This window comes from Scomber scombrus, chromosome 14 (assembly GCF_963691925.1).
Source record: "Scomber scombrus chromosome 14, fScoSco1.1, whole genome shotgun sequence".
Lineage (NCBI taxonomy): Eukaryota > Metazoa > Chordata > Actinopteri > Scombriformes > Scombridae > Scomber > Scomber scombrus.
Genome location: NC_084983.1, coordinates 28,002,180 through 28,073,231, shown reverse-complemented (window position 1 = coordinate 28,073,231; position 71,052 = coordinate 28,002,180). Strand labels below are relative to the sequence as shown.

General features: G+C 41.0%; 4 protein-coding genes and 1 non-coding gene across 5 annotated transcripts in view; all 5 read left to right on the top strand.

The window, feature by feature from the left end:
• Positions 1-8,987, top strand: part of st6gal1 (ST6 beta-galactosamide alpha-2,6-sialyltranferase 1) — a 57,999-nt gene extending 49,012 nt beyond the window's left edge. The window contains 7 exon segments of the mRNA XM_062433301.1: positions 1-36; positions 38-235; positions 1,311-1,575; positions 4,436-4,533; positions 5,540-5,641; positions 7,077-7,251; positions 8,519-8,987. The exon segment at positions 1-36 is cut by the window's left edge and continues 129 nt beyond it. Of these exon segments, the coding sequence (XP_062289285.1) occupies positions 1-36; positions 38-235; positions 1,311-1,575; positions 4,436-4,533; positions 5,540-5,641; positions 7,077-7,251; positions 8,519-8,778 (1,134 nt within the window). The 3' untranslated portion in view covers positions 8,779-8,987.
• Positions 8,988-23,793: 14,806 nt separating this feature from the next.
• On the top strand, positions 23,794-25,497 carry LOC133994288 (alpha-1-antitrypsin-like protein GS55-MS). Its single transcript, XM_062433538.1, has 5 exons — positions 23,794-24,441; positions 24,569-24,639; positions 24,767-24,960; positions 25,062-25,209; positions 25,294-25,497. Exons 1-5 carry the CDS (start codon positions 23,796-23,798, stop codon positions 25,486-25,488), a joined length of 1,254 nt encoding a protein of 417 aa, XP_062289522.1. The 5' UTR covers positions 23,794-23,795; the 3' UTR covers positions 25,489-25,497.
• Positions 25,498-29,375: 3,878 nt separating this feature from the next.
• uimc1 (ubiquitin interaction motif containing 1) lies at positions 29,376-59,768 on the top strand. Its single transcript, XM_062433276.1, has 22 exons — positions 29,376-29,398; positions 31,138-31,245; positions 32,026-32,110; positions 33,394-33,512; positions 34,569-34,707; positions 36,961-37,145; positions 38,727-39,353; positions 40,468-40,531; positions 40,625-40,731; positions 41,161-41,288; positions 42,329-42,563; positions 44,189-44,293; positions 45,707-45,765; positions 48,246-48,439; positions 51,292-51,356; positions 52,681-52,786; positions 53,480-53,764; positions 54,667-54,739; positions 54,909-55,011; positions 55,717-55,765; positions 57,150-57,183; positions 58,375-59,768. Exons 2-22 carry the CDS (start codon positions 31,144-31,146, stop codon positions 58,574-58,576), a joined length of 3,066 nt encoding a protein of 1,021 aa, XP_062289260.1. The 5' UTR covers positions 29,376-29,398; positions 31,138-31,143; the 3' UTR covers positions 58,577-59,768.
• LOC133994627 (small nucleolar RNA SNORA11) lies at positions 46,272-46,405 on the top strand. Its single transcript, XR_009927123.1, has one exon. It is a non-coding gene; the product is annotated as a small nucleolar RNA SNORA11 (small nucleolar RNA).
• A 4,172-nt stretch (positions 59,769-63,940) lies between the features above and the next one.
• LOC133994104 (hexokinase-4-like) overlaps positions 63,941-71,052 on the top strand; it is a gene marked incomplete at its 3' end in the record, with an annotated part of 27,625 nt that continues 20,513 nt past the window's right edge. The window contains 1 exon segment of the mRNA XM_062433300.1: positions 63,941-64,023.

Below are 71,052 nucleotides of genomic sequence, written 5' to 3'. Positions count from 1 at the left end.
AAGCGGAAGTCGAGGGAGCGCGAGCCGTCCGGAGGTTTTCTTCACCCAGATGCTGCCGCGGCCCTTCATGCGGGCGATGGAGACGCTGTTCGGGCGCCGGCGGAGGGGCGAGCTGAGCGGGAAAGGGGACGCGGACTTCTTCGGGCCTCAGGGACTCCTCGGAGAAGTTTGGAACGACGAGACGTCCAGCAGCATGCTGGGAAACAGGCTGAAGAAGGTGGTGCAGAACTATCAGGTGAGTTTTGGGATTTAACCCTTTACATACTGTTCATATTCTGACCGTAGACTGTATTTAATAATGTAACCCATTGGTTTGTGTGACTCATCTCTTTTGACTGTTCCTTCTTTCCTTCCTTCCTCCCTCTTTCTTTAATTTTTCCTTTGTTCTTCCCCTCCTTCCCTCTTTCTTTGTTCCCTCCTCCTTTCATACTTCTTTCCTCACTTCCCTCCTTACTCCCTCCTTTCCTTCCTTACTTCCTTCCTTCCTTCCTTCCTTCCTCATTTCTTCCTTCCTTCCTTCCTTCTTTCCTTTCTTCCTTCCTTCCTTCTTTCCTTCCTCCCTCCCTCCCTCCCTCCTTTCCTTCCTTCTCTCCTTACTCATTTCCTTCCTTCCTCCTTTCCTTCCTTCTCTCCTTACTCCTTCCTTCCTCATTCCTTCCTTCCTCCCTCCCTCCCTCCCTCCTTTCCTTCCTTCTCTCCTTACTCCTTTCCTTCCTTCCTTCCTTACTCCTTTCCTTCCTTCCCTCCCTCCCTCATTTCCTTCCTTCTCTCCTTACTCCTTTCCTTCCTTCCTTCCTTACTCCTTTCCTTCCTTCCTTCCTTACTCCTTTCCTTCCTTTTCTCCTTACTCCTTTCTTCCTTCTCTCCTTACTCCTTTCCTTCCTTCCTTCCTTTCTTCCTTCTTCCCTCCCTCCCTCACTCCCTCCTTTCCTTCCTTCTCTCCTTACTCCTTCCTTCCTCATTCCCTCATTCCTTCCTTCCTCCCTCCCTCCCTCCTTTCCTTCCTTCTCTCCTTACTCCTTTCCTTCCTTACTCCTTTCCTTCCTTCCTTCCTTTCTTCCTTCTTCCCTCCCTCCCTCACTCCCTCCTTTCCTTCCTTCTCTCCTTACTCTTTTCCTTCCTTCCTTCCTTCCTTGACTTGAGGACAACAGGAGGGTTAAAGTTTTCTTTTCAAAGCCAAAATCTGGATTCATAATGTCCAAATTTTGAGATGAACTAGATCAAAATTAAGTTTAAACTATTAAACTTTCACTTTTCTTTGAACTCTATTAACCTTTTAGAAATATTGAATTACTGTATTTTGTCCGCAGGCGATGAATAAATACGGCGTGGAGGTTTCGGGCCCCGGCGGTTCTTCCAGCCGGCCGAAGCTCAGCGGCCCCGAGCTTCTCTGCCAGATGAAGAACAAAGTGGAGGTGGCGACTCTGACCGCAGACCTCGCTCCCTTCTCGTCTCTGCCGCTCGCCGCTCAGCTTCCTCTGAAGCAGCTGACCTCTGACCTCGGCCCGTACAGGAGCTGCGCCGTGGTGTCGTCCGCCGGGTCGCTCCGCTCCTCCGGACTCGGCAAAGAGATAGGTGAGATGATTTTATAATTACATGTGGGCCGGATTATTAAAAAGAAGGAAGGATGGAAGGACGGAGGGAAGGAGGGAGGTAGGGGTGAAAAGAAGACTGGGAGGAAAGATGGAAAAAGGGAAGAAGGAAGTGAAGAAATGAATGAAGGAATGGAGAAAGGAAAAGACGACAGGATGGAAAGATGGAAGGAAGGAAATAAAGGACGGACGGAAAGACAGAATGAAGGAAGGAAAGAGGGGAGGAAGTTAGGAATGGCAGAATGAAGAAAGGAAGGAAATACAGAATGAAGGGAGAAAGGAAGGACAGAAGGAAGGAATGAAAAGACGACGGGAAGGAAGGAAAGAATTGAAGGACGGATAGACAGAAGGGACGAAGGAAGGAAAGGAAGACAGGAAGGACATATGGAAAGATGGGAAGAAAAGAGGGAAGGATGGAAGAAAGGAAGGAAGGAAAGGAAGGACGAACGGAAAGACAGAATGAAGGAAGGAAGGAAAGAGGGGAGGAAGTTAGGAAGGACAGAATGAAGGAAGAAAGGAAGGAAATACAGAATGAAGGGAGAAAGGAAGGAAGGAAGGAAGGAATAAAAGAAATGAAGGACGGACAGACAGAAGGGAGGAAGGAAGGAAAGGAAGACAGGAAGGACAGATGGAAGGAAGGAAAGGAAAGAAGGAAACAAATGAAGGACGGACAGACAGAAGGGAGGAAGGAAGGAAAAGAAGAAAGGAAGGAAGGAACGAAAAGACGACAGGAAGGAAGGAAGGAATGAAGGAAGGAAAAGAAGACAGGAAGGAAGGAAAGAATGAAAGGAAAGTGTTTAACATCCCTGTTCTAGTGGAAGAGGTTAACAAACATATTGAGTTACAGCACAAAAAATATTAACAGAAAAAACTCTGTAAGGGAGAATATTAGTGATATAGTCTCCTCGTCTCCATAGTAACGGCTGGTTAATACCTTTCCCTTCAAACTTATTATTTATAGACTCACAATCACAATGTGGCTACGTCGTGTGTGCTATATTAATCTCTTATATCTTAATTATGTAATAAAAGCAAAGAACTAACATTGATAAGAATTGAAAAGCTTATCAGTCGTTTCCATAGCAACGGGCCTGAAGGCGACGGAAACATCATCACAATAATAAAACAAAATGATTTATGATTTCTATTCTATTGTCATAAGTCTTAATATAGAGGGAAGGTAAGATGATGTAATCTTTGATACTCGTGGGAAAAACATAACACGGGCGAGTCACAGCCGCGAGTGTGTTACGCAATATTACACAAGCCCAAGTCCAACCACGTTATTGCACCATAAACCCGTTGTAACAGGATGTTTGGTTTCAGCGGTCACTTAGCTCCTGATGAAGCCCGTTGCCGTGGTTACCTGCAGCAGCAGTTATCAGCGATGTAATCTATGGGTATAAAGCTTTGTTGAGCAGGTTTCACTTTGTCTAAAAGGGTTTTATATTTTCTTCTTTTTTAAATTAGAGGAAGGTAGGAGGGAGGAAAGAAAGAGAGAAGGACGGAGGGAGGAAAGAAGGAAGGAAGGAAAGGAAAGAAGGGAGGAAGAAGGAAAGGAAAGAAGGGAGGAATAAAGAAAGAGGGAGGAAAGAGAAAAGGAGGGATGGAGGAAGGAAGGAGGGAGGGAGGGAGGAAGGAAGGAAGGAGGGAGGGAGGAAGGAAGGAAGGAGGGAGGGAGGGAGAAAGGAAGGAAAGAAGGACAAAGGAAAGAATGAAAGGGGAAGGAAAGAAAGAGAGAAGGAAGGAGGGAGGGAGGGAAGAACAGTCAAAACAGACAGGGTCAATTTGACCCGGGAGGACGACACGATGGTTAAACTAAACATCTCACCTAAGTTCAGAAACTTTCAGCACCAACTCTTTTCATCAGCTTCCTCTAGAGACAGAGATCTAATGAATGTTAAAACCAGGCGGGGAGTTCTGGTCCTCTGAAATGAGGCCAACGAGGAAGTAACTTAAAGCTGCATTCTATCAAAAGGCCACCAGGGGGCGACCGTTTTGGTGTCAAAAGGACTTCCGTCTCTATACAAGTCAATGGAGAATTCACCAACTTCTCACTTGATTTCTAATCTCAGTAAACGTTTTCAAAATGTGTTTATGGTCTCAATCGCTAGTTTAAAGCCTTCTTCAATGCAGTATGATGTTCATTTGGGACATTTTGGCCTCCCTGATTTTATATGTGACGATAAAGCAGGGTATGCATTAGGGCGTGGCTACGTCGTGATTGACAGGTTGATTGGTTCACAGGTTCAGGAGGGCGCCTCATGCTCCTCCTGATGCCCATATAAGTAGAATCCGTGTTTTTATTTTTCCCAGCATGCACCAGAAATGTTCAAGATGGCGCTGCTCAGATCCGATACTATTGGCCTCCGAGCAGCAGTCCATAAACCAATGGGTGACATCACGGATGTTACGTCCATTTCTTATATACAGTCTATGGTGAAAACCAACCTTGTTCTCTACTTTGTTTACTTTATTATCATGATGGGGGCAAACAGACGTCTGTATACTTTGTTAATGACTTTTTATTATGACACTGTTCACTTTGGTATCTGATGGCAGGTTCAGCGGATTACAGCTTATTTTAATACTCATTTGCCTAAAAGTGTCTCAGACGTGAATACATGCTGTGTTCAGAACCAAACAGCTGCAGCTCTCGTTAATGATTGAGTATTATATTAGTATTACATTATTATTCCATTTCCTCTTCTGGTTCTATACTTCCTGTGAGCATGAAAAAGGTATTTTTAAATCTCCTTTCTGTGTGCTGTTAACCCCGTAAAGTCTGAACCATCAACACTTTGCATGCACTTTGTATTAAAATCACTGCTCTTCGTCTACAGACTCCCATGATGCCGTTCTGCGCTTCAACGCTGCTCCAACCGTCGGCTATGAGAATGACGTCGGCTCTAAAACGACAATCCGCCTCATCAACTCGCAGGTAAATACACCTTCCTTCCATCCTTCCATCCTTCCTTGCTTCCTTCCTTCCTTCCCTCTATCCCTCCGTCCTTCCTTCCTTCTTTCCATCTGTCCTTCCTTCCTTCTTTCCTTCCTTCCTTCCTTCGATCTGTCCTCCTTTCCTTCCATCTTTCCTCCCTCCATTCCTTCCTTCCTTCTTTCCATCTGTCCTTTCTCCTTTTCCTTCCTTTCTTCCCATCCCCCCTTTCCTTCCATCTGTCCTTCCTTCCTTCCTTCCATCCATCTTTCCTCCCTTCCTTCCTTCCTTCCTTCCTTCCATCTTTCCTCCCTTCCTTCCTTCCTGTCTTCTTTCCTTCCTTCTTTCCTTCCATCCATCTTTCCTTCCTTCCTTCCTTCCTTCCTTCCATCCATCTTTCCTCCCTTCCTTCCTTCCTGTCTTCTTTCCTTCCTTCCTTCCTTCCTTCCTTCCTTCTCATCCCCCCCTTTCCTTCCATCTGTCCTTCCTTCCTTCCTTCCATCCATCTTTCCTCCCTTCCTTCCTTCCTTCCTTCCTTCCATCCATCTTTCCTCCCTTCCTTCCTTCCTGTCTTCTTTCCTTCCTTCTTTCCTTCCATCCATCTTTCCTTCCTTCCTTCCTTCCTTCCTTCCATCCATCTTTCCTCCCTTCCTTCCTTCCAGTCTTCTTTCTTTCCTTCCTTCCTTCCTTCCTTCTCATCCCCCCTTTCCTTCCATCTGTCCTTCCTTCCTTCCTTCCATCCATCTTTCCTCCCTTCCTTCCATCCATCTTTCCTCCCTTCCTTCCTTCCTTCCTTCCTTCCTTCCCATCTCCCCTTTCTTTCCATCTGTCCTTCTTCCTTCTTTTGTTTGACAACCAGTTTTAATCCAGTAAATGTTTCTTGTTATGAGGAGAAAAGCTTTACACAGAATAAATACATAAAGTTATAATATACAATGAGATTCTAGTAAGTCTTTATTCCTATAGACAGACAGTAGATATAATGTTTAAATGACTCTTTGTGTTGTAGGTGATGGCGTCTGATGACCATCGCTTCCTGTCCAGTTCTCTGTACAGCTCCGGCGCTCTGGTAGCTTGGGATCCTGCTCCTTTCTCTGCTGACCTCACACAGGTAACGATTACATCATCAACTCACCTTTCTCTGCTGACCTCACACAGGTAGCGATTACATCATCAACTCAGAGAGAAAAAGACTAAATGTTCACATCTGATCATCAGTAATCCAAACAATAAAGAAAGAAAGAGGAGGAGGAGGAGGAGGAAGAAGAGAAAGAAATAACTAAAAGTAGGAGGAAAGGAAGGAAGGAAGAAAAAGGAGGAAATAGAGAAGGAAGAACAAGAAATTGGAGGAGAAAGAAATAAAGAAAGAGAGGAGGAGGAAGAAGAGAAAGGAAGTTAAAGGAGGAAAGAGTGAAAGAGAGGGAACCACAAAAGAATGATAAATATTACATATTGTATCACCTACAGTGTATTTAAATGGACTTGTACTAATAGTGACTTCACTAAAAGACTGTGTAAAGTGAATTCAGACATTTTCTTATAAACACATTAAATAGGTCATAAATGTATTTCTAAAAAATGTGTAAAAAGCATTTCAACCATTTAGATTTGAATTGTGGAGCTAGGATTAGCATAAACCCGCCCCTGCTGCTGTAGAGGTATAAATACATAAAGCGCACACTACTACTACAGTCTACAGTTAGCCAGTTAGCTGAGTTAGCCGTCGAGCTAACCACCGAGCTAGCCGCCGAGCTAACCACTGAGTTAGCCACCAAGCTAGCAGCCGAGTTAGCAACCAAGCTAACCACCGAGTTAGCTGCTGAGCTAGCAGCTGAGTTAGCAGCAGAAAGCTCTCAGACCTAGCGTCCATGTTTCTGGTAGAGGTGGTGACTTAGATTGACAGGTGACACGTGGTAGGGGGCGGGGCTTCAGCGTTTGGGAGCAGAGACAGAGGCAGACTTTTACACAAGTTTGAAGCCTAATTTCATATATTTGCTGATTTTTTTTTTTTTTTAATCATTCAAATTTGGCAGGGTGGTTAACAACACACTTTTCTGTGGTATGTTAAACTCAGAACACATATTTATTCTTACTTTACACGGACTTTAAAAATTGTAAATAGTTCCTGATCTCCATGATTCCCAGATGAAATGTAACAATTTTCACATTTTAACCCTTTAAATTTAAACTAACCCTCATGGTTCTGGTTGTTTCCTCCTCATGGTTCTGGTTGTTTCTTCCTCATGGTTCTGGTTGTTTCCTCCTCATGGTTCTGGTTGTTTCCTCTCTCAGTGGTTCTGTTTGTTTCCTCTCTCAGTGGTTCTGGTTGTTTCCTCCACATGGTTCTGGTTGTTTCCTCCTCATGGTTCTGGTTGTTTCCTCCTCATGGTTCTGGTTGTTTCCTCATGGTTCTGGTCATTTCTTCCTCGTGGTTCTGGTTGTTTCCTCCACATGGTTCTGGTTGTTTCTCTCTCAGTGGTTCTGGTTGTTTCCTCCTCATGGTTCTGGTTGTTTCCTCCTCATGGTTCTGGTTGTTTCCTCCTCAGTGGTTCAACAGGACGGACTATCCCATCTTCACTCAGTACCAGAGGTACCGGAGGCTTCATCCTACGCAGCCGTTCTACATCCTGCATCCTCGCTTTGAGTGGCAGGTCTGGCAGCGAATACAAGACAACATGGCCGAGCCCATCCAGAGGAACCCGCCTTCCTCCGGCCTGCTGGGTAATTAGTACTGTTAAAGGGTTAATCTGTCTCCTTCCTTCCTTCCTTCCTTCCTTCCTTCCTTCCTTCCACCTGTCCTTCCTTCCTTCCTTCCTTCCTTCCATCTGTCCTTCCTTTCTTCCTTCCACCTGTCCTTCCATCTGTCTTTCCTTCCTTCCTTCCTTCCATCTGTCCTTCCTTCCTTCCATCCATCTATCTGTCCTTCCTTCCTTTTCCCCTTCCTTCCTTCCTTCCATCTGCCATCCTTCCTTCCTTCCTTTTCCCCTTCATTCCTTCCTTCCATCCATCCTTCATTCCTTCCTTCCATCTGTCCTTCCTTCCTTCCTTCCTTTCTTCCTTCCATCCATCTGTCCTTCCTTCCATCCATCTGTCCTTCCTTCCATCCATCTGTCCTTCCTTCCTTCCATCTGTCCTTCCTTCCTTCCATCTGTCCTTCCTTCTTTCCTTCCATATGTCCTTCCTTCCTTCCTTCCTTCCTTCCTTTTCCCCTTCCTCCCATCTGTCCTTCCTTCCTCCCATCTGTCCTCCCTTCCTTCCTCCCATCTGTCCTTCCTTCCTCCCATCTGTCCTTCCTTCCTCCCATCTGTCCTTCCTTCCTTCCTTCCTTCCATCTGTACTTCCTTTCTTCCTTCCACCTGTCCTTCCACCTGTCTTTCCTTCCTTCCTTCCTTCCTTCCTTCCATCTGCCCTTCCTTCCTTCCATCCATCTGTCCTTCCTTCCTTTTCCCCTTCCTTCCTTCCTTCCATCGGCCATCCTTCCTTCCTTCCTTTTCCCCTTCATTCCTTTCCTTCCATCCATCCTTCATTCCTTCCTTCCATCTGTCCTTCCTTCCTTCCTTTCTTCCTTCCTTTTCCCCTTCATTCCTTCCATCCATCTGTCCTTCCTTCCTTCCATCTGTCCTTCCTTCCTTCCATCTGTCCTTCCTTCCTTCCATCTGTCCTTCCTTCTTTCCTTCCATCTGTCCTTCCTTCTTTCCTTCCATATGTCCTTCCTTCCTTCCTTCCTTCTTTTTCCCCTTCCTTCCATCTGTCCTTCCTTCTTTCCTTCCTTCCTCCTTCCTTCCTTCCTCCCATCTGTCCTTCCTTCCTCCCATCTGTCCTTCCTTCCTTCCTCCCTCCCATCCTTCCTTCCTCCCATCTGTCCTTCCTTCCTTCCTCCCATCCTTCCTTCCTCCCATCTGTCCTTCCTTCCTTCCTTCCTTCCTTTCTTCCCTCCTTCCACAAACTTAAAAACCTAACCCTCTCTTCTTCTCTGCGTCCCATCCAGGCACCGTGCTGATGATGTCACTGTGCGAGGTCGTGCACGTGTACGAGTTCCTGCCGTCCCGGAGGAAGACGGAGCTGTGCCACTACTACCAGCGTTTCTACGACGCCGCGTGCACGCTGGGCGCTTACCACCCGCTGCTCTACGAGAAGAACCTCGTCAAGCGGATGAACCGGGGGCCCGACCGAGACATCTTCACCCACGGACGGGTCACCCTGCCTGGGTTCAGCAGACTCAACTGCACCCGCGCTCCTGGAGGTTAAAAAAAAAAAAAAAAAAAAATGAGTGATGAACACATGCACACACACACACACACACACACACACACACACACACACACACACACACACACACACACACACGATTCAATCCTGCATGAAGAACAACACGGAGCGACGCATGAAGACTTCATCCTCACTGCCGAACCCAAAGGAACAATGTGCCACTAAATATATAAATATATATATAGAGAGAGAGAAAGATATTAAAAACACTGGATTACAATCATCTCACACACCTGGAGTCCAATCAGCTGACAGATGTGCCTGCTGTACACGCACACGCACACGCACGCACACGCACACACACACGCACACGCACACGCACACACACACACACACACACACACACACACACAGACACTTCCATATGAGGACGCTCCTCTCCCTTTAACCTTCGTGTCGTCCTCCCGGGTCAAATTGACCCCGTCTGTTTTGACTGTTCCTTCTTTCCTCCCTCCCCCTTTCTTCCTTCCTTCTGTCCTAACTTCTTTCCTCCCTCCCTCGTTCCTTCTTTCCTCCCTCCCTCCTTCTCTCTTTCTTTCCTCCTTTCCTTCCTCCATCCCCCTTTCTTCCTTCCTTCTGTCCTTCTTTCCTCCCTCCCTCCTTCTCTCTTTCTTTCCTTCTTTCCTTCCTCCATCCCCCTTTCTTCCTTCCTTCCTTCCTCCCTCCGTCCCTCCTTCCTTCTTTCCTCCCTCCCTCCCTCCTTTTCTCTTTCTTTCCTCCCCCCACCTTCCTCCCTTCCTTCTTTCCTCTGTCCTTCTTTCCTGTTCTTTTCCCTTTCTCCCTCCCTCCTTTCCTTCCTTCTTCCTTCCTTCTTCCATCCTCCCTTCCTTCTTCCTATCTTCCATCCTTCCTTCCTCCTTACTCCCTCCCTCCTTCCTTATTTCCTTCTTCCTCCCTTCCTTCTTCCTCTATCCTTCTTTCTTGCTCTTTTCCTTTCTCCCTTCCTCCCTTCCTTCCTTCCTTCTTTGACTCGAGGACAACATGAGGGTTAAAAACTCTACATCAACCCTTCACAGGAGCAAACAGCTGCTTCTTTACATCAATAACAACATGAATATACACAGTTAGAGGTTTATAGAGAGAAACATTCAGAGTTTAACAGAACGGTCCTTTAAACATTTAATCTTAATCTTAACCGAACCAAAGTCAGACTCGCCTCCAGAGGAAGTGAGAAGCAGCCAAGTGGGCTTCAAGAAAATCGGAAAATCGGCTCTTAAAGGAATTATCTGGACTCATTCTGTTGTTTCTTTTCTTTCTTTTTTGTTTTTTTCTAGAGATATAACAGCTGCAGTATGTGTAAAAAAAAAAAAAAAAGACTGATTTTTGCTTTAGTTTCAGACATGTTTCACATTTTATTGCCCTATTTTCAGGGCTGAAAAAACAACAAAAAAAACAAAAAAAAAAAAGGCTCCAAACTGAAAATGCATTTTGGTGTCAAAGCTGTGAAGTAGATAGAAGTTTTTAGTTAAATCACAAAAACAAAGGTGTGCATTTACTTCTCTGTACTTTAACTTAATCTATTCTTCTTTTTTTTTTACCTGCACTGGACTGAAACACAAAGTAATCTCATGTTTTATTGGTCCAAAAAAATTCAAGTCCAGGTCAAAGTTTAATAGAAACATAGGCGGCAATAATTATAATAATAATAATAATAACAATGTGCTGACAATGCAGTTTTATTTCCCTGTTAATGTGAATTTAACAACAAAGCGTCCACATTAAACCTGTTAAATACTTATTTAAATAATGCATCTTTTCCTTCTGCACACAGGAAGTGGTGAACAGCTTTGTTTCTTTTTGAGTGAAGTGAAGAAGAAGATTTATTAGTTTTTTTAGGTTTTAACACATGAAAAGTGTATTTTATTTAAAAGATTTAAGGATTTTAATGTGGATGCAAGAATAAAGAACCAGACATCGTATAACTCTGAACTATACTCCCACATGATTTGTGATTATCTAGTTTAACCCTTTTTAAAATAAGGTGATGCAACATGATGTAAATAAGAAAGAAGAGAGCTTAGTCGTTTATCTCAAGGTGTATTTCCATTTCTACTTCCTTACTTCCTTCCTCTCTGCTTCCTGCTTCCTGTCACACATGCAAGTCAAATAACCTGTGGAGTGTGTAAAGAGAGACGGCTCCTCCCCCCCTCCTTTCTCCACGATGAATGTCTCTACACACACACACACACACACACACACCTGCACACACACACACACACACACACACGCACACACACACCTGCACACACACACACCTGCACACACACACACACACACACCGAACGTGTTAATTAAAGACGATGCTGCCCTTCACCAAACACTTTATCACTCCTGCAGCTTAAAACTATTTTATACCCTCAGTGTCAAAAAACCTGCAACGCCCCTTATTCCTTATTTATCTCTTTTTTTTATATATGACTGTACATATTATTATTATTATTATTATTATTATTATGATGATTCTAGCAGCACTGCCCAGGAGGACGGTCTTTAGTGTGACTCAGTGATGTGAAGCAGAACAGAGTTTATTATATTTTTATTTATTTACATATATATATAAACTCTGTCTGTTTGCACATCTGCATCCATCACAGTAAAGAAAAGCCTCAATGAGCCAATGAATTAATGCCTTTTATTATTATTATTATTAATTATTCTTAGCGATGCATGTGAGCCAACCTGTAAATGTTTCTCTGACTGTAGTGTAGCAACAAGAGAAACTAAACTTTAACATCTCTGATTAACAGAGAAAGAAACAATCCGCATGACACGAATGCAGCTTTTTATAAATCTATATAAATATAAATATAAATATGTGTCGTTGTTTTTCTCTCACCGAACGAAACGTTGCATCGTGAGCCGAGCCGTCTGCATGCAAACCAAGACGATGATGATGATGATGATGATGAGCCTGCATCGCTTGGGAGGGTTTTTATGTTTTGTGTGTCTGAAGATATTTTAGATTTTTCATAAATTAGAGAAACAGGAAATGGGAAAAAAGGAAGAGGAAATAAACCGCTGTCCACTTCCCCTCCTTCTCAGAAAACGGCCAAATGTTTTAGTAATTTGATTATTGGACTTTATTTCTGCAGGAATTTGCACCACTTGAGTTTAATTTCAACAAAGGCTCAGCAGGCGTTTAGTAGCTAAAGTTGAGCAGATGTTTTATAATCTGATTTAAAATCCAACTCTGCTTAAAAAGCTGAATGTTTTGAGCTTCATGGTGCAGTTAGAGCAACGTTACCCCCTAAAATGTTGATATAAAATAACTTTAACTTGTGCAACTGGAGCAAATGGAGCTGCAGATACAAGATAACATCATATATTATAGTTTGATTTCTTATCAGCACATTTAAAACTGCAAATCTTCTTGATAGGAACCATGTTGGCAAACCTGCAGATTAAAACTTTCAGACCTGCCAGGAATCCAAATGATCATTTAGTCATCTACTGGACTTCAACCTGATCATCAAACAGCAGCCAGTCTGGTGGGAAAGTCCTAAAAAATGAGTCAGAGGCGACAAATTCAGAGTGAAAATGTTCTTTAAATCTAATCTCTCCTTTATCTTTTGCACCAAACGCCTGTTTTGCACGGAAATTCCCTCTTTTTTTTCTCTTTTTTATATGAGATAATCTGCTTACATTGGTGCATATTCTCTCAATTAAACCTTTCATCAGATTACTAAGAACTAACAGACACACATGATACAAACCTTTGGATTAAGAGGTTTAATCCAGCAGAGGAGTGATGGAGGGGCGGCTGGGTTTCTGCACCGTGCTGGCTTTAATATAAGAAGATTATTATTATTATTATAACGGTTTGTAAAGATATAAAACACTGCTGACTCATGCTGGTGGGAAAGTTTCTGCAAGATATGATCAACTCAAAGAGAAGTAGAGTGCTCATCTTTTACTCTAATGAAGCTGAAACATGAAACTCTTCTGTTGGTACTCTTGTGTTTTCAGGTGCAGCTTTTTTCTTCTTCTCTGCTCATCAGTCACATAACTCACAAAGTAGAGACACTGGGAGGTTCAATTAGACAATAACCATGTCACAATAAACAATGTCAGGGCTCAGAAACAGATGGGATTCCTCACCGGGAGGGGTGAAGGAGGGGAAGGGGGGGGGCAGCTACAGCTACATGGAAAGATTGATTAAAACACTGAGTGAGCTGAAGCACCTGAACAGCACATGTTGAGACTACGTGTGTGTGTGAGAGTTAATAGATAAAAGGATAAAGGAGTGAATGCAAAATCAGCCAATCTGCAGTATTTTGCTATTTTTGCTAAATTCCTGTGATTCTCAGCAGTAATAAATCCCTCCCAGTGATTACAAGCATGCAATCGTGATAATAATGAATGCAACAGCTGGAAATTTAGCTTGTGATTTGGACCAAATGTCACATTTTCATGTCGTGGTAATTTGCATCATCACAGCACACGTGAGGTGATTGCATATGACTTTATTCTCCATTGGTTGCAGTTTAAAACAAACACATTCCTGCAATTTTACTACAACAAGAACACAAATTATGTTGCAGTTTATGAGCATAGCTGCAAATTGAAGCAAAAAAACTCCTAAAAAGTGAAATCTGTGCTGTAAAAAACACACATAAGCAAATTAGAAGGAAATTATGATTGGTAGTAGTCAAAAAAAGACACATTATTTTGCTTTTCTTGCAATTTTTTTTTCCAATTCCTGCAATTTTAATAACAAAAAGACACATAATAGTAAAGTTTATATCGCAATTTATGAGCAAAGCTGCTGCAAAATTAAGCAAAAAAACTAATAAAGGTTGAGAAGCACTGCTGTAAAAGGCTCCAAACAACCCAAAATGCAAAATCAAGCAAAAACTCTTTAAACTTGCGATTGGTCGTAGTTAAAAAAAACACATTATTTTCCCAATTCCAGCAATTTTACTGCAACAAGAGCAAATGAAACATTGAAACATTGCATGTTGTGATGTATGTGCATTATGATTCTGCAGCAGCTTTGCTCATAAATTGCAATATTTCAATGTTTTATGTGCTTTTGTTGCAGGAAAATTGCTTAAAAACTGGGGGAAATAATGTTACCAATGGGGGAAAAAAAGTCCTATCTAATCACTGCATGTGTGCTGCAATGATGCAAATGAACCATGATGTGTTAATGTGTGTCTGTTGCACATTTCACTGAGTTGTTTTGCTTCATTTTGCTCAGACGTTGTGCAAAGCTGCTGCAGAATGAAGCCTTAAAACCTGCAGAGACTCAACTAATAAAGGTGATAAGATGCATCTATAAGCAAACTTAAAGAAACCTCCCAGCTTTGCAACATAATGCAGAAACCAGCAAACCAGCCCTCCACCCAGACAGAGTATAATAGTAATAGATTACAACACAAACTGGCTTTATCAGATGTGATTTCTAGAGTAAAGCATCAAATCCGCTGCTGTGTGTTATCAGCTGTGTGCATCGTACCTAAAGGGTCAACAGGGGGCCCAGCAGCACATGCTTTACCCCCCCCACCCCCCCTCCCCCACCTCTCCTCTGAGCTGATGTTATAAAAGCCACGTTGGCACCAACCGAGCCCCCCCCCCCCCCCCCCCCGCCTCTCTAATCATTTCAGGTTATGTTTTTCTCTTTCTCTCCACGACTCTGGACTCAGAAAGCAAAACACTTAAATAATTGATGTCATTGCATTTCGGAATAAAAAGCTTCTTCTATCTCTTTCTATGCAGTTGTTGCTCTTCTCTTTCGCCCCCCCCCCCCCCCCCCCCCCCCCCCGACTCCTGCTCGTTCGGTCTACGTTTGTTTGTTGGGAAGCCTTCATCTAGCTCACATATGCACTTTTCTTTCTCTCCTTCTCTCTCTCTTTGCTTTGCCTTCTTCCTCTTGGTTTTTACTCTAAGAGGTTCTTGTGTTTCTTCTTCTTCTTCTTCTTCTTCTTCTTCTTCTTCTTCTTCTTCTTCTTCTTCTTCTTCTTCTTCTTCTTCTTCTTCTTCTTCTTCTTCTTCTTCTTCTTCTTCTTCTTCTTCTTCTTCTTCTTCTTCTACTGAAATCTGTTCAAACTGCCCCAGAAACACACAACTGGTCTTTGTAAAGCAACGTAATAATATAAACGTTTTGTTTTTCCATCACTGCCATCTGGTCTGTTTTAAAGAAGTTCAAGTTTCTTGGAATTAATCTTCAAGAAAACACAAAGAGCTGAAGTGTGAAAGTCACATTTACAGGTTGTTTAATTCCACAGTGATGCATGGAGACATGATGAGGGATCAACACATGATTAAAGGGATTAAAAAGGTTGTTTTTTTATTTATTTATATACTAAAATACTGAAATACTTCTTCAAGGCCTCTAATAACTCACTCATGATGTGAACCAGTTTAACCCTTTACATGCCGTTCATACTCTGACTCAGAATTAGTCTTTACATCAATTTACATTCATAATTAGTTATTAACCTTTGTGTCGTCCTCCCGGGTCAAATTGACCCCGTCTGTTTTGACTGTTCCTTCTTCCTTCTTCCTTCCCTCCTCCCTTCCTCCTTCTCTTCCTTTCCTCCCCCCTACCTTCCTCCCTTCCTTCTTTCATCTGTCCTTCTTTCGTTCCTTCCTCCCTTCCTCTTTTCCTTTCTCCCTCCCTCCCTCCTTCCTTCCTCCCTTCTTCTATTCCTTCCATCCTTCCTTCTCCCTCCCTTCCTCCCTTCCTTCTTTCCTTTCCTCCCTCCCTCGATCCCTCTCTCCCTCCTTTCCTTCCTTCTTCCTCCCTCCTTTCCTTCCTTCTTTGACTCGAGGACAACAGGAGGGTTAATAAATTGTCTAAAATCACTATTTGCTGATTTTTTTAAATGTATTTATTTTATTTTAATAAACAAAGGTCAAATTTGCACATTTGCATATTTAAAAAAATGTGAATCAGCTGCACAACATTTTTAAAAAGATGCATTTTATTTGCAGTTTTAGGGTCAAATGAGCCTCTGACCAGTGAGCAGTATGTAAAGGGTTAACCAGTAATGAAGGTTATAAGTTTCATAACCATATAATATTTTTAACTGCATGCATTAGACTCCGTTACAGAGTCTGAAAACAATACTGTAAATGTTTAAATGGAGCATCAAGCTTCTGTTGGATGAGTTATTATAATAGTTAATGTTGTATTCTGAGGAGGAGCTTTCTATCTTCTCCTCCATCAATGCTGTCAGTTCATTGTTTACATGATGGGTTTTTTTGTTTATTGACTTTTTTATGTTTCAGGTGTTTACGTCAATCTTTTTTTTGTTCTGTGTGTGAAAGAGAGAGAGAGAAGGATGGAGTGATGTTTGGGATGAAGGTAATAAATGTATTTAAAAACTGAGGAAATCGGTTAATAAAGAAGTGATAACAAAAAGAGAGCAGGACTTTTATTATTATTATTATATTATTATTATTATTTATTTATCAGTGTTTTAATGCTTCTGCTATAATGTTCCTCACATATAGCATCATTAACCCTCCTGTTGTCCTCTGGTCAAGGAAGGAAGGAAGGAAGGAAGGAAGGAGGGAGGAAGGAAGGAAGGAAGGAAGAAAGGAGGAAGGAAGGAAGGGAGGAAAGAAAGGAGTAAGGAGGGAGGGACGGAAGAAGGAAAGGAGGAAGTAAGGAAGGAAAGGAGTAAGGAGGGAGGAAGGAAGGAAAGGAGTAAGGAAGGGAGGAAAGAAGGAAGGAAAGAAAGGAGTAAGGAGGGAGGAAGGAAGGAGGGAGGGAGGAAGGAAGGAAAAGAGGAAGAAAGGAAGGATAGGAGTAAGGAAGGAATGAAAGAAAGGAGTAAGGAAAGAGGGAGGACGGGAGGAAAGAAGGAAAGGAGGGAGGGAGGGAGGAAGGAGGGAGGGAAAGGAGGAAGGAGGAAGGAGGGAGGGAGGAAGGAAAAGAGGAAGGAAGGAAAGGAGGGAGGGAGGAAGGAAGGAAGGAAAGGAGCAAGGAAGGAGGGAGGAAGGAAAGGAGGAAGGAAGGAAGGAAGGAAGGAAGGAAGGAAGGAAGGAAGGAAGGAAGGAAGGAAGGAAGGAAGGAGGGAACAGTCAAAAGAGATGGGGTGACCCGGGAGGGCGACAGGAGGGTTAAAAGTGTAAAATAATTAAATCCAGATTGAACAACGCTGCTGGTGAAAGGTGATGACGCCCCCTGCTGGTCAGTCTTCATATATAAATAGATAAACAGGATTAATGATTTATAAAGTAATAAATAAATATTTTAATGGATTAATAAATAATACTGAAAGACTGAAAGGGTATTTATGAATAAATGAGTATATACATAATTAAATGAATACATTATTTATATGGATATACATTTATTATATATTTTTAATGTATTTCTACTTTTATATATTCCTCTATATTTTAATTTATTTTTTTCTTTTATCTAAATTTAATTTAGATAAAAGAAAAAAATGGAAGAAAATACATTAAAAAAAACATTAAAATATGTGTATGGAAATAAATGCATTTGTGCAGAATTATTGACAAAAAGACAAAATTCATTACTTTTAATAATTTATGTAAATACATATATATTAATTTCATGTTTTATTGCTTTATTTTTATTTCTGTGTTTATTTATTTATTTAAAGTATTTTTTTTGTCTTCCATAACACAATATAACACAAACACATGAATCAGCAGCAGCTCACTGATTCTGTCCATGTGATCCTTCATCATCATCACCTTCCTCGTTAGTATAGTGGACAGTATCTCCGCCTGTCACGCGGAAGACCGGGGTTCGATTCACCGACGGGGAGTTCTTTAACCCACCTTCCCCAAAACCCCCTTTCATTAATGGTACAGCTGTGGAGATTGTAAACCAGTACAAGCACTTGGGCACCATCTTGGATGATAAACTGACTTTTGAGGCCAACACTGACTATATCTGCAAAACAGCCGATCAGAGACTGTTCTTCTGAAGGAAGCTGAGGGATTTTAATGTTTTTCATCTTTTATTGAGTCGATTTTAACTTTTGCATTGATTTGCTGGTACAGGAACCTCAGCATCACTAATAAAGATCATTGGCACTAGCTTGCAGCAGCTTGACAGTGTTTATTAAGCAAGAGCCATTCAGAGGGCAAAGGTCATCTTGGCAGACCCACATCACCCTCTCCATGTTGAGGTTTACCTTTTCTAATGGCGCTTTTCCACTACACAGTTTCAGCACGACTCGGCTCGCCTCGACTCGGCACGGTTCCTTTTCCATTACAAAAAAGTACCTACTCAACGTGGGCGGGGTCGTCATAGCAACGGCTCCGCGAAACTGCCGTGACTTCGTTTTATACAAGACACAAAACACACAAACAATGGAGGACATGGAGGCGATGGTGTACTTGCTGCTGTATGAGGCTTTCTGTCTCACACAAAGCAAGAAAATTGAGCCGTATGACTGTAACTATGGTAACGCTGCTGCCGGTGTTTAAAAATGCCGGGTTTGATTCTTGTGTGGGACGGCTCATGACTCTTCCAGTGACAACTACCAATCAGCGGCCAGCAGTGTGTTGATGTCAATTTTAGTATCGGCTTGGCTCGCTTCGAACCTCACCAGAGCAGATACTAAAAAAGCACCAGGTACCAGGTACTATCCCTGATGGAGAGGCAAAAAGAACCGAGTCGAGGCGAATCGTGCTGGAACTGTGTAGTGGAAAAGTGCCATAAGAGGGCCAAATCAAACAGCACCTCAGATCATTTGTTCCCTCTGCTGTAGGGTTTCTAAATAAGCTTTAGGCTGGTGTTCCTGTACTCTGCATCCATGGTCATTATAACTCACCTGATGAAACTTATTATTTATATTTATGTTTCTATGTACTGTACTGCTTTTTTGTTTTTGTGTTTGTTTTATGGTGTGAATTTGGTTGTCGACTGCTGTTGCAAATCAAATTACCCCTCGGGGACAATAAAGACTTTCTAATCTAGTCTAAATATGTATAAATAATATACTAAATAAGCCTGCAGCTCAGTGATTCGGTCCATGTGATCATTCATAGTCTTCGCCTTCCTCGTTAGTATAGTGGACAGTATCTCCGCCTGTCACGCGGAAGACCGGGGTTCGATTCCCCGACGGGGAGTTCATTATGTTCTCCATGTGGAACCTTTCATTGTGATAAATGTCTGCTACCATGAGGCATTTTGATGGCGCTGTTTCCACTTTTCTAGAAGAGCAACAAAATGTTTGTTCTTACAATTTTTCACAACTCTTATACATCTAATTTTACATGATTAGACTTTATTGCTACAGCACTGTATATATTGGATAAAAGTCCCTGCAAGTATCCAATATAGCAGCAATATAACAACATCAAGTGACAGACAGCAGTGCAAACTCAGGCCTGTTAAATGACACCTGCTGTTTGAGGCAGCTGTGACTGTGGGTTGCTCTGTACCAGCACCAGCAGGGCCAAAGGGTAAATTGGTGATTTGTGGGTGTGATGTCGTGTGCAATGCATGCAATGGCTTTATAGTTTTAGATCTGCGAGGTCGGGTGTGGGGAGACCAATTATCATGGCAGCACTTTTTGTAGAAGAGCAGCAAAATGTTAGACTTCATTGCCACAGCGCTTTATATATCATACAAAAGTTCCTGCAACAATCCAATATAGCAGCAATATAACAGTCTGTTCCTCGTTAGTATAGTGGACAGTATCTCCGCCTGTCACGCGGAAGACCGGGGTTCGATTCCCCGACGGGGAGTTCTTTATGTTCTCCATTTTCAGAGGAACCCACCTGCCCCAAAACCCCCTTTCATTAACAGCCGATCAGAGACTGTTCTTCTGAAGGAAGCTGAGGGATTTTAATGTTTTTCATCTTTTATTGAGTCGATTTTAACTTTTGCAGTGATTTGCTGGTACGGGAACCTCAGCATCACTAATAAAGATCATTGGCACTAGCTTGCAGCAGCTTGACAGTGTTAATTAAGCAAGAGCCATTCAGAGGGCAAAGGTCAATAATGGCAGACCCACATCACCCTCTCCATGTTGAGGTTTACCTTTTCTAATGGCGCTTTTCCACTACACAGTTTCAGCACGACTCGGCTCGCCTCGACTCGGCACGGTTCCTTTTCCATTACAAAAAAGTACTTACTCAACGTGGGCGGGGTCGTCATAGCAACGGCTCCGCGAAGCTGCCGTGACTTCGTTTAATATACACGACAAAAAACACACAAACAATGGAGGACATTGAGGCGATGGTGTACTTGCTGCTGTATGAGGCTTTCTGTCTCACACAAAGCAAGAACATTGAGCCGTATGACTGTAACTATGGTAACGCTGCTGCCGGTGTTTAAAAATGCCGGGTTTGATTCTTGTGTGGGACGGCTCATGACTCTTCCAGCGACAACTACCAATCAGCGGCCGGCAGTCTGTTGACGTCACATTTAGTATCGGCTCGGCTCGCTTGGAACCTCACCAGAGCAGGTACTAAAAAAGTACCAGGTACCAGGTACTATCCCTGACGGAGACGCAAAAAGAACCGAGGCGAGGCGAGTCGTGCTGGAACTGTGTAGTGGAAAAGCGCCATAAGAGGGCCAAATCAAACAGCACCTCATATCATTTGTTCCCTCTGCTGTAGGGTTTCTAAATAAGCTTTAGGCTGGTGTTCCTGTACTCTGCATCCATGGTCATTATAACTCACCTGATGACACTTATTATTTATATTTATGTTTCTATGTACTGTACTGCTTTTTTGTTTTTGTGTTTGTTTTATGGTGTGAATTTGGTTGTCGACTGCTGTTGCAAATCAAATTACCCCTCGGGGACAATAAAGACTTTCTAATCTAGTCTAAATATGTATTAATAATATACTAAATAAGCCTGCAGCTCAGTGATTCGGTCCATGTGATCATTCATAGTCTTCACCTTCCTCGTTAGTATAGTGGACAGTATCTCCGCCTGTCACGCGGAAGACCGGGGTTCGATTCCCCGACGGGGAGTTCTTTATGTTCTCCATGTGGAACCTTTCATTGTGATAAATGTCTGCTACCATGAGGGATTTTGATGGCGCTGTTTACACTTTTCTAGAAGAGCAATAAAATGTTAGACTTGCCACAGCGCTTTATATATCAGACAAAAGTTCCTGCAACTATCCAGTAAAGCAGCAATATAACGGTGTGGAATCTCTGTCTCTGCTGCCTACCTCACTTTTTCTTAAGGATGCTCAGATCTTTTGACATCTGTAGTAAGATGCTGCAGATGTTTTATCAGTCTGTGGTGGAAAGCGTGTTGTTTTATGCTGCAGTCTGCTGGGGAGGAAGCATCAGACACAGAGATGCAAGGCTCTGTGATTGGAGCCAGGTTGGACACACTGGAGGAGGTGGTGGAGAGATGCACTGTCAAGATGTTCGAGGCCATCTTGAATTACCGGGATCATCCGCCAGACAACATCTTTATGGACCAAAAACACAGCAGTGGACGGCTCCTCTTTCTCCGTAGCAGGACGGGAGAGATTTAAAAGATCCTTCGCTCCTACAGCCATCAGGCTCTAATTCTTCAATAATTTACAGAAGAGCTAACAGGCTAATTGAAATTCTCCTCTGGGATAAATAAAGTAATATTGAATTTTGAATTTGACTGTCTCATTCATGACCAAACTCTTGCAGGACACTTTTGGACAGGTGTTGCAGTCTGGCTCCATGTCCAGCTATGCCATCATGAATGAGAACTGAATGATTGCTTCCTGGGTAATGGTGCAGCAGGAGGCAGAGAAATCCCTTGAACCCATGCACCAGGGTTTATTACAGGGTTTTATACAATGATGCAGGGATGGAGAAGGCCAATTACCACTGGGTCAACAGGTGAGAAACATCAGTATCAGCTTTCACTCTCACTCATAACATTCATCACATTTATAATAATAATTTCCTGCTCCTTGTGTTCAGAGATTGCTGCGCACCATTTAGACTCCCTGAGCTTCACCATGGAGATCACCTCAACTGAGATGCCTGGAGGACCGCACAGTCTATCATTACTGAGGCCACTGATGGGTCTCTGGAGAACACCTGTGCATCATGTACAGCTAAATGTTCTCAAAGTATTAAAAGTAACGAATGAATCAGAATTGTGCCAAAGTACAATCTTTAAATATGTATAAATAACATGTTAGATAAGCTTGCAGCCCAATGTTTGGGCCCATGTGATCCTGAATAGATCTTCACCTTCCTCGTTAGTATAGTGGACAGTATCTCCGCCTGTCACGCGGAAGACCGGGGTTCGATTCCCCGACGGGGAGTTCTTTATGTTCTCCATATGGAACCTTTCATTGTGATAAATGTCTGCTACCATGAGGGATTTTGATGGCGCTGTTTACACTTTTCTAGAAGAGCAACAAAATGTTTGTTCCTAAAATTATTCACAACTCTTATACATCTAATTTTACATGATTAGACTTTATTGCTACAGCACTTTATATATCGGACAAAAGTCCCTGCAAGTATCCAATATAGCAGCAATACAACAACATCAAGTGACAGACAGCAGTGCAAACTCAGGCCTTTTCAGTGACACCTGCTGTTTAAGGCAGCTGTGACTGTGGGTTGCTCTGTACCAGCACCAGCAGGGCCAAAGGGTAAATTGGTGATTTGTGGGTGTGTGATGTCGTGTGCAATGCATGCAATGGCTTTATAGTTTTAGATCTGCGAGGGAGACCAATTATCCTGGCAGCATTATTGGCTATGCGTGTGAATTTTGCCCGATTGGGAATGGATAACATGTTAAAGAAGCAGGTGGAACAGTTCAGTGGGATGGGCTGAATAATAATGGTATTGGAGGTATGGATGGGGGCGAAGTCATAGGTGTACCAAGCGTAGAGAGAAGAGAGTCTCTCCTGATTGAGCTATTGTTGCTATACTGTTTGGACAGCAGGGGGCTTGGGTTTACCATATTTTTAAAGCAATCCACCTGGGTAGATGGGAACACTGCCAGGTGCCTCCAATTTAAGATCAAGTGGGATTCATCATTCAGCACACCTGGGTAAGAGCGGATTTGGGTATTTAGGAACATTTGGTGTTTATTTTGCAATCTCAGTTTGATGCCACAGTCAGACAGTCATCACATCTCCTGCTGTCCAGCCTGTGGTAGATGAAGAAGGTAAGTAGTTTAAAATATTTACACTTCTAACATGAATTGTTTCAGCAAGACGAGTCCTCTGCCAACAATCAGATTGTTTGATAGCTTTAGTTACAGATGCACACTGGAAAATATGTGTGATAGGGCTGTGGCACTGTCCAACTTATTAGGAAGAACTGTGCAATATAGCCTGATCCAATACAACAGTCACACTTCTATGATGCTTATACATTTTCAGTTTTTGTTAACATTGTCAGAAAGGTGATAGTGTTGTTCCTAATATTTAGTTTGTTCACTCACTCATAACATTAGATGGACAAAGAATTACAACATGTTTCAATATCATGCACTGCAGTACACCATCACCGACTATGACCTAACAAAACTATATTTGTATGTACAAGTCTTAAGTTTTATATTCAAGGTGAGCACATGCACTTTCCCCTTGGAACAGATGAATCAAGAAATAGTTGTCTTGTATCATTCTGCACAGTGTAGCTCAACAGCGAAACAAACACTTGGTTGGATTTAAAAATAAAAAGAACTTATTTCAGTCATGTTGTCGTCCTTTTTGGAGGTACAGTGATTATTCTAACTTCAGGAATTCATTATTAAAGAAGCAATACATCTTGGTTGTTTCTCATTTTAAATATTAATGACTGAAAAAGCAACAATCAAAATAAAAAATGTTTGTTAGGTATTCTGTAAAGGTTTAGCAGTTAAGACTCAAATGTTGCAAAATCCTGATTGGTGCACAAAGGTAGAAGAAAATAAAATGGTGTTTCTGTAGGACCCCATTACTTGCATTAAAAAAAAAAAAAAAAACTGAGATGTGTTCAGGGCCTTTTCTTAAAGCTATGCATTTGTGTCACTTATGTATTTGCTGCAGAAAACATTGTGCAACCCAATGATATGCTTTTGACCTTTTCTTTGTCTTAGTTCACCATGATGCGTGCAGTCCTGAGTATCTGGATCTTATCAGCAGTGATCTGTGTGGCCACAGGTAAACGCAGTAAAGATGACATCAAGGTAAAACATCAGGCAGGAAAAGACATTGCACTGGACAGCAGTGCTGACAGCATCTCACTGGTGGCTTCAGCAAACAAAGAGTTTGCCTACCATCTGTACAGGAAGTTAGCAGCTCATGCTGACTCGCAAGGCAAGAATATCTTCTTCTCGCCTATTAGTGTGTCTGTTGCCTTGGCTGCCTTGTCTGTTGGAGCACGGGGGGAAACCCACCGGCAGATCTTCAGTGGTCTGGGTTTCACCAATCCCATACTGACGCAGACAGTTGTGGATCAGGTCTTCCATATGCTCCTTAAATGGGCAAATAATGCATCTACGAAAGACACCAGTCAAGGGACCGCTGTGTTCTTGGATAACAGCTTCAAGCCAAAGCTGGAGTTCCTGGACGTCTTAAAGAAGTCTTACTTTGCAGATGGGATTGAAGTTGACTTCACCAAAACCAAGGAGAGTGCCAATACTATCAATAAGTATGTGGAGGAGATGACCAATGGGAAGATCAATAAGCTGGTGGAAGACTTGAACCCAAACACAGTTATGTATCTCATCAGCTACATATACTACAAAGGTACATCAGATGTGATCTACTTTATTCCCTCATTCTTTTAAGGTCTCTTCTGCATTTCAGATAGTAGTTTGGAATTTTACACATCAGCCATCACTTGTTTTTATCTCTGCTCATCACTGTCTAACAGGAACGTGGCAAACTCCATTTGATCCTAAGCTCACCAAGGAGGACATGTTCACAGTTGATGAGAAGACCAAGGTTAATAATGGCACTGTTTATTGAGAACATATTTTATTACAATGACTAGAACTCAGCCACATTTGATTGGGTGCATCCTTCATACTTTGTTTCCCAACTGAGAGACTTGATGTTCAAATCCCTCCAGGTTCCTGTCCAGATGATGAACAGGGAGGAGGATTTCGATACCTATTATGACCCAGCAATTAAAACATCGGTGCTCAGTCTTCCCTTCAACAGCACTTCCTCCATGCTGTTGTTGTTGCCTGATGATATGGCAACACTGGAAAAAGCCATTTCTCCAAAACACATCACCAAATGGCTTAAGTCGATGAAGTCCAGGTTGGAAGAGTCTGAAATCATGCTTTTAATGTTCTTGTTTCTAATATGGAAGATTTGCTGTCAGATCAATCACTGTATGTTTGTCTATCTTACATTTTTAGGACCTATGATGTGTATCTTCCAAAGTTCTCCATCAAGACTACTTACTCCCTGAATGATGCGTTGACTGAAATGGGAATGACCAACATGTTTGGTGCTCAAGCAGAATTGAGCGGTATTTCAGAGGGGCAAAAACTGGCTGTGTCAAAGGTATGAATGGAGACTATTAACGCATATTTCCTTCTGTCGATTCTATCTAACCTTCATCTCACTCTGCCTCTATTTTACCCCCAGGTTGTGCACCAAGCCACTCTGGATGTTGATGAGGCCGGAGCCACTGCTGCAGCAGCTACAGGCCTCGACATTGTCCCTTTGTCCCTACATCACATCCCTGTCTTGAAGTTTGATCGGCCATTTATGGTCCTGATCATTGAGCCCAGCACAGAACACGTCCTCTTTATGGGCAAGATTATCAACCCAAACATCTGATGGAGTAAACTTTGTTAAGCACTGCTGTGGCATCATACATTAAATGCCTCACAAAACAACTTGGCTGTATGTTCTCTTGCTGTATAACTGAGTGTGTAGATAACAGTCTTATTGTTTGCAAGAGTTTTTATATATTTTTTTGAAGGTAAATGTCAAATAAAGGAACAAATATCACACATTTTGGATTTGACTCTGTTTGCTAGCTCTTGAAACGGAAGTACTGCCATAAAGGAAAACAGTGGTTTCATGAGCTGTACAGTTCTTTCTCAAGTCTGTTAGACTTCATGGATATCAATCTGTCCATTTAGGAACCACAAGTGACTGACTGAATTTCACCTGCTTTGGTTCAAATGAAATGTAACTGCTGCAAAGGGAATGGTTTAGCATGTGGTGGCCAGAGACTATTGCTGTACTTATCCTTCCTCACTATTCTGGACTTGTGTTCTACTAGTGAGGGGAAAAATAAACTAGACTAATGGTGCTTTTCCACTACACATTTCCAGCACGACTAGGCTCGACACGGTTCCAGAACAGACCTTTTCCATTACAAAAAAGTACCTACTCAACGTGGGCGGGGGTGTCATAGCACGGCTCCACGAAACTGCCATGACTCTGTTTTATACACGACACAAAACACAAACAATGGAGGCAGTGGTGTACTTGCTGCTGTATGAGGCTTTCTGTCACACACAAAGCAAGAAAATTGAGCTGTATAGCTGTCTATGGTTGTAACGCTGCTGCCGGTATTTAAAAATGCCGGACGGCTCATGACTCTTCCAGCGACAACTCTTCTGACCAATCAGCGGCCAGCAGTGTGTCGACGTCACATTTTAGTACCAGCTTGGCTCGCTTGGAACCTCACCAGAGCCGGTACTAAAAAAGTACCAGGTACCAGGTACTTTCCCTGATGGAGACGCAAAAAGAACCGAGTCGAGGCGAGGCGTGCTGGAACGGTGTAGTGGAAAAGCGCCATAACATAACTTGAGTCAAGCTGCCACTGGCCCACTCACTGCAAATATTGTATATTTAGAGTATTTACTTCTATAATACTGCCACCAATAATTTATGACTGACTTCAAAAGGACAACTGGTTTTCATTTAATCCACTGCAGGATGAAAATCAACTATTTTATGTAAGGTTGCTCATCTTGACGTGACAGTTAACTGTTTATGAGAAACCTTGTGAATACCAATTATAACATGTGACTCTAAGCACTATGTTTGTTACAACCAAAGGTTAACCCCTCGAGGAATATTACTAAGAACATTTACTTTGATTTAGGTTCTGTACTTCAATACAGTGTACTTTATGCTACATAATAAATCTAGTCCACTACAGTTCAGAGGTGACTATTTTTACCCCACTACAGTTTTCTGATGACAGTTTTTCACTTTAAATGTTTGCATAAAATAACAGAAGGACAAGCAGAGTGGAGCTGCGTCCATCCTTCTTTAGTTAATGACCATTTCTTTTGTTTTGCTGGTGGGGAACTGGTCTCTGGTGCCATGTGTGATTTAATGCTCTTGTACAACAGAAGATGGGAGAGGGGGGCAACTTACTGTCTTATCTAACCTACTAACCTTTCGGATGATTGGTAGTCTTTTTGTGGCTCCTTTTTTTTGGGTGTCATTTCACTGGTTAACACTGAATCTACTGTCTAGTGTCACTCTGAGGTATTTGAAGGTGTCCACTTTTTCAACGGTTTGGGTATCGATGTTGGACCAATTATCATTTCCTTTGCAAGTATAGTACTTTAATATGCATCAAGTCACACACCTGCAGCCCACTGATTGGGTCCATGTGGTCGCATTTTAGTCCACAGTCTTCCTTGTTAGTATAGTGGACAGTATATCTGCCTGTCAAGCTTTAGACCGGGGTTTGGTTCTCTGACTGGGAGTTCTCCTTCTGGTACTTTTCACTGTAGATGTGATAAATGTCTGTCACTATTTGAAATTAGATGTTTTTAGATGTTATTGTGGGAAAAATGGTAACGTTTTTTTTTAAAATGTTAAGGACAGCTATTTTGCTTGCTCTTCTAGAAAAGTGGAAACAGCGCCATCAAAATCCCACATGGTAGCAGACATTTATCACAATGAAAAAAAAACCTAAAGAACTCCCCGTCGGGGAATCGAACCCCGGTCTTCCGCGTGACAGGCGGAGATACTGTCCACTATACTAACGAGGAAGGCGAAGATCAATCAAGGATCACATGAACTCAAACATTGAGCTGCGGGTTTGTTTAAGCTTGCAGCCCAATGTTTGGGTGTATGTAATCTTGAATAGTAGTCACCTTCCTCGTTAGTATAGTGGACAGTATCTCCGCCTGTCACGCGGAAGACCGGGGTTCGATTCCCCGACGGGGAGTTCTTTTTGTTTTTAATGTGGTACTTTTAACAGTGAATGTGATAAATGTCTACAATAGATGTCCAAGAGTTGTAAAAAAAAATGTAAAGATTTAAAAAATGCTATCAAGAACAAACATTTTGTTGGTCTTCTAGCAAAAGTGGAAACCGCGCCATCAAAATCCCACTTGGTAGCAGATTTATCTCAATGAAAGGTTCCACATGGAGAAGACCGGGGTTCGATTCCCCGACGGGGAGTTCTTTTTGTTCAAAAAATGTTTGTTCTTGATAGCATTTTTAAAAATCTTTACAATTTTTTACAACTCTTGGACATTTATCACATCCACTGTTAAAAGTACCACATTAAAAACAAAAAGAACTCCCCGTCGGGGAATCGAACCCCGGTCTTCCGCGTGACAGGCGGAGATACTGTCCACTATACTAACGAGGAAGGTGACTACTACACAGGACTACATACATGCAAACATTGGCCTGCATGCTTAAATAAACCTGCAGCTCAATGTTTGTTAGTATGTTATTTAACGAGGAGTGGCGTGAACTGTCATGTGACCACGTGGGTCCAATCAGTGGGCTGCAGGTGTGTCTAACATATTATTTTATATATACTTCAGTGCTGTACTTGAGCGCAATTCTGTTGTAACCTAGTGCAATATAAATACACATGGAAACATGATTTAAAAGGAGTAGAATAAAATTGAAGGTAGAATGGAATAAAACATATTAAACAGGAGAATAAAAACTACATTGCAGTGTCAGATAAATGATAATAGTCCCAACTTTAATTTAATGAAAGTTAGTGGGAAACACAAGTCTTTGTTTGTTGTGTTATTTTCCCCTTTGAACAGACAGTGTAAACATGCTGTATGTAACAGACTGGCTGGATTAACTGCAGTACTGTGTTTCTGCCACTAGGTGTCACCAGTTAACCAGAGTATAAAATCAATGAATTAGACTGAACTGCAGCAGGAGGCTGTTATTAAGAAATGTACTTATACTCATAATACTTGTGTACTTTTACTGTAATACTTTAACTACATAACTCATAATACTGCAGTACTTTTATTGTAATTCTGCATACTACATCACTCATAATACTTGTTTACTTTTACTGTAATACTGCATACTACATCACTCATAATACTGCAGTACTTTTACTGTAATACTGCATACTACATCACTCATAATACTTGTGTACTTTTACTGTAATACTGCATACTACATCACTCATAATACTGCAGTACTTTTACTGTACTAGGATTTTTCATGCAGGACCTTTACTTTTAAAAAAGTATTTTTACATTACTGTGTTGGTACTTTTACATGATATCAGTGATTTTTTTTAAAAAGAAGGAAAAAAAGGTTTAAAATCAAAACATAGGCTGCTGAAAATCTGTCTGTCGCTCTAATTTACAGCCCGTCCTTGAACGCAGCGTTTTAAACATTCCGACAGTCCTGGAATGCAGCGCGTAATAGTACGTAGCAGTCACGTGATCGACGTACCAGAAACAAACATGGCGCGGCGGCGAAAGTGAGGAAAAACTCTACTGTGAGTATTTTAAAAACTGACATTTAATCGGTTATTTATTGAGTTTTAGCCGCAATTAAAAAACAACTAAAGAAATATTAAAAAACAGCAGCTGTGTAGTTTAATTAAACGGTTAATGACGGTTCGTTTCCATGCCAACCATGTCCTCCTCGTTGATTTTAGGAGATAAAAGTATCATGAAGTGTGTTTTTCTGTCTGTAATGATTCCTCCTGTTCATACTGAACATTAAATGGAATATTTAAATAAAACCAAATCCACAGTCCTCCTTCTGTGGAAACATGTATTTAAAAGTTTAAACTGAAGCTAATATGAAGCTTCAGCCGTCTGAAAGACAGAAAGAAAGAAAGAGGAGAAGGAAGATGAGAAGAGAAAGAACAAGGAGGATGAGGAAGAAGATGAAATAAAGACAGAAAGAAAGGAAAAGGAGGAGAAATAACAACAAGGAGGAGGACGATTAGAAAAGAAAGAAGGAAAGAAAAAGAACAAGAAGGAAGACGATGAATAAAAGAAAGGAGGAGGGTGAAGAAGAAATAAAGAAGGAAAGAAGAAGAAGAATCCAATCCAACTTTATTTGTTAAGCACTTTTAAAACAACCAAAGTGCTGTACAGAAGAAAAAAATATGAGACATAACAGCTCACATGAGGCCAAACTTACATATACACACACATATTACATTACAAGGAGGAGGAGGAGGGAGAAGAAATAAAGAAAAGGAGGATGAGGGAGAAGAGGAAAGAAAGAAGGAGAAGAAGAGGAAAGCAAGAAAAAAAGGAGGATGAGAAAAGAAAGAAAGGAGGGAGACAAGGAAAGAGAACAAGGAGGAGGAAGATGAAGAAAGAAAGAAAGAAAGGAGGATAAGGGAGAAGAGAAAGTAAAGAAAGAAGATGGAGGAGGAAGATGAGGAAAAGAGGTGGAGGAAGATGAGAAAGGAAAGAAAGGAGGAGGAAGATGAGGGAGGAGAAGGAAGATGAGGAAAGGAGGAGGAGGGAGAAGAGGAAAGAAAGAAAGAAGAAGAAGGAAGAAAAGGAAAGAAAGAAAGGGGGAGAAGAAGAAAGAAAGGAGGAGAAGGAAGATGAAATAAAGACAAAGAAAGTAAAGAAGGAGGAGGACGATGATAAAAGAAAGAAAGGAGGAGGAAGAGGAAAGAAAGAAAGAAAGAAGGAGGAGGAAGATTAGAAAAGAAAAGGAGGAGGGAGATGATCGAGGAAAGAAAGAAAGGAGTAAATGAGTAATCACATTTGTGGCAGGAAGTGCATCATAGCTTCAACAGGAAGTGCATCATAGCTTCAACAGGAAGTGCATCATAGCTTCAACAGGAAGTGCATCATAGCTTCAACAGGAAGAGGCGGGACCAGAGGCCAATTAAGAGCAGCTGGTAGTTTGGAAGTTAATCACAGAGACAAAGAGACTCGAACTCATGAGGACTTTGGGACAAATAATAATGTTTTTAATTAATATTGTTCTGTAGCTAGAGAGATAAACTCAGATACAAACGTCTTTTTCATGTTTTAAAGAAAAGAACGACAGAGTTTTAACTTAAGAGTATCTTCTTTTTTATTTAAAGATGACACCTAAAATTCATCTCATGCTGGTAGGAAACAACAAGAGGAAGAATCTAGATACTGTGACTCTATATTTAAAGTGTGTGTGTGTGTGTGTGTGTGTGTGTGTGTGTGTGTGTGTGTGTGTGTGTGTGTGTGTGTGTGTGTGTGTGTGTGTGTGTGTGTGTGTGTGTAGGTCAGCATGGCTCTGAGGAGGCATATCAACAAAGACGTTCCCTCTGAAAGCCAACAGATGGATGAAGACGGTCAGGACGACGACGAGCTCGACGACGGAGACGACAAGGTGAAGAAACGCCAACTTTTAAGTTTTATTATTCAACTTTATCTGACTGTTAATTATAAGAAAAAAAGGGATGTATGTTTTAAAATACATTTCCTACAGACTGGTGAAAGCTCCTCAGGGAATAACAGCATCTAAATTCAATCAATCTTTATTTATAAAGCGCCAAATCACAACAAAGTCATCTCAAGGCTCTTTACACATAGAGAGAGGAGAGGGGAGGGAGGAGAGGGGAGGGAGGGAGGAAGGAGAGGAGAGAGAATGAGGAAGGAGAGGAGAGAGAGAGGAAGGAAGGAAGGAAGGAAGGAAGGAAGGAAGGAAAGGAGAGGAGAGAGGAAGGAAATAGAGAGAAAGAGGAGAGAGAGAGGAAGGAGAGGAGAGAGTGAGGGAGGGAGGAAGGAGAGGAGAGAGAATGAGGAAGGAGAGGAGAGAGAGAGGAAGGAAGGAAGGAAGGAAGGAAGGAAGGAAGGAAGGAAGGAAGGAAGGAAGGAAAGGAGAGGAGAGAGGAAGGAAATAGAGAGAAAGAGGAGAGAGAGAGGAAGGAGAGGAGAAAGAGAGAGAGGAAGGATAGGAGAGAGAGAGAAAGAAAGAAAGAGGGGGAGAGAGAGGAAGGAGAGGAGAGAGGAGCGGTTGGAGTAAAGAGGAGGGAGAGAGAGAGAGGAAGGAGAGGAGAGAGAGGAAGGAGAGGAAGGAGAGGAGCTCAGTGCATCATGGGAGTCGGAGTCCCCCGGCAGTCGAAGCCTATAGCAACATAAACTGACTTTCCTTTGTTTTTATATCCAGGATGAGTTCTCGACATCTCTTCTCTCAACGTTATCAACAAGAGGAACACGCAGGAAGGAGCGGGAACAAAAGTCAAAACCCAAAGGTTAGTTCACCTGCTCGTCTACAGATAACTGTCTGTTTGTTTGGTGCTGAGCAGGAAGTGAACAGTGAGGTTTTTTTGCAGCTTTTTACTCTGAAAACGACGCTATGAGATACAATACATTATACTTTATTGTCCTGCTTAGGGAAATTTGTCTTGGACTCAGCAGCTGCACCATAAATACCTTCACAGCCCAACAATCACACAACAGTATTGCACATATCCCATAATATTACACATAAATACACCAATGGAAGAAACGCATGCTAAAAGATCACCAAAATAAAAAGCACTATAAAGTTATTGCGCAATCTTCGGCCTCAAGCAGCATTGTTTAGGAGTTTGATGGAGGTTGGAACAAATGAATGAGTTTACAGTTAGTGTCTCTATATCGTCTGCTGGAGGGTAGGAGCTCATATTATGGGATGGATCAGTCTCTATCCTCTGGGCTTGTTTAAGAACAGTTTGTTCATAAATAGACGGCAAGGTCTGAAAGTCACTTCTTCCTATCAGCTTCATGGCCGTGTGCACCAGACGAGAGAGTTTAGTTTTCAGTTGTGCAGTAAGGTTGTGATACCAGGCTGACATCACATATCGCAGTGGTTCTCAAGCTGTTTTAAGCTGTTAAATTACACTTTAATAAACTTTTAAAGCCATTAAACTTCCACTAATTAACTTACTGAGGTATCTGACAGGCAGGATTTTGCTAACCTGACTTTTGGTTTCTGTCTAACCCTCCTGTTGTCTTCGAGTCAAGGAAGGGAGAAAGGATGGAAGTAAGAAAAGGAGGGAGGATGGAAGAAAAGGAGGGGGAAAGGAAAGGATGGAGGAAACAAGGAAGGAAGGAAAGAAGGACATAGGAAAGAAGGAAGGGAAGAAGGTGGGGGCAGAAAAGAAAGAGGAGGAAGGAAGGAGGGAAGGGAGGAAAGGAAAGAAGGAAGGATGGAGGAAAGAAAGAAGGAAGGTAGGAGGGAGGAAAGAAGGATGGAAGGGAGGAGGAAGCAAGGAAGAAAAGGAGGGAGGATGGAAGAAAAGAAGGAAGGAAAGGACATAGGAAAGAAGGAAGGGAGGAAGGTGGGTCTAGGAAAGAAAGAGAAGGAGGGAGGAAGGAAGATAGGGGGATGGAGGAAGGAAAGAAAGGAAGGAAAGGGAGGAGAGAAGGAAGGAAAGAAAGAAGGAAGGACAGACGGAAGGGAGGAAAGAAGGAACAGTCAAAACAGACGGGGTCAGTTTGACCCGGGAGGACGACACGAGGGTTAATGTGACTTTGTGTCTGCTGCTCTCAGAGATGACGGAGGAGGAGATGATGGACTTGGCTCTGCGTCTGAGCGAGCAGGAAGCCAGCGTCACTGCGCTGCAGCAGCAGGAAGAGGAAGAAGCTGTGATGAAGGCCATCCAGGAGAGCGTGAGTACAAGAGGGGATGCTTTTATTTTCTAGAGGGTTTATAGCTGGGGGGACAAATGAAAGGAAAAAGCAACAAAGTGTCTTAGTAAGGTGTTGGGCTGCTTGTTATTGATTCTGCAGCCTGTGAGCTCTACTGGAGGGATGAACAGCATTCCTCTAATAGATGTTAGATAGTTGCTGCCCCAAGTGGAGGAGTTTAACCCTCCTGTTGTCCTCGAGTCAAGGAAGGGAGGGAGGAAGGAAGGGAGGAATGAAGGAGGGAGGAGGGAAGGAAGGTAGGAAAGGAGGGAGGGAGGAATGAAGGAAGGGAGGAATGAATGAAGGAAGGAGGGAGGGAGGAAAGGAAGGTAGGAAAGGAGGGAGGAAGAAGGAAGGTAGGAATGAAGGAGGGAAGGAAGGAGGAAAGGATAGAAGGAAGGTAGGAAAAGAATGAAGGAAGGTAGGAGAGGGGGAGGGAGGGAGAAAGGAAAAGAGGAAGGAAAGACAGGGAGGGAGGAAGGAAGGGAGGAATGAATGAATGAAGGAAGGAGGGAGGGAAGGTAGGAAAGGAGGGAGGAAGGGAGGAAAGGAGGGAGGAAGGATGGAAGGGAGGAATGAATGAAGGAAAGGAAGGTAGGAAGGAAGGATGGAAGGGAGGAATGAAGAAGGAAGGTAGGAAAGGAGGGAGGAAGGTAGGAAGGGAAGAAGGAAGGACAGAGGAAGGGAGGAAGGAAAAGAGGAAAGAAGGAACAGTCAAAACAGATTTTCCTTTTTAAGGTTTATCAGCAGCATATTAAACATGTTGTAGGACAGCTTTTATTTTGAAAAATTCAAGTTTTAGTTAAGTTTCCTGTGTCATTAATGCTAAAAGTTTATGTTGAGAGCTCAAAAAAAGAACTTAATCAGCTCTGTTGCTTTTCTATTTGATATAAATGAGTTCTGAAGTATGAAACTACAGTTCCCATAATGCTTTGGGACACCTTTCCTCATTGAGCTTCATCTCCTTTTTATTTGCTCAGCTGCTTGTTGTGAATCTGTGTTTATTATTTTCTTCTTCTCTCTCTCTTTCTCTCGTAGATGAGCCAGTCTCAGCCGAGTCCGTCCTCCCAGACTCAGATCCTGCTTCCTGCAGCCGAGGCGTCGCTCAGACTCTGCTCCCGACGGAAACTCCTATACTCCAACGGAGAGACGGAGCCGGCATCAGAGGAGAGATCAGGTGAGACGATGCTGAGCTCAGTCTGCAGGAAGCGACGTCATCACGAGAGAATAAAGAAACATCTGACTGAGAGAGACGGATATTAACAGATGGTGTTTTACCTTTTTATCTTCTATGTTTTAATCAGTTTTTATTGTTTATTTCTAGTGTTAGGGTCCTTCTTACTAACACACAGGCTCAACTAGAGACCAGAGCACATGGAAAATACGCTTAGATTTCAGAATGAACCATAAAAAAATTGTTTATTTCTAAATCAACAATGAAAAACAAGAAGTAACAAATGAAAAGAAGAGGGAGATCCCAGCCGAAGTAAACAAAAGATAAAGAAGAAGAAGTTACTGAGCCGTCACACACCAGCTATTCCCCCCCTAAACTATAAAAAAAGAAAAAATAATCTACTCTAATTCAACCAAACAAACAAAACGATAACTAGACGACGTGGCAGTCGGGTTAAACTCTTCCTACTCCTCTTTAGATCCTCTCTCAGATGATTCCTTCTTTCCTCTGTCCTTCCTCCCTTTCCTTCCTTCCTTCCTCCCTCCTTTCTTTCCTCCTTCCTCCCTTCTTTCCTCCGTCCTTCCTTCCTTTCCTCACTCCCTTCCTTCCTTCTCTCCGTCCTCCCTTCCTTCTTTCCTTCCTCCCTTCCTTCTCTTTCTTTCCTCCCTCCTACCTTCCCCCTTCCTTCTTTCCTCTGTCCTTCATACCTTCCTTCTTTCCTCCGTCCTTCCTTCCTTTCCTTCCTCCCTTCCTTCTTTCCTTTCCTTCCTCCCTCCTTTCCTTCCTTCCTTTCTTCTCGCCTTCCTTCATTCCTTCATCCCTATCTCCTTTCCTTCCTTCCTTCCTTCTTCCCTTCTTTCCTTGACTCGAGGACAACAGGAGGGTTAAAAGCTCAGTTTAAGTCAAGTTAAAAAAGCAACTGATCATTTAATAACATTATTCTCTGTAATAGTTATATTCTAAGTTGTTGTTTTCTCTTCCTACCCCTCCTCAAATCCTCTCTCAGATGATTTCAGTTACTCTCAGGTACAGAACAGTATTGCATTGACTTAAAAACAATAAAAAAAAAGCTCTTTTCTGAATTATTGAGACAGGCTACTTCTAAATCCTCCCACCTGCAAGTAACGTTAAGCTGCCATTGCTGCTCCTAATCGAAGTAAACGTATTTCAGTCACGCCAGAAAAAAATAATAATTAAAAAAATCTGTTTAAAGGTAAGGTTTGTAGTGTTGTAAAGCTAGCAAGAGAGCTAGCAAGATTTGAAAATAGCACCTCCTCCTGCCTCTAAGTTCCAACCAGACGGGGAGTTCTGGTCCTCTGAAATGAAGCCAACACGGAAGTAACTTAAAACTGCATTCTATAAAAAGGCCACCAGGGGGCGACCGTTTTGGTGTCAAAAGGACTTCCGTCTCTATACAAGTCAATGGAGAATTCACCAACTTCTCACTTGATTTCTAACCTCAGTAAACGTTTTCAAAATGTGTTTATGGTCTCAATCGCTAGTTTAAAGCCTTCTTCAATGCAGTATGATGTTCATTTGGGACATTTTGGCCTCCCTGATTTTATATGTGACGATAAAGCAGGGTATGCATTAGGGCGTGGCTACGTCGTGATTGACAGGTTGATTGGTTCACAGGTTCAGGAGGGCGCCTCATGCTCCTCCTGATGCCCATATAAGTAGAATCCATGTTTTTATTTTTCCCAGCATGCACCTGAAATTTTCAAGATGGCGCTGCTCAGATCCGATACTATTGGCCTCCGAGCAGCAGTCCACAAACCAATGGGTGACGTCACGGATGTTACGTCCATTTTATATACAGTCTATGGTTCCACCCTGCTGCTCCCCCTCCCGTCAGTGAGTCCGTCCAAGCCACGCCCCCACAACCACAGTCCTGTGGCTGTCACAGATGTCTTTTTTTTTTTTTCGTTCCTTTTTCTAAAGTCATAATGTATTGATACCTCTGATAATAAAAGGACCATTTCACCCAGTATAACAAAAAGTGCTTCTGAACAACATAACATACCCTAACTTTTAAGAACATAATCTTTCCTGTTTTTCTGAGTCGTTTCTGAATTAATAAGATGCCCCACTTCTAAATCCTCCCACCTGCAAGTAACATGAGAGAGTGAGACTTAGCAGCAGCAAGCAGAGCCCATCACCTCCGCTACAGGGCCGCATGTAACATCTTCTGAATTGAGAAGAATCAGATGAACTGAAATCCCTTTCTGACATGCTTCATTTTTATTTTATTCACAGGAGCAAAGAAACCCAGAGGTGAGAATAACAACAGGAACAAAAAGCGGAAAAGAAAAGAAGAAGAAGAAGGAAGTCGTCTCTCTCCTCTGCCGGAGCTGCCGGATTTATCTCAGAGTCAGAAGATCAGCTCTCAGGTTTCATCCTGCAGCTCCGAGTCCGTCTGTGTGCTGCTCGACTCTCCGCAGGTCCGTTTATTAAAGTTTCATTACTGATGAGTCTGTTGGTGGTTAAACATGAGTCTAAAGTGATGTTTAAATTATTAGTTTCTTCTTCTGTGATCAACAGTTTAAAACAATACAACAAGTTTTAACATTTATCAGTGATGTAAAACAGAAGAATTTGGCTTTTCTTTTATTTGATAGAAGAAGCTGCAGAGAAACACATGAAGTGATATTTGCTGTTTTTGTGTTTTTTAAATGCCGTCTTTAACCTTCGTATCGGCCTCCCGTCTGTTTTGACTGTTCCTTCTTTCCTCCCTTCCTTCCTTCCGTCTGTCCTTCCTCCCTCGCTCCTTCTCTTTCTTTCCTTCCTCCGTCCTACCTTCCTTCCTCCCTCCTTTCCTTCCTTCTTCCTCCCTTCCTTCTCTTTCTTTCCTACCTTCCCCCTTCCTTCTTTCCTCCGTCCTTCCTTCCTTTCCTTCCTCCCTTCCTTCTTTTCTTTCCTCCCTTCCTTCCTCCTTCCTTCCTTCTTCCCTTCCTCCTTCCCTTCCTCCCTCCCTCCTCTCTTTCCATCCTTCCCTCCTTCCTTTCTCCCATCCTTCCTTCCTTCTTCCCTTCCTTCCTTGACTCTAGGACAACAGGAGGTTTAAAAGCTCAGTTTAAGTCAAATTAAGAAAACATCTGAGCAACTGAACATTTAATTACATTATTCTAAGTTTTCAGTTTTCAGCCAAATCTCACGAAGCTTTAACATCCGTTTGTGTGTTTTTCTTCTGTGATCAACAGTTTAAAACAATACAACAAGTATTAACATTTATCAGTGATGTAAAACAGAAGAAATCATCACAGTGGAAAAGTTAAAACAAGTCATTTTTTTGCTATTTTTACTTAAATAATTGCCATTAAATAAATTAAACCTTCGTGTCGTTCTCCCCGTCTGTTTTGACTTTTCCTTCTTTCCTCCCTCCTTCTCTTTCTTCCCTTCCTTCTTTCCTTCCACCATCCCCCTTTCTTCCTTCTTTCTTTCCTCCCCCTACCTTCCCCCTTCCTCCTTTCCTTCCTTCCTCCCTTCATCCTTCATCTTTTCCTTTCTCCCTCCCTCCCTCCCTCCTACTTTCCTTCCTTCCTTCTTTCCTCCGTCCTTTCTTCCTTTCCTTCCTTCCTTCTTTCCTTTCCTTCCTTCTTTCCTTTCCTTCCTTCCCTCCTTCCTTCCTCCCTCTTTCCTTCCTTCTTTCTCCTTTCCTTGTTTCCTCCCTCTCCTCTTTGTTTCCTTCCTCCCTTCCTTCTTTCCTCCCTACCTCCTTTACTTCCTTTCCTTCCTCCTCCCTTCCTTTCCTTCCTTCTCTCCTCCCTTCCTTCCCTCCTCCTTCCCTTCCTCCCTCCTTTCCTTCCTCCTTTTCCTACTCCCTTCCTCCTTTCCTTCCTTCTTCCCTTCCTTCCTTGACTCGAGGACAACAGGAGGTTTAAAAGCTCAGTTTAAGTCAATTAAGAAAACATCTGAGCAAACTGATCATTTAATTACATTATTCTAAGTTAGGGTTAGGGTTTTCAGTTTTCAGCCAAATCTCACGAAGCTTTAACATCCGTTTGTGTGTTTTTCTGACTCAGAGCTGCGACTCCACTCAGATCGACGACTGTCATCTCGGTAAATCTCCCGTCTTCCCGTTGACCGGCTGCAGAGCCGAGGTTCTGGTCCCTCGTCTGGACCCCGACACGCTGCAGACCTGCAGGAGCTCCGGCTTCGTGTTGTGCTCTCAGGACAGTTCCAGCCCGACCCAAAAGTCTCCGTCTGCTCAACGCACGAGTCCAACATTTCCCAAAATCCCCGGCGGCGTCGCTTTGCCCGAGAGCACGGCGCCTCGTAAAAGCCCCGTCTTCTCAGAGACTGGAGACGGTGAGCAGAGTCCGGAGTATTTAAAAAGTCCGGTGTTTGGCAGGAACACTCAGCATGAGACGCTTCCAAGTGCCTGCAAAGCAAGCAGTGAAAACTCAGGGTTCATGTTCTCCTCTCAGGAGAGTTTGTGCTCCTCTGTGAGGCCGACTTCCTGCCGCTCCAGGAGCCCCGTGTTCGTAGCATCACTGAAAAGCCCCGTCGCCTCGGAGACGGAGCGAGGACCGGACGGACCGACGGAGCGGAGACGAGACGTCGATCCTGATCCTGCAGAGCTGAGAGAGTCGAGCAGGGACGAGAATCCAGCCAACGACTTTAAAGATGCTTCTGTGTGTCTGCAGCAGGTCAGTTAATCATCTCATGCTTTTATTCTGAAGATTAAAGCCTCAGCTCATTATTTATTAATGCATCTGCAACTTTCCGTACAAGCGTTGTAGCTCAAAGTGCTTTACAGAGAAAAATAAAAATACAATAAAAACAGCAAATAAAACATAAGTTAAAATGACTGGTTAAAAGCCAGATTAAATGTTTTCTGCTGAGGTTTAAAAATGTTCACATGGCTCACATCTCTTATAGCTTTAGGCAGCGGCGGAGTGAGGCCTTGAAATCCACCGGGAATCTTTTCACCGGCCCCGGTGTAATGTCCCAACTGGTTTTCAATTTAACTGTTTTCCTTACCGAACAGCTCCAGCTGTGTTGCGCTTCCGTCAGCAGATTCGTCACAAATATACAGCCAGCATATTACTGGAGATTTTTAAGCAATTATATTATCATCTCACTTTCAGAAACATATTCGCTGCAGTAGATGTGAACTGCGACTTGAAAAACTTTTTTTCAACTTTGTTCATTCATTGGATGAGCCCTTTTCTCCCAGCAGGCCGTGCTGCATTCTACATTTTAAGAACAAATAAAGAAAATAATATATTGCAGTTATAATTTTTAAATATGCAACCATGGAAGTTGTAGAATACTGAAATAGGAGTTGATGAGAACGAACCAGACCACAAGAGTGAGCATGACTGAGAAATGCACAACAAGAAAGCGACATAAATACTTCATGGATTACACTGAACAGATATATAAGTCGTGTAGTTTTCTCAGTATTTTGTGGTATCGGTGTCACCCGCACCCACATTGCATGACTGAATATTGACTGGCTGATGACAGTAGAGGAGCCGCACGCTTGCGACGGCCAGTCTGCGGAGTATTCATGACGTCGCCTACCGGTCAATTGTCCCGTCTCTCCAGATAGCCACCCTGCCTTTTGGCTTTATGTAGAATATTCCATAATAAATTAAATAATAAAATGATTGTTCAGCCCGACTGTCTGACCAGCAGAAAGAATAGTGAGTTATAGTTTGCAGCTTTTTGTTTGAGACTTCTTGCAGTATTTCCTCGTCTTTTCTTAATTTCCTTTTTTAAATTTTTTTATGTTTTCTTCCTGCTTTTTAAACGTAGGACAGAAAGACAGATCTTAATCCAGACGGCAGATCTAAGGAGAGCAGCGTGCCGATCCAGTCAGGTGAAGTTAAAACATCACATCAGGAAGTCGTCGGCTGAGAGGAGACGTTCATCTTTGACTGATGATGTTTTATTTTATTTTATTTTATTTTAGATGCAGACAAGCTGAAAGAAACATCTGCAGACTGGAACTGTGCAGCTGAGTCTGAGCTGACCAGTGACATGACGCTGCACTGGTCTGAAGAGGACGACGATGTGACGGTAATGATGATTATTAATCATTTTTATTAGTGTTGCACTTTTCAAGCTTTGAGCATAAACTGCTGCTCAGATTAAAGAATGACTGCAGATGTAAAAACAGTAAAAAGCACAGCCAAAACAGCATAAAAGTATCTGAAAGGTAAAACTAAGTCTAATGCTAGTTGTAAGAAGGTGAGGTTTTGGCCTTTTTAGTAGAGCTCACTCACTCACTCAATTCCTGATATCAGATCAATTAATTTTTGGGTTGAGGCTTTAATGGGATTTAAAACATCACCTGATTCATTCTGTAAGTGACACATAATACTTAAAATACCTTCAATCATCCAGCTATTGTTATCTTTTCATTTACAGTCAAATAAATGTGTTACATCACATTTTAAAGCAGTGTGTTTTTAAATCATTTCCATGCCGTCTTCTCTGTGGTTGCAGCCGGTCGGCTCTCCCAGTCCGGTCTTCCCAGAGGAGAGACTCGTTCACCAGGCAGACGACCAACCGGCCGCCTCCATGAACCACGTTACGACTGCAGCTTCACCAGGGACCAACGGACCCAACCGAGGGTCAGAGTTTAAATTATTATACTTACATCAACAAGCTCAAAGCAGGACGTTGAACCTCCACATGTTCTGAAGCTGCCAGGTTCTTGTCCCCTACTGGCAAGAAATACAGTATTATTCCTCTCAGATGTGACACTATTTACTGTACATGGGTGATATCCAGTTAGATAGATGGAGTAATAACGACAAGAAGAACTATTGAAGAGTGGATAGAAGTAATACATAACATTTATATTATGGAGCGATTATGTCATTTACTCTCAGGTTCCAAAAAGAAAGATTTTACCTGATTTGGACCAAGTGGAACGAGTGCATGAAACCAGTTAGATCAGATTTTAATTGACTTGACAAGATTAACGGATTTATGCATTAGTCATGATAGGAAATGTAGGTATGGACATCAATAAGAAACAATGTATAAGTAAGTTTCTGTTTGATCTTGTTTTATGTTTGCATGAATGTAGATATACATGTATAGAAGTCTGGTGGAGTAAACAGCTTCCCATGTTTGACTAAATATGAGTTAACTATGCCCTATTGTTTCCAAAAAGAAAAGAAAAAACTTTGGAAAGGCAACATTTGGATAATTGAAGAATGTAAAGTCTCAAAAATATGTTTGGTGACGTTATCAGAAGTACAGCTACAACTGTGTGAGACGATATGTAAGAATGTACTTGCCAAAATAAAATAAACATTTTAAAAAGGAAAATGTTTAGGGGGGAATTAACAGAAAACTACATAAAAATGTATCTTATAATCTATAAATTATTATTTTAGCAATCAAAAAGCCAAACTTTCTCTGGTTTCAGCTTTTTAAATTAGACGATTTGCTGCTTTTTTCTGTTTTATATCATTGTAATTTGAATCAAGGCTGAAAAAATAACTATGTTGGCAATTATTTTAAGAAAGAGCTAAACCTGTACTTCAGACGAAATGTAGTTCCTTCTCTGATTGACTGAATGTACAATGAACTACAAATATGGCTGAAAAACAGAAATAAGTAAGTTGTATCTAATCTTCCTCTTCTCCTCTTATTCCTGCAGGAGTGTCGATGATCAGAACAGCTCGAACAAACGCATCTCACTCAGACCTTCTACCTCTACTTCTTCTTCTACGTCTACGCAACCGCAGCCGTTCTCCACCACAGAGCAAGAACCACAGCAGCCAATCAGCAGCCAGGGAGGCGAAGGTAGAGGCGCAGCAGGCGGGTCGACGGTTCACTACTACTGGGGGATTCCCTTCTGTCCGCGAGGCCTCGACCCCGACTCATACACACAGGTCAGCATCTGTTTATTATTAATAAGGAATCTGCTCGTGGTTCATTCTTAAGATAATTATTGAGCAAAAATGCCATAATTCTCTAGTTTCAGCCTCTTAAATATGAGGATTTTCTGCTTTTCTGTGTTTTTGTATAAGCAAAAAATATAAGCACAACTTTTGTTTTTGCTCCATTTTTCATGAGCTGAACTCAAAGATCTAAAACATTGTCTTTATACATTTATACATACTATTTCTCTCAAATATTGTTCACAAATCTGTCTAAATGTGTGTTAGTGAGCACTTCTCCTCTGCAGAGATAATCCATCCCACCTCACAGGTGTGGCATATCAACATGCTGATTAGACAGCAGGAATATAGCACAGGTGTGTGTTAGGCTGGCAGCAATAACAACACTCTGAAATGTGCAGTTTGGCTTTATTGAGGAGGTCGGAGGGGGGGTCAGAAAACCAGTCAGTATCTGGTGTGACCACCATTTGCCTAGTCCTAACCCTACTAACCCATCTCCTTCACATAGAGTTGATCAGGTTGATAGTGGCCTGTGAATGTTGGTCCACTCCTCTTCAATGGCTGTGTGAAGTTGCTGGATATTGTTAACAGGCCACAATCAACAACCTGATCAACTCTATGCAAAGGAGATGGGTTAGCAGGGTTAGCAGGGTTATCCCCCCCCTCCGACCTCCTCAATAAAGCCAAACTGCACATTTCAGAGTGTTGTTATTGCTGCCAGTCTAACACACACCTGTGCAGTATTCATGCTGTCTAATCAGCATGTTGATATGTCACACCTGTGAGGTGGGATGATTATCTCTGCAGAGGAGAAGTGCTCACTAACTAATATTTGAGAGAAATAGGTCTTTTGTGTATATAGACAATGTTTCAGCTCATGAAAAATGGGGCAAAAACAAAAGTTTTGCGTTTATATTTTTGTTCAGTGTATATAATTGTGAATTAAAGACAGACATTTTTCAGGTGTTTTGTAGATTTAAAAAGTCTTTGCTCACCTGAATGTGACAGGTACAAAAAAACCTGGTTTGTTACTTTTTTTAAGGGTTAATTCAGGTACTTGGTTTATAGATTTGGGGGATTTTGAGCTCAATATATTAAAAAAACAACCTTAAATTAGACTCCTTATTCTTATTTTATTACCAATATTTAATTATTCTTATTCCTTTTTAAATAGTGTGATGAAATATATCTGCATTTATATTTATCCTTAAGTTACATTATTATATTCAGAGCAGTGCTGCTTTGCTCTTTTAAATCATCTAAATGATGTTTAAGTCTTTCGGCCCTTCATTTTTTCTATTTTTGAGTCTTTATCTGGATTTTATGTATAAAAACATTGTAAGATATATATAATGAATTTGCATTTGCATGATGTGTAGCTGTTGTGATACTAAATCATATAAAAGTCAAACATGCAGAGATGTAATAACCAGTAAATATTCCAGCAGTTCTCATTTGTATTCGCTGTTTTATAGACTAATAGATTAAATAAGAATTAAAGTAGATGGAGTTACTGATCATGGGACTCCTATTGTCCATTCGTCTTTCACCAAGCATGTAAATAAGACCAACAGTAGAAATGTAGGAAATATAACATCTAACGTCTCATTCATCAGGTGATCCTGGCTCAGATGGAAGTGTATGAGAAGAGTCTGAAGGAGGCTCAGAGGAGTCTGCTGAGGAAAGCTGAGTGGGGAGACCCAATCCTGCCGGAGCCAGAGGTACCACGATAATCTGAGTCTGTTTATACCTGATCCACAATGATCTGAGTAGTTTAACAGCCTCTTTTTTCTTTTTTCCCCTTTAAATTAAACATGACACTCTTCCTCAGTCTTTTACTTTGAATCAAAATATATGACAACCGTACCCATTCATATACACAAATAAAATGATGCCCAGGACAGAGTAGTTATTTACATTCTACCATGCATTTTGACCAGTTAAACTAACAGAGTTTAACATGTTACCAGTGTAGCAAATATATAGTGAAATTTAAAAAAAAACATTTCAACTTCTGTAGCTTTGAACTAGGGTTGTACTAGATGTACATGTCAGATAGTCTGACCTACCCTAATTGGTTTTCTGTACTCTATCCAGTTTTCCCAAATTCTTTTAAATCTTTCCACTTCCAGTCTCAAAGAGAAAGTTAACTTTTCCATCACATATATATATTGTGTATTACTCAAACCAGTCCTCAACCTTAGTTACCAAATTGACCCCGTCTGTTTTGACTGTTCCTTCTTTCCTTCCCTCCTTCCTCCCTCCCTCCTTCTCTCTTTCCTTCCTCCCTCCCTCCTTCTCTCTTTCCTTCCTCCCTGCCTCCTTCTCTCCTTCCCTCCTTCCTTTCCTTCCTCCCTCCTTCTCTTTCTTTCCTCCCCCCTACCCTCTTCCCTTCCTTCTTTCTTGTCTTTCTTTCCTATGTCCTTCTTCTCTTCCTTCCTCCCTACCTTTCCCTCATTCTACATCCATTTTCTGGTATTCGCTTTTTTGCTTGCAATCAACGTCATTCTATAAATATGTTTGTCCCCAAATCTTGTAAAATCTATGTCCAGTTTCCCCAAGTATAAAACCTCAAATGTATGTGGAAGGTCTACCTCCAGTATTTTATCGATACACTTCTTAAGCTCCTGCCAGTAGCTGCCAACGGATGGACAACCCCAGAACACGTGGAAATGGTCCGCTTCATCAGCTCCACATAATCTCCAACACTTTATATCATGATACTTTGTCTGTGCTGGTTTAACAGCCTCTGATCCGATCACTAGTGGACAGCAGCACTAAATACAGGTGTAAAATACCTCCGAGACGCATCGTGATCCAATCATTCAAACCACTTACTGAGCTGGTCTGAGATGCATCTGACCTCATATCTATCGTAGTGTAAACGCTAATGTGTCCTGATGAGACCTCCAATAAGAAAATATGTCATCAGCTCATTAAACTTAAATCAGAAGAAGTTTCAATCTACAACATTTAACAGAAAGTGTCCGTATAAATGTTTGTGCACGCTCTACTGACGATGTGGTGAGATTATACCAAGATCTTGATATACATGTTCTATTGTTGCTGCTGTGAGTTCTTTCATGCCTTTTTAAATGAGTCATTTAACTAACAGGATTTTGTTCCTCTTCTAGAAACCACCGTCACCAGAGTCGCCTCCCGCTGAATCATCTCAACAGCTCGTCCCTCGAAGGTAAGAAACCCGCCAGAGTTTATAATCTGCTGTTTTTGCAACATTTTTAAGTTAAATAGTGTTTTTTAACCCTCCTGTTGTCCTCGAGTCAAGGGAAGAAGAAGGTAGAAGGAAGGAAAGGAGGAAGGGAGGGAGGAAGGAGGAGGGAGGAAGGGAGGTAGAAGGAAGGAAAGGAGGGAGAGAGGGAGGAAGGGGGAAGAGGGGGAGGAAGGAAGGAAAAGTAAGGAGGGAAGGAATAAGGGAGGAAGTATCGAAGGACAGGAAAGAAGGAAGGAAGGAAAGGATGGAGGAAGGAAATGGAAGGAAGGGGGAAGAGAGGGAGGAAGGAAAAGTAAGGAGGGAAGGAATAAGGGAGGAAGTATCGAAGGACAGAGGAAAGAAGGAAGGAAGGTAGGAGGGAGGGAGGAAGGAAGGAACGGGGAGGGAAGGAATGGAGGAAGGAAGGAAGGGGGAGGAAAGAAGGAGGAAGGAAGGAAGGAAAAAGGACATTTTTAAAGATCCTTTTCCTGGTGTGATCAGAGCCAGAGTCTCTCAGACCATAGACTCAGGTTTATACCACACCACAGAGCAAACTGGAGAGTGCAAACCAGTACAGACCCAGTACAGCTGTAACTGGAACCAGCACTAAGTCTCCAAACATCTGCATCGTTCTTCATGTTACAATAGAAGCAAAAAGAGTGTTAATGTTGTTGTTTTTGTGTTTATTTGAGTGTTTTTATTACACTTATTTTGTGAGACTTCAGTTCAAGTCAGTGAGTCTGATTGGATGTTTAAAGTCTTGTTTTCCTACCTTAACCCTCCTGTTGTCCTCGAGGGAAGGGAGGGAGGAAAGGAAGGAAGGTAGGAAGGCAGAAGGAAGGAAAGAGAGAGGAGGTAGGAAGGACAGACGGAAGGAAAGAACAGTCAAAACAGACAAGTTGAATTATTTGGTGCAAAGTTTTTATGGTTACACCACTTAGACATTTTTGCCATAATCCTCTAATATATTCTCTCAAAATGGATTAAAAGCAGAAATTTGATGCTGGAAGTTATTCATATGTTTATTTTCACATTTTAACCCTTTAAATTTGACTAAACCTCATTGACCCAAATATACACCAATCTGTATTAACTGCAGTACCGTGTTTCTACCACTAGGTGTCACCAGTTACTTGAACTACATACCTCCCTAAATTTAAATTACTAGTTAATTTTTTAGGTTAAATTTGAAGCAGCAGGCCAGAATCATATATTTTACTTCATCTTGATGATCAAACTCATTCAATCATCTATTTGAACCACTGAGCTGGAACCAAATTAAATCTACTTTAAACTGGATTTACACTGACGCTGTTATTGGATAGTTGGTCTGATTCGCCGTGGGGCGGCTGTGGCTCAGGAGGTAGAGCGGTCATCCTCCAATTGGAAGATTGGTGGTTCGATTCCCAGCTCCTCCAGTCTACATGTCGATGTGTCCTTGGGCAAGACACTTAACCCCTAATTGCTCCCGTTGCTGTGCCAACGGTGTATGAATGCGAGTGAATGGTTAGCTCCCTTCTGATGTGCAGGTTTGCACCCTGCGTGGTAGCTGCCTGCCATCAGTGTATGAATGTGTGTGAATGGGGTGAATGAGTTGTAGTGTAAAGCGCTTTGAGTGGTCGAAAAGACTAGAAAGGCGCTATATAAGTACAGTCCATTTACCATTTACCATTCTGACTCGGATAGCTGGATTAGGTTTAGGAGACAATGTGCTGATCTGGTATTGGATAAGATTTATATTTTAATAAATGATGATTCAGTTGATTTATATGTATGTATTTATTTGTTACAAGTTGTTTCACAAAGTTAGGAAAGCAGCACTTAAGCCTGATTTTGCTTCACACTTAAAATAATAATCAATTAGTCTCTACACATCATCAGTCATTAATAAACATTTAATTAATCCTTATTCTAGTTATTTATCACTATTTTAAAGGTCTAGGAGAACTTTGTTTTATAGAATATGATTAATAAGCATCGTGTTTGAATGGTTGAATTTAGATTTTTGTAATGAACACTGGTTAAATTTGGGAAGGAAGGAGGAAGGGAGGTAGAAGGAAGGAAAGGAGGGAGGGAGGAAGGAAGAAAAGGAGGGAGGGAGGTGGAAGGAAAAGAGGAAGGAAGGGAGGAAGGTAATGGGGAGGAAAGAAAGAGGAGGGAGGAAGGACAGAAGGAAGGAAGAAAGGCGGATGGAGGAAGGAATGCAGGGAAGAAGGAGGAAGGAAAGAAAGAGAAGGAAGGATAGATAGATAGAAACTTTATTGATCCCCTTGGGGATGGAGGAAGGGAGTAAAGATGGAGGGAGGAAAGTGAAGGATAGACGGAAGGAAGGGAGGAAAGAAGGAACGGTCAAAACAGACGGGGTCAATTTGATCCGAGAGGACGACACAAAGCTTATATTAGATGTTTCAGGTTTGTTGCTGTTAAACATCTTCTGATCTGTTTTAACACATTTTTTCCAGGCGATGTCTCCGACTGAGAAACAGAAAATTCAACGCGGCAGCCGACTCTCCTCCAGGCGGGACAGCAGAGGAGGAAGAGGACGAGAAGAAAGAAGAGGAACGAGGGAAAAGAGGAGAAGAAGAGGAAGAAGAGAGGAATGAAAGACAAGAAGGAGGAGGACCGGTGGATACTGATGACTGCGAGGTTTGTCCAGGTACTGAAGCGTCTTTTTAAAGATCCTTTTCCTGGTGTGATCAGAGCCGGTGTCTCTCAGACCATAGACTCAGGTTTATACCACACCACAGAACAAACTGGAGAGTGCAAACCAGTACAGATCCAGTACAGCTGTAACTGGAACCAGCACTAAGTTTCCAAACATCTGCATCATTCTTTGTTTCAATAGAAGCGTTTTCACTTTAATATCAGCAGGAAAAGAGTGTTAATGTTGTTGTTTTGGGTATTTTGTTTTTATCACACTTTCTTATTTTGTGAGACTTCAGTTCAAGTTCAGTGAGTCTGATTGGATGTTTCAAGTCTTATGTTTTCCTACCTTAACCTTCCTGTTGTCCTCGAGTCAAGGGAGGAAAGGAAGGAGGGAGGAAAGGTAGGAGGGAGGGCGGTAGAAACGGAAAGGGAGGAAGGAAGGACACAGGAAAGAAGGGAGGAATGTAGGGGGGAGGAAAGAAGGAAGGTAGGAGGGAGGGAGGTAGAAAGGGGAAGGAAGGACAGAGGAAGGTAGGGGAAGGAAAGAAGGAAGATAGGAGGGAGGAAAGAAGGAAGGTAGGAGGGAGGAAAGAAGGAAGGAAGGAGGAAGGAAGGACAGAGGAAGGAAGGTAGGAGGGAGGAAAGAAGGAAGGTAGGGAGGAGAGAAGGAAGGGAGAGAAGAAGGAAGGGAGAGAAGGAAGGAGGGAGGAAAGAAGGAAGGAGGGAGGAAAGAAGGAACAGTAAAAACAGACGGTCAATTTGACTGGACGGGAGGACGACATGAAGGTTAAGAATAATTCCAATTTGACTTATGAGCTTATTAAATCTGCATTATCAGCACATATCAGACTCGTTGTGGGCTAGTAGGAGGCCGACTAACCTACTAGTAGTGTTGTTGTTTTAAATCCGCCACTACTAAACCAGGTTTTATGTTTCCTTTTATTTAGATAGCTCCAGTTTAAGGCTCCTCTTTTGGTTGTTTCATGCTTTGAGCAGCAACTACCAGCCCTTTTACTTTCGGTAATTGTGTTTTATCAGTTTATCACTGTTGTCTAACTTCCTGCTAATAAATACTTCTTTAACCCATAACATCTGGTGTTATGTTGCTTCCCTTTCCCCTAGCGAGCTGGGTTATATCAGTCAGTATCAGGGTGAAAACATCAACATGTATTTCCTATAAAAAATAGTTTGGAAGTCGTGCAGAGTGACACCAAAAAAAAATGAAAATTTGTGCACATGGACACAAATCAATAGATTTAAATTTTGTGACTATTTCACGAAATGCTGTGAGACTGGGTGAGCCTCACTAGTAGGTTAGTAGCCTCCTATTAGCTCACATCTATGGGACTGATGTATGCTGTTAAAGCTCATTTAATAGGTTAACAGTCAAATCAGGTGGTATAACTTGTAATTTTACTTTCATGTTTGTATGTAGAGCTGCGTATGTTAATGATTATTACGTTGAGTAGTAGGGATGCTCGATATTGACTTTTCTGCCGATATTACGATACCGATATCACCCGATACCGATATTTGCAGGCTTTTTACACCAAAACATATCTGCTATTGTTGAATTAACACATTATGCCTAATTTTATTGTGATGCTCCACTGGATGCAAACATAAATGCAACATGGCTTTCTACATGTAAACACTGTCTGTGCAAAATAAGTAAACAACTTCAACTTAAGTTATGGAAAAAAGTGCCAACATGGCACTGCCATATTTATTATGCTGCTTTGCAGTCGTTGCAAATTACAAATTTACTATCCGTAGGACATACTTGGAAATTGTTTCAAACCACAGACCTAAGCCCCGTTTCTTTAGGCGGGACCTTTTTTATAGGAGCGTCCTCTCAGCTGTTGTGTCTCCAGCAGAGTAGGACCCAGATAGGACCCAGATAGGACCCACCCATAGACTGTATATAAGAAATGGATGTAACATCTGTGACGTCACCCATTGGTTTGTGGACTGCTGCTCGGAGGCCATTAGTATCGTATCTGAGCAGCGCCATCTTGAACATTTCCGGTGCATGCTGGGAAAAATAAAAACAGGGATTCTACTTATATGGGCATCAGGAGGAGCATGAGGCGCCCTCCTGAACCTGTGAACCAATCAACCTGTCAATCACAACGTAGCCACGCCCTAATGCATACCCTGCTTTATCGTCACATATAAAATCAGGGAGGCCAAAATGTCCCAAATGAACATCATACTGCATTGAAGAAGGCTTTAAACTAGCGATTGAGACCATAAACACATTTTGAAAACGTTTACTGAGGTTAGAAATCAAGTGAGAAGTTGGTGAATTCTCCATTGACTTGTATAGAGACGGAAGTCCTTTTGACACCAAACTGGTCGCCCCCTGGTGGCCTTTTGATAGAATGCAGTTTTAAGTTACTTCCGCGTTGGTCTCATTTCAGAGGACCGGAACTCCCCACCTGGACCCACCGGACTCTGACGGTGACGTCACAGTGAAATGACAATGAGGAGGTCAAGCTCGTTTGTGTGTTCGTGTTCATGGCGGTGGACGCTATGAACTTGTAGCTTCGGTTAGCAACGGTTAGAGACCCACGAGTCTAGCGTGTTGTTGTTGTTAAACGTCATGAAGCGCGCGCCGGTTAACGTCCCATGCTGCGTTCAGGCAGGCTCGGAAATTCTGTAGTCTACAGAACAAACGTCGGTTATACGAACCTAATACCGATACTTCCCGGTATTACATTTTTAAGAAAATATATCGGTCTTTAATATCAGACATCCCTATTGAATATAATATTTAAGATCTCAGTGGTAAAATATTGTACTGTATGTCGAATTGAAGCCTTCTGATTGGCTGCTGCTTGTTTGTTTTGTTTACGTCAGAGACGCAACTGAGCGACAACGACAGCACACAAGATCTGATGATCGCCGCCAACGACAGAGCAGAGGTGAGAATTATGTTATTTAAATGTATTTAGGTTTTTAAATAATGACACATTTGGGATATAAAGAAAGAAAATGAAAAAGGGAAAATTACTCTAACCAACATAAAGACCCTCTACAGGCTGACATGTTTTAACAATCCCTTCCAGACATTAAAACCCTTAAAAGATCGTCTTCTCCTTTATTGATGTAAAAAAATATATATATTTCTAAAGTGTTCAGATGTCTCCTCTTTCACTGTAAAGTCCATTCACCACTTCTATAAGTTGACATTTCCACTATTTTTTATTTTTTTTACCAAAAGTAAGACTGAATGCTCCTGAAAATGTCAAATGGTGTAACCACAAAAGAATGATAAATATTACATATTTTATCCACCAAGAAAGAAGTAGGAGGGAAGGAAGGAAGGAAGGAAGGAAAAAGTAGTAGGAGGAAAAAGAAACAAAGAAGTAGAAGAAAGGAAGAGAAAGAACAAGACGTTGGAGAAGGAAAGAAAAAGCGTAGGAAGAAGAGAAGGAAAGAAAGAACGGAAAGAAGAGGAGGAAGAAGAGAAAGAACAAGACGGAGAAGGAAAAAAGCAGAGGAAGAAGAGAGAAATAACTAAAAGTACGAGGAAAGAAAGAAAGAGAGAAAAAGGAGAAAGAAAGAACTAGAAGTTGGAGGTGAGAGAAAGAAAGAGCCTGTTCCTGATCTCCATGGTTACCAGTGTAAATGTAATATTTAGAACAATTGTATTCCATTACCTTTATTTAATATAAAGTTATAATGTAAGATCATGCCAAACTAGTTGATATGGTGTTTTATTGACAATTTACTGTTTTTAAGCAAGTTGAATTATTTGGTACAAAGTTTTTATGGTTACACCACTTAGACATTTTTACCATAATCCTCTAATATATTCTCTCAAAATGGATTAAAAGCAGAAATTTGATGCTGGGTCCACAAAAAAAGAATGTGTGCAAGTTATTCATACGTTTATTTTCACATTTTAACCCTTTAAATTTAAACTAAACCACATGGACACACAAAAAAAAACGTAATATATATTGTGTATATACAGTGATCGACAACCTGAGACGTTTTCTTGCCTCCAGCTGACAGTCAGAACACACGACTAGACACCGAACACGTGATCTTGCTTGTTAATATAAACAGACTGACTTCATTGATCCGTCACATTAAACACATCTACAGTTTCACTCTCTCTACTCCTCTTCTTCTCTTTTTGTTTTGACAACACCATCGACCCGGTTTGGATTTCAGTCCGACTGTAGAAACAGAATCTTGATATAAAAATGTCGCCTCACGTTTGATCGTATTTCTGCACAGCTGCAACCGAAAAGTCCCGAGAAGCCCGAAGTCGAGGTGATTCTCCAAGTCGATTCTCCAGCCGGGGACGAGACGCAGGGAGAGAAGGAGATGATGGAGGTGGATGGTAAGACTTCATTAACCCTCCTGAGTCGAGGAAGGAAGGGAGGAAGGAGGGAAGGAAAGGAGGAAAGAAGGAAGGTTGGAGGGAGGGAGGGAGGAAGGAAGGAAAGAAGGACGGACGGACAGAGCAAAGAAAGGAGGAAGGTAGGGAGGGAAGGAGGAAAGAAAGAGAAGGGAGGGTGGAAAGAAGGAAGGAAGGAAAGGAGAGAGGGAGGAAGGAAGGACAGAAGGAAGGAAGAGAGGGGGATGGAGGAAGGGAGGAAGGAAAAGAGAGGGGGAGGAAGGACCGAAGGGAGGAAGGAAGGAAAGAAGGACAGAGCAAAGAAAGGAGGAAGGTAGGAGGGAAGGAGGAAAGAAAGAGGAGGGGGGGAGGAAGGTAGGAAAAGGACGGAAGGAAGGGAGGAAAGAAAGAGAGGGAGGGTGGAAAGAAGGAAGAAAGGGGATGTAGGAAGGAAATGAGAGAGGGAGGAAGGAAGGACAGAAGGAAGGAAGAGGGGGATGGAAGAAGGAAGGGAGGAAAGAGGGAGGAAGGACAGACAATAGGAAGGAAGGGAGGAAAGAGGGAGGAAGGACAGGCAATAGGAAGGAAGGGAGGGAAGAAGGAACAGTCAAAACAGACGGGAGGACGACAGGAAGGATAATAAAACGTAAATCCTTTTAATTTAAATAAATAAATCTAAAGTGTTTCTGTCTGCAGCTCCAGCCGTAACGGAGCCGGAGGGAAACAATCCCGTCAGCAGCCAAAAGGAAACAAAGGAAGAGGAGGAAGAAAAGGAGGAGAGAGTTGATCCAGATGTGGAGGAGATAAAAGACAGACGGCTTCAGAGGTCTGACTCTCCTGAGCTGGAGCTGCTGGTCGTCCCTCAGAGCGCCGAGAACAACGTGGACTGTCCCATCTGTCAGAGATCCTTCTCCGTCACGGACATCGAGTGGCACGCGGCTTACTGCGACGGAGAGGAGAGAGCCGAGGCCGAGTCCAGAGGTGGGATAACTTCTCTTTACTTAAATACCAAACAGCTGTAAACTGATAAGGACATCTTTCTTCTTTTTTTGTCATTTTAATCTCAATTTTTCAATCAATTCAATCTTGATTATCAGCTAGTTAATGCAGCTGGTGAAGTTAATGAGACAGAACAAGTGACAACATGAAGAAAAAGAATTAAAAACGAATTAAAAGACAATAATTTAGACCGATGCACACAAGAGAAAATAAGAGATTAATAAATGTTTAGAAAATGTAAGTAAAATAAGAGAAAAGAAAAAAAGAGGGGAGGGTTTATTAAAAGTTGGAGTAAAAAGATTAAAAAGGCAAAAGTAAAATAAGAGTTTAACCCGTCCTGAAGAAGGAAGGAAAGGAGGGAGGGAGGGGAGGGTAGGGAAGGAAGGGGAGGAAAGGAAAGAAGGAAGGTAGGAGGAAGGGAGGAAGGAAAGGACAGCAAAGAAGGGGGGGAAGAAAGAGGGAGGGAAGGAGGAAAGAAGGACAGAAGGAAGGAAAGAAAGGAGGGAGGTAAGAAAGAAGGACAGAAGGAAGGAAAGGAAGGAGGGAGGGAGGAAAGAAGGACAGAAGGAAGGAAAGGAAGGAGGGAGGGGAGGGTGGGGAAGGAAGGGAAGGAAAGGAAAGAAGGAAGGTAGGAGGAAGGGAGGAAGGAAAGGACAGCGTAAAGAAGGGGGGGAAAGAAAGAGGGAGGAAAGAAAGAGGAGGAAAGAAGGACAGAAGGAAGGAAAGGAAGGAGGGAGGGAGGAAAGGACGACAGAAGGAAGGAAAGGAGGGAGGGAGGATAGAAGGATGAGAGGTTGTTGAGCACTTGAAACGTTGTTGCTCTTCACTCTGAACTGACATGAAATCTCCTCTGTGATGTTTAAATCGACTCTCCTCCTCTTTAGTGTCTTTGAAGCCACGAAGGAAGAGAACAAGGAAAGCTACTGAAGAGCCGACCGACCGCTCCGACGCTGCCAGGTGAGTGTGTAGATGTGTGTCTGTGAGTGTGTGTCTCTGTCTCTGTCCGTGTGTGTCTCTGTGTGTGTGTGTGTGTGTGTGTGTGTGTGTGTGTGTGTGTGTGTGAGAGCTGTCAGGTGTAACAGCAGCAGCTCCGTGTTTGACTCATATTTATATTTATTCTCTGCAGGAGTCAAGAGAAATGTTTCATCTGTCATAAAGCCGTTCCTCTGAGAGAGTACAGCCGACACACGGAGCTGTGCATCCAGCAGCAGGCGACGAAGAGCACAGGGGTAAACACTGTTACACACTACTACACACAAAGCTACACACAGAGCTACACACACAACTACACACTAAACTACACACGGAGCTGTGCATCCAGCAGCAGGCGACAAAGACTGCAGGGGTAAACCTGGTTATACACTACTACACACACAAAGCTACACACTCAGCTACACAACACTAACTAAACCTTGTTACACACTCAGCTACACACTCAACTACACACTCAGCTACATAACACTAACTAAACCTTGTTACACACTCAACTACACACTCAGCTACACACTCAGCTACACACTCAGCTACACACTCTGTTACACACTCAGCTACATACTCAGCTACACAACACTAACTAAACCTTGTTACACACTCAACTACACACTCAGCTACACACTCAACTACACAACACTAAGTAAACCTGGTTACACAAAGCTACACACTCAGCTACACACTCAACTACACAACACTAAGTAAACCTGGTTACACAAAGCTACACACTCAGCTACATAACACTAACTAAACCTTGTTACACACTCAACTACACACTCAGCTACACACTCAACTACACACTCAACTACACACTCAACTACACACTCAACTACACACTCAACTACACACTCAGCTATCCTGAAACCAGAGGGAGAATCTTCGTTAGCTAACGCTCACTAAACGTGATTTTTCTGCCTTTTCTTTAATCTTTTGTTTCCGTTCAGAAGGGAAACCTGCTGTCGGCTCTGCAGCACACAGAGAGCCGAGATTCAGGTGAGACTAAAAAAACAGCGTGAATATAAGAGCCGCAACGATTAATCAATTAATCGACTGTCGGAATATTAATCAGCAGCTATTATAATAATTGAATAATTGTTTTAGACATATGGGGACGTTATATTTATAATTAATTCTGCTTAACTTTAACTTGATATCCTCGTTCATTCACATTGTGTTTTGCCCCCTAGTGGTAGAAAAAGCACATTACAGTGTTAAAATACATGTAAAAAACAGATGTTAGGCTTCTTGTCCGAGTCATTCAATAGATAAAAGTTGATCAGGTACAAAACTACATTAAATTTCATGGTTTAAGTTTAATAACGTTTATAGTTTGATAAATATTTGCTAAACTAATTTTTAGCAATAACGAGTTACGACATCGCCGCTAAAGAGGAAGTTCTCGTTTGAGGATGTTGGGACATCAATTCATGCAAAATGAAATGTAAATGTTAAGAAATAAATAGTTTTATACACTGATGAATTAATTGTGTTAATACAGTAAAGACGATGTTTTAGTTTTTGTATTTATCAGGTCCGACTAATCCCCAAAATATCTCGGAGAAATTAAAAATCCATTAAAAACAATATCTCAGGTCTCAGGATGTTAGAGTTTATTTACTGTTGAATGCTAAATGCTAATCTGTCCATATTTTGGATTTATTTAATTGAGTTAATTGTTTGATCTATAAAACATCTGAACGTTGTAAAAAATGCAGTTTCCTAAAATACAAAGTGACATCTTGTGTGATTTAAGATTTTTAATTTACTGTCACATAAATTGAGATTTTAAAATCAATGAGAATCAACTTTAAAATCCTCCTCACCACCTACAAGGCCCTCAACAACTTAGCCCCCCCCCCCCCCTACCTTGCTGACCTCCTTCATCACCACGCCCCCTCCCGATCCCTCAGGTCCGTCTCTGCCAACCTGCTACAAGTCCCCCGGACTAAGTGCCCCCCCCCCCCCCCTATGGAATTCACTCCCCCCTCACATCAAAATCTCCCCAACCCTCTCCTCTTTCAAATCTGCACTAAAAACACACCTTTTCATACTAGCCTTCAACTCCTAGCTCCCACTGGACTCGTCATGTTTTAACCTTTGTTTTTGTCGTCTTTTGTTTGTTTGTTTTTTTAACCTTTTATAACTTATAAACATTTGTTTCATAGCTTTAAATAGGGAAATAGGGAAATTGTAAAGCGTCTTTGAGCACCGCATAAAGCGCTATATAAGTTTGATTTATTATTATTATTATTATTATTAAAACAAGCAGAAACTCTTCATGCATGAATGCTGCTGAAGGATTAAATATGATGTGTTATACTGACATGTTGTTGTTGTTGTTGTTGTTGTTGTTGTTGTTGTTGTTGTTGTTGTTCAGAGGCCGGTCCGTCTGGATCCAGGCTGCAGACCGGGTGAGTCAACAGCTTAAACTACTGATTCATATGTTTTATTATTGACTCCAAACTTCGACTACGTAAAGTCTTCAAGTCGACGGCACAATAATAAAATAAAACACAAATCACTTTAAATACTTCATTTAAACATTTCCCAACAAAGTGTGGATCATTGTTCTTTGTTTCAAATCATTGTAACTTAAATACTTTTGTGTTTTTTGGTTGGTTTTTATCTCATTTTATTGAGTTTTTAGTATAATCTGCATTACAAAATAATTGCACTTATTATAGTATATTATACAGTTTATAAAGTAAAGATGAAGAACAACAATACAGCAAAGCATGAAAAGAAAGATGTAACAGAACAGAAAGAAGAGAAAATGGAAAGACGGCAACAACAAAAAGAAGGGAGAAAATAAGTAAATGTAAAGTTATTCACATGTCAAATAAACAGTATAATCCACATTTTAAGCTTTTTAAACCACCAAAATACATTATACTAACATTCTTGGATGTTTATTTCTTGTATATTATACACACTTCATGGTGAATCGATAATGAAAGCAGTCATTAATCAATCTGTTGTTTTATTTTATGCATTAATGATTAAAATAAATGTCATAAAGTAAATGAAAAATGCCAGAATTAGTGTTTAAGAGCTCAAACAGGCTCAGTTGATCCTTAAAATGTGTTAAAATATCTGTAATTGTAGAAATTAGTGTTAAATTTGATTTGAGCGTATTTGTTCTGTTGTTATTTTCTGATTATTTTATATTAACCAACCAATCAACTTATTAATTAAAGTGAAAAATAATCAGCAGTTTGAACTATAATGAGACTAATCATTAGTTACAGTCCTTTATAAATGACTTAAACGGTAAAATCCTGCATTTATGCATTATAAGTCTCACCAATGGTTTTATATTTACCTTGAAGAAGTATTAAAAAGGTCTTTAAGAGAATTACATTGTTTAATAAATTTGTTCTTAAATAAATCTGCAGATATTTTGTCAATGTGACGACTTTAAATCACTTAAAGTAAAAAAAAAACTGCAAAAATATTGAGTTTACATTAATGAAAAGTAGCAAATCTTCACATTTTAAAAGCTGCAATCGAAGAATATTTAATATTATTGCTCATTAAATTACTCTAAAAAGAGATGTCATGATTTTCAACATGCACCTTGTGATTTGTCACTTTTTTTTAAGAGATGTAATTGATCTGCGGGACGACGATGATGATGATGAGGAAGAGGAGGAAGGGAAGGAGGAAGGTGGAGGTACGGGACAACGGTTCAGGATCAGCGACTCTCCCATCAGATCCTTCACTCCCATCTCAGAAGCCGGCGGCTGCCTGATCAACTTCAGAAAGCAGCCGCCGGCCAAGAAGCCGAGCCAAAGACGAAGATGAGGAGGATGACGAGGAGGATGATGATGATAGGTTGAAGACTTTCTGCAAAATACTGGAAACCAGAGCCTTAAAAAACAAACTGAACTTGATGTCACATTTTGAATATTTCCATGCAGGTAAAAAACTAACAGGAAGAAACCGGATGATGCCACTAAATGTGTTTTCTGTATTTATGTTTCGGACTACCTCCTCGTGTTACTGTTACCTTTTTATTATTTAATCATTTGGCTCCATAAAAATACATCCATGTGTCTCCTCAAACTCTCCGAGAGCGTCGATCACATTCACACAAACAAGTTATTTCTTCTCTCAGCTCAAACATGCACCTTTAATCCAACACTTAGTGAACTAATATGAATATTTAGCATTAAATATTAACAATCAGCATTAAAAATGTCACACAAACATACTTAAGTTTTAATTTTTACATGCTTTAATGTTCTGAGTTGGTTTGTTTTAGTCATTTTTTAAAAATTAGTTCACGTGTTGCGTTCACTGACTGAAAAACGGAGTCGGAGTTTTGTGTACTGGATTAAAAGTGTTCCTGCTGCAGAGTTAGACGCAGTTTTACAAACAATAACAATAAAATAATTTATCATATCATCTTCAATAGACATCAGAATGAATTATTAACATTGTTTTGACATTTATTAAATAGTTGTTACTTAATATTTAGTATTCCAGCTTTATAAATCAGGAAAAAATGCAAATATTTTCTAGATTATTAACATCAAACAGCTCAAAGAGGAGCTAAAACCAAATATAAATGAACTAAAAGTCTGTTCAGCATAAATTACATAAATCAGAATTACAGAAACATATGAAATCTCCTTTTTCAGACATTAAAAAGTTATTTATTTCCTTTTATAAATACCAATTATTTGCACTTAAAGAGCAAAAAATGAATAAATAATTTCCCTTGAAGATGTGATGCCACTTTTCAGGCATTAAATCATCTATTTTTAGTTAAGTTGAGTTTGCTCAGTAATGTGGAAGGAAGTGTGATGAAATTAAAAAAGCACAAAACTTCCTCATTTAATGTCATCATGATTTAACATTGAAACAGTTCTGCTTTGTCCCACTGGCAGTGAACGCACTTGGTTGGTGAGTTTTTCTAAAAATCCTGCATGTCATTCTGGACCTGTTTTTTTTTTTTCTTTTTTAATGAGCATAAAAACTACACACTGGGAGGATGCACTGTACAATAAATAATAATAAAGATATTTCCTGTTAAGATGGAGATAAAATAGGTTTGTCTTTACTTCTCTTTTTCATTTTCCCGCCTTTTTTTCTCTCCTCAGATTATCAGCCTTGAATCGGCTTCATTTGTACTTTTTTTAATCCCAGGAACATCACGTCTCTGCATCGTTGCACAAAGACGTTCATTTTGTCACGTCCCTTTTGCAACAGGCGGCTGTGAGCACATCCTGGAGGTTTGTGTTTCCTGTGAGACGAAGCAACGTTTTGTAAAACTGTCACAATAAGTTTCATCAATCAGGACGAAAAACTGTTGAAACATCAACTTAGTACATTTACTCAAAGTACTGCAGTCTGAGGTACTTGTACTTTACTGTAGTACAGTTTGAGGTATTTGTACTTAACTGCAGTACAGTTTGAGGTACTTGTACTTAACTGCAGTACAGTTTGAGGTACTTGTACTTTACTGTAGTACAGTTTGAGGTACTTGTACTTTAGTTTGAGGTACTTGTACTTTACTGCAGTACACTTTGAGGTACTTGTACTTTAGTTTGAGGTACTTGTACTTTACTGTAGTACAGTTTGAGGTACTTGTACTTTACTGTAGTACAGTTTGAGGTACTTGTACTTTAGTTTGAGGTACTTGTACTTTACTGTAGTACAGTTTAAGGTACTTGTACTCTACTGTAGTACAGTTTGAGGTACTTCTACTTAACTGCAGTACAGTTTGAGGTACTTGTACTTAACTGCAGTACAGTTTGAGGTACTTGTACTGTATTCTAGTACAGTTTGAGGTACTTGTACTTAACTGCAGTACAGTTTGAGGTACTTGTACTGTATTCTAGTACAGTTTGAGGTACTTGTACTTAACTGCAGTACAGTTTGAGGTACTTGTACTTTACTGCAGTATAGTTTGAGGTACTTGTACTTTACTGTAGTACAGTTTGAGGTACTTGTACTTTACTGTAGTACAGTTTGAGGTACTTGTACTTTACTGTAGTACAGTTTGAGGTACTTGTACTTTACTGTAGTACAGTTTGAGGTACTTGTACTGTACTCTAGTACAGGTTGAGGTACTTTACTGTAGTATTTCCATGTGATGCTACTTTCTACATCTCAGAGGGAAATATTGTACTGCAGTACTTTTACCGTAATACTGCATACTACATCACTCATAATACTGCACTACTTTTACCGTAATACTGCATACTACATCACTCATAATACTGCAGTACTTTTACTGTAATACTGCATACTACATCGCTCATAATACTGCAGTACTTTTACTGTAATACTGCATACTACATCGCTCATAATACTGCAGTACTTTTACTGTAATACTGCATACTACATCACTCATAATACTGCAGTACTTTTACTGTAATACTGCATACTACATCGCTATAATACTGCAGTACTTTAACTGTAATACTGCATACTACATCGCTATAATACTGCAGTACTTTAACTGTAATACTGCATACTACATCACTCATAATACTGCAGTACTTTTACTGTAATACTGCATACTACATCGCTATAATACTGCAGTACTTTTACTGTAATACTGCATACTACATCGCTATAATACTGCAGTACTTTAACTGTAATACTGCATACTACATCACTCATAATACTGCAGTACTTTTACTGTAATACTGCATACTACATCACTATAATACTGCAGTACTTTTACTGTAATACTGCATACTACATCGCTCATAATACTGCAGTACTTTTACTGTAATACTGCATACTACATCACTCATAATACTGCAGTACTTTTACTGTAATACTGCATACTACATCACTCATAATACTGCAGTACTTTACTGTAATACTGCATACTACATCACTCATAATACTGCAGTACTTTTACTGTAATACTGCATACTACATCGCTATAATACTGCAGTACTTTAACTGTAATACTGCATACTACATCACTCATAATACTGCAGTACTTTTACTGTAATACTGCATACTACATCACTCATAATACTGCAGTACTTTTACTGTAATACTGCATACTACATCGCTCATAATACTGCAGTACTTTTACTGTAATACTGCATACTACATCACTCATAATACTGCAGTACTTTTACTGTAATACTGCATACTACATCGCTATAATACTGCAGTACTTTAACTGTAATACTGCATACTACATCACTCATAATACTGCAGTACTTTTACTGTAATACTGCATACTACATCACTCATAATACTGCAGTACTTTTACTGTAATACTGCATACTACATCACTATAATACTGCAGTACTTTACTGTAATACTGCATACTACATCGCTCATAATACTGCAGTACTTTTACTGTAATACTGCATACTACATCATCATAATACTGCAGTACTTTTACTGTAATACTGCATACTACATCGCTCATAATACTGCAGTACTTTTACTGTAATACTGCATACTACATCATCATAATACTGCAGTACTTTTACTGTAATACTGCATACTACATCACTATAATACTGCAGTACTTTTACTGTAGGAGGACTTTTATTTGTTGCTCTGATGGGAAACGTTGTGACTCTATCACGCTATGTTCTCTTCTCTCTTTCTTATCATAACTGGAGGAACGAGGCACAGCTGCAGGAATATAAATCCACCTACTTGTCCTTGGTTGTCTCTTAGTTTTGTCACATTGACTTTTATCTGCTTCCATCTGCTCCCTGAACTTCACATTTTGAAGCCTGAGCTGTACTGTTGTTAAAGTGCTTTTAACACAGATGTCTACAGATGTGATTTAATGGGTCAAATTAGTCCGAAAAGTCTCCAAACTGTTCTGTAGGTGCAAAGTGGAGCTCAGGTTAGATTTTGGATCAATTGAACACTTAATGATCCTTTAAATAAATGTGATTTTAAAGCTTCGGATGTTTGTAAAATACTTTGCAAACTGTGGGAGCATACCCTTTAAACATTGGTTTCAGCTCAGGTAAATACTTTATATAAGTACAGACAGAAAACATATATCTCTGATTTAAAAATGTTTATGACTTAAAGGGCGAGTTCACTTTTATTTAACTATGTCTTAAAACAACAGTCAGGAGCTCAAATGTTAAAAGAAGGAAAGAAGTAAGGGAGGGAAGGAAAGGAAGGAGGGGGGAAAGAAGGAAGGGAGGGACTGAGGGGAGGAAGGAAAGGAAAGGAGGGAGGGAAGAAGGAAGGAAAGGAGGAAAGGAAGGAGGAAAGGGAGGAAGGAAGGGAAACACTAAGAGGGAATCTGATGCTAAAAAGACTGTAAACATGTCAGATATCATTGATATGACTAACTCACACTGATGAAGCTCAATAGAAGCTGATCAGCTACTTTTAACCCTCCTGTTGTCCTCGAGTCAAGGAAGGAGGAAGGAAAGGGGGGGAGGAAAGAAGTAAGGGAGGGAGGAAGGAGGGAGGGAGGAAAGAAGTAAGGGAGGGAGGAAAGGAAGGAGGGAGGGAAGAAGGAGGGAGGGAGCAAAGAAGGGAGGGAAGAAGGAAGGAAAGGAGGGAGGGAGGAAGGAAGGAGGGAGGGAGGGAGGAAAGGAAGGAGGGAGGGAAGAAGGAAGGAAGGAGGGAGCAAAGAAGGGAGGAAAGGAGTAAAGGGAGGAAGGAAGGAAGGGAAACACTAAGAGGGAATCTGATGCTAAAAAGACTGTAAACATGTCAGATATAACTTGATATGATAACTATAATCACACTGATGAAGCTCAATAGAAGCTGATCAGCTACTTTATAATGATTTTCTCCTCCATCACTTTACATTGAAAGCACATTTAAAGGAGATCTTTTAATAATCAGTATTAAACACCAAGCAAAAACCTCTTTCACAGTTCATATAGACACGTGACTGTTGCTTTAAGACACTCTTTAAAAAGTTGTCCACCTTTCTTTAAGGGGACAACATTTTCTGATCCAGGACAGAAACGGTCCTCGTGCGTCTTTTACGCGCAGAGATTCACCTCCTGCTGCTCCTTCAGCTTTCTGTTCACTCTGTCATGGCTGCAACACTCTGACCTCTCAGTGAATCTCTACTTTTGGGGGTTTTTTTTGGTGTCGATGTGTTTGGTGAAATCTGCAAACAGGAGTGTGTGCGCGCGCGTGTGTGTGATCCTGTTGCGACATCGATCCTTCAGTCTGCGGATGAAAGTGGGAGTAAACATTGTTTCAGACTTAGTTGTCACACTTTTTCTTTTTCATTGAGGAAGTTGTCTTGTCTCAGTTTGAGCAGAAAGGACGCAAAGGTGAGTTTACTTTTACTTTACTTCATTATTGTTGTTGTTTGTTTTTTACAGTATAAAACACTTTTTTACTCTTTTACGTTAGATGAGCCGTTTAAAGCGCTTTTTACGCAGATGTCCGATCGTGGTGCGTTTTGAATGAAAATGAAGCCAAACCTCATAATAATAATACAGTAATGAGTTTTTTTGGTCTTTCCAGAGAAGATTTAATAGAAGTTTTTAACAGTTCTCAAATAGTTAATCTTTAAATGTGAAACAGAAGCTTGAAAGATCAGCTCCATGTTTTTGCGCTGAGACCCTTTACCACCTTTTGAAACGACCTCAGACTGGTCCCTGAACCTTAAGTTAAGAAACCTGAGTGTGTGTGTGGTTGTTTAACGTGACATAGCTGCATGACTTTAGATGTCACTGTCACGTTGTCTCTTCACCACAAGATCTTCTGACACAAACTGGTTCAGTGTGTTTTTTCTGTTACCTGAAGGGTGAAATGCTCCTTTAAGCGTTTTCTTTTAAAAATGGGTCAAATTCGTCTAAAAAGCCTCCAAACTCTACTGTAGGTGCAAAGTGGAGCTCAGGTTAGATTTTGGATCAATTGAACACATGATGATCCTGTAAATAAATGTGATTTTAAAGCTTCTGGTGTCAAATTTCACTCTCTCACTGGAGTTTTTTTTTTGTTTAATGTGATATAAAAAACTAAAGAGCCAAAGACAGACGTGTTTTTACAGTCTGTTCCTGCTGACTGTCAGTAAGGTGTGACTGTGACTGTGACGGGGCGTTGCTGAAATACAACCTGCCTCCATGTAGAAGAAGAAGTAGAAGGAGGAGGAGGAGAAGGGTGTTACAGGGTTTTTTCATTCATGCCTAATAACAGGTTTCGTCAGAGTTTGATGAGTGCAGTTTTAGTCATATCACCTTTTCTCGGTGGTAAAAGTCATCTCATTGGTGGAGTCAAACGTCAACAGGAGGGGCAACTTGTCCTGTAATGTGATCTTAAAAGAAAACACTCCACCCTGAAACACAACAAGACCAGATCATCAGCTAAAGTTCCTCCCTCAGGTCTACAGAGGCCATAACCTTCTAACCTGCTTCCTCTTTATTCTGTCTATAACTTCTATGTCTTCGGGGCGTTTTGGGGGCGTTTTGCTGACAGTTTACACATGAAATTTACACTTTGGAGCTGACACCAGTATTCATTTCAGTTTGTTTTTGTAGTGTGTTGCTTATAAAACCAAATCGTAACTGTTCCAGGTCGCTTTGTCTGTCATTAACTCACTCAGACAGCCGTGAATGAGCTTTTTATTGTAACCCTCAATGTCTTTAAATGTTTATCAGAGCTGCAGTCATGTATTTTTAGCCGTGACAGCAGTGTGGGTCTATAGATAGTAATGTCAATCTGTCAGTCAACAACTCATCTCTACAACTATCAGATGGTTTGCCATTAAATTTGCATCAGTCAGACGTTAATTTTCTCAATAAGATCAACCCGAATAACTCTGGTGATCCTCTTTACTTTGCAGTGAAATATACCTGTTGGATGGATGCAATCAGTCATTTCATTTAACTGACCCTGCTCATGTTGATTAGGTCCAGTTAGTGCTTCATTTAAACAACTACGATACCAGAACCAATCCAAGTACCTTTAATCCTTCGTAGGTCTGCTCAACCGTTTGGTAGAAGTCACTTTGTGTCATGATATCTGGTTAAAAACTAAAATCTATTGAACCCATTTAACTTTTAGGTCAATCTTTAGCACTTGTATGAGGTATGTAATGCACAGACAGTCCATCAGATTGTTCTATGGTTGCTATAGTTACAGGTTGTTCTATGGTTGCTATAGATACAGGTTGTTCTATGGTTGCTATAGATACAGGTTGTTCTATGGCTGCTATAGATACAGGTTGTTCTATGGTTGCTATAGATACAGGTTGTTCTATGGTTGCTTTAGATACAGGTTGTGCTTTAGTGTATAAATGAAGAATAACTCAAATCACTGCTGACATCAGAGATCCTGCTGGAGACATTTTAGAAGTTGAGTTTCATTTTTTCATCTTGTACATGAACAGAATGAGTCTCTAACATGATTTTAAAGAAAAGTTTGGAACAAATGTGTGAATGAGTCTGTAGAGGTCTGTAAAACATCACATTTAGGCTCAATGAGGAAATAAATCCATGTTTTATGTTGTCATGGCCTCAGAGGAAGGAAAAGCAATAGCACTTTCTTGATGTGACCTACAAAGGGTTAAAGTGATACTGATACCAACTGAGTACTTCATTCAATACCCATCATGTGAATAGAAGCCACCGTTCCTCGACATCTAAATGATTAGATTTTTTACACAAATGAGTTTTAAAAGTCTTCAAATTATTAATATTTATGACTCAAAGAACATTTGTGTTGATTGGCTGCGAGCAAGTCCGTACAAATAGTCATATTTTCTAGCTCTGGATCGATTGCAGGTATCAATTGATTGGAGATGTTTCGATACTACTTGGTATTGATTTATTTCGGTCGATCCTTCAAAAGGTATCAAGGACCAATACCCAGCCCTTGGTACAGTTAAGTAGCTCTGACCTTAGTGTACGGAAACCTTTTCCTAGTCTTGATGTTTGCTGACGCTGCAGTATCCAAAAATAGAAGCTTCCTTTAAATGTTAGACTTGACATGCTCTGGTTGAAGCTCCTTCACAGGTGTGTCCTGTTGGCACTCTGCCACTTTATATGGTTGGGTGTACCAATCTGCAAGGTTTACTTTGGCTTGTATGTGTATGTTTGCATCTGTTAGATATGTATTACAGTGTCTAAGGATGACTAGTGTGATGATGTACAGGAGGTGGAAGTGAAATAAGGGGGCTTGTTCCCTGTTTCGATATCACTGGACCTTTGTGTTTGTTTACTGTAAAGCCACATGATTACAGAAAAACAGGATTACTAAGAGGTCATTGTCATTTACAGTCAGAATGGGAGTTATTTTAACTTTAGGTTGGTGTACCTACAGTCACAAACTGGTAACTGAGTGTACACCCATCAGCCAAAACATTAAAACCACCTGCCTAATATTGTGTAGGTCCATCAAAACAGCTCTGAACCATCAATACATGGACTCCACAAGACCTCTGAAGGTGCCAACGTCTGGTATCTGGCACCAAGACGTTGGCAGCAGATCCTTTAGCTCCTGTAAGCTGCAATGTGGGGGAGTGTCAAGCACATACCACAGCTGCTCGATTTGGATTGAGATCTTAGGGAAATCGGAGGCCGATAAGCAACACCTTGAACTTTTATCATGTTCCTCAAACCGTTCCTGATCAGGCAGCGTTATCCTGCTGAAAGAAGACCCTGCCTTGAAGGAGTATCGTCGCCATGAAGACTCGGTTTTATTTGTAGAGATATTTTAGTCCGAACCAAAGAGACAGACTGACCTACATTGCTATCGGATGACATGGTGGGTCTAAGTTTGTTAAAGGACTGTAAAGCAGAATTAAAGTCAAGTCCTGAAAGTTCAGGAATCGCTTTGAACACTGAGAAAAACGAAAAAGACGTTTGACTGACTCATAAGGTTTTTAAAGTCAATATTTAGTCCGTATACAGCTGGTGGAGCATAAACAAATATTTGAGCATAATGTTAGACCTCAGTTAGTGCGTGAAAGTATTAAAAAAGGAACCTAAGCTTGTGAGGTTTTGTATCCTCGTAACACTAATACGTTTTTGCTTATCCCATCAAATAATGTAGATTCAGACCGAGTGGTTATTGTGGTCTGAAGTGATGCTGTGTGTTGCTGACTCTAGAGTTCACTAGAAGGCTAAGACCTTTAATTCAACCCTAAGATACAGAAGTGAAGGTATATCTCTGTAAGCACAGAAGGCCACAACAGCTGATATCAAGGATGAAGAAAGTAAACAATAAGAGACAAGTAGCAGGACAATTAACCCTCCTGTTGTCCTCGAGTCAAGGAAGGAGGGAAGAAGGGAGGAAAGGAGGAATGGAGGAAGAAGGAAGGAAGGGAGGAAGAAGGAATGAAGGAAGGGAGGAAGAAGGAAGGAAAGGAGGGAGGGAGGGAGGGATGGAAGAAGGAAGGAAAGGAGGAAGGAAGGAGGGGAGGGAGGGAGGAAAAAAGGAAGGAAAGAAGGACAGAGGAAAGAAGGAAGGGAGGAAGGTAATGGGCAGGAAAGCAAGAGAGAAGGAGGAAGGAAGGAAGAAAGGGGATGGAGGAAGGAAAGAAGGAAGGAAAGAAAAAGAGAAGGACAGACGGAAGGAAGGGAGGAAAGAAGGAACAGTCAGACCGAGTGGTTATTGTGGTCTGAAGTGATGCTGTGTGTTGCTGACTCTAGAGTTCACTAGAAGGCCTCTAATTCAACCCTAAGATACAGAAAGTGAAGGTATATCTTCCCTTCTCTGTAAGCACAGAAGGCCACAACAAACTGAAAGCGTATGACATGACCACATATGATATGGAAAACCGCCAAAGTAGAACAATAAGCATCTAGTGTGGGCCAATCGGGTTAGTATCACATAGCATAACCCGAACTGCAAAGGTATATAAGGAATTAAAAATGCATATTCGAGGCTTCTTCTACAAAACATGACAAGTTCTTTACTATTGTGAGTATCATGTCATATGTTGTTTTATAGATTTATTGAAGTTGTTGTTGGCAGAAGGACATTTTAAAGACAGGTCAACACAAGAAACGTTAGCCTTCTTAACCTTCCTGTCGTCCTCCCGGGTCAAATTGACCCCGTCTGTTTAAACTGTTCCTTCCTTACTTCCTTCCTTCCTCCCTCCCTCCCTCCTTCTCTCTTTCTTTCCTCCCCCTACCTTCCTCCTTTCCTTTTTTCCTCTGTCCTTCTTTCCTTCCTTCCTCCCTTCCTCTTTTCCTTTCTCGCTCCCTCCTACCTTCCTTCCTCCCTCCCTCCCTTTCCTTCTTTCCTTCCTTCCTTCCCTCCTTCCTCCCTTCCTTCCTTCCTTCCTTCCTCCCTCTTTTCCTTCTTTCCCTCCCCCCTTCCTTCCCTTCCTTCATCTGTCCTCCCTTCCCTCCCTCCTTCCTTCATCCCTCCTTTCCTTCCTTCTTCCTCCCTCCCTTCCCTCCCTCCTTCCTTCCTCCCTCCTTTCCTCCCTTCCTTCCTTCCTTCCTTGACTCGAGGACAACAGGAGGGTTAAATTAAATATTGTAATATAGTGGGTTTTTTTAAAGCGTTAATTCATTGTTTCTTTTATAGATGATTTTTCCCCTAATAAAAAAAGTGATGTAGACGAGTGAGAAAGGTTAGCATGCAGATTTAGCTAAACTTTATAATCTTAATTTAATCCCCTTTTTCTGTGCGTTGTTCCTTTAATTTAAATTATTGGGTCAGTTTCATGTGTCCAACTATTATTTTTTCATTATTCACTTTAAAGGGTCCCAATGTTTTCCTGCTACACCTTCATCAGCAACATACTTGAATCTTTGAGGACAGAAATATTCACATCAAGGTCTGTAGAATATATTTAGCAGCCAAAATTCATCATGCTAAGCTCCACTTCTGCAAAAAGACATATTAATACTATTGGAGAAACTTTAATTAGTTTTTGGTGTTCTCATTTATATCTAAAAAGTTGTAAAGATTTAGCTTTGCAGGTCTTCACAGCTGCTAGTTTAAAGCTATCTAAGCTAGTTAAAAGCTATATAAGCTAGTTTAAAGCTATCTAAGCTAGTTAGCTACTTGTTTACTTTCTGAAATTCACATTCTTGTATTAACCAGCATGTAGTTGTTGTTTTTTAATGTGAATTTATCTCCTTTCCTGTCATGAGACTGTCTGTTAAATGAACCTAAGTTACATCTCATGAGGTTTTTATAGCTTGTCTGTGTCTTAAGACTTTAGCCTGACTGATGAATGCTAACTAAATGGGTTTGTTAAAGTGCTAACAGTTAAGTGAATACCAGTTTTAAAACCCAAATATCATGTTTCAATTAAAAACAAAACAACAACCTTGCTTATCTATGAATTAGCATCACAACACACAAGCTACAAGCTAATCAGTGTTCAGTATTTAGCCATGTTTTACTCCAGCAGAGGTTCAAGACATTTTAATGGACATTTATTTGCTTTTTCTGCCTGGAAAAAACTTAACCCTTACATACTGTTCATATTCTGACTTATAATTACTCCAATTCCCCATCAGTCATTAATACATGTTTGATTAATCCTTCTGTAAATGGAAAAAAAGACATTTACAATCAGAACATTTTAAAGAACTTGAAGAATACAACATGTTTGAATGCTGATTCTTGAATCTTTTTTAATAAACACATGTCAAATTTGTACATTTGAATATATAAAATGTGTATCAGCTGCTCAAAATTTAAAGAAAAGATGCATTTTATTTCCATTTTTGTATATTTGGGCTGATATTAGGAAAAGTCCAGCTAAAATAAAGGTGTAATATGGTGTTTCTACAGCTCTACAATGTAAAAAAAAAATGGGTCAAATTCGCTGAACAGTATGTAAGGCTTAAAAGCTTTTCTTCCAGTGAAAAACGTCCACATTCAGGATTTCATAAACATACATTGCTGTTGAGTGTTCATGTTTAATTATTTGATGTTGTGATTAGCGCTGGGCGATATGGACAAAATCAAGTATTCCGATATTTTTGACCAAATACCTCGATATCGATACTGCAACAATAATGTAGAGATGATTCTTGATGCTTTCACAGAATATTTACACTATGAAATGTTTGGTATATAATCATTGGTAACGTGGATACAATGACAAAGTGGGTAAAAGGTAAAAAATAACACAAGCTAGAGCTAGAACAGTCCGTTAAGTTCAGAAAATGACATCATAGTACAGTAATGCAGCTTTTAAAACCAGGAAAAGACGACTCTGATGACATATCACGATATTACGATATCCAAAATCTAAGACGATATCTAGTCTCATATCACGATATCGATATAATATGGATATATTGCCCAGCCCTAGTTGTGATAATAACTTGGGTTGTATTATATAAAGCATTGAATAGTTTAGGGCCAAAATACATTAATTATCT

Coding starts and splice junctions, on each gene's coding strand:
- LOC133994288 (XM_062433538.1), top strand. CDS start 23,796: ATGATGCGTGCAGTCCTGAGTATCTGGATCTTATCAGCAGTGATCTGT. Junction 24,442..24,568: donor CAGCTACATATACTACAAAG/GTACATCAGATG, acceptor ACTGTCTAACAG/GAACGTGGCAAACTCCATTT. Junction 25,210..25,293: donor AAAAACTGGCTGTGTCAAAG/GTATGAATGGAG, acceptor TTTTACCCCCAG/GTTGTGCACCAAGCCACTCT.
- uimc1 (XM_062433276.1), top strand. CDS start 31,144: ATGGCTCTGAGGAGGCATATCAACAAAGACGTTCCCTCTGAAAGCCAA. Junction 41,289..42,328: donor ACCAACGGACCCAACCGAGG/GTCAGAGTTTAA, acceptor TTATTCCTGCAG/GAGTGTCGATGATCAGAACA. Junction 51,357..52,680: donor CCGCCAACGACAGAGCAGAG/GTGAGAATTATG, acceptor ATTTCTGCACAG/CTGCAACCGAAAAGTCCCGA.